The sequence below is a fragment of the Scyliorhinus canicula genome, chromosome 3, assembly GCF_902713615.1.
Source record: "Scyliorhinus canicula chromosome 3, sScyCan1.1, whole genome shotgun sequence".
In the NCBI taxonomy this organism is placed as follows: Eukaryota; Metazoa; Chordata; class Chondrichthyes; order Carcharhiniformes; family Scyliorhinidae; genus Scyliorhinus; species Scyliorhinus canicula.
This window is the reverse complement of record NC_052148.1, coordinates 216,509,097-216,581,185: the sequence shown is the minus strand read 5'-3', so window position 1 is coordinate 216,581,185 and position 72,089 is coordinate 216,509,097.

The following is a 72,089-nucleotide window of genomic DNA, read 5'->3' as shown; positions in this document are numbered from 1 at the left end:
CGGCGGCTTTTCAAAAATGCCGGTTATGATTCCGGGCACCTCATTGGCGGGCCGCATAAAAACCTTTGTCGGGCCGCATGCGGCCCGCGGGCCGTAGTTTTCCCACCCCTGCACTATATGGCTTCAGTTAAACTTACCTACTTTTATATTCCATTACCCATGTAATAAATGCCACTATTCCATTTGCCTTCCGAATCAATTGCTATGTTGTATACTAACTTTATGTGACTGATGTATAAGGACACCTGCATCCTTCTGTACCACTGGGTTCTTAAATCTTTCTCCACTTCAATAGTCTACTGATTTTCTATTTCTGAATTCCTGCCATTTGCTATTTTTCATGTGTCGCTGCAATGTTCTCTGATTTTGAAGTCACGTAAGTAATTTGGCAGGTCACTATGTCCTGCTAGTTAAGATTGCACTCAAATCCATGAAACTGTTGCTGTGGTGGCTCAGAAACTTTGGACAGAAACTTGTTGAGGTGTTGGTGGTCTCACCTGCCACCTGGAGAGCTAGCGAGAGACCTTCGCTATCAATAAAATTGAAAAGCAGAAATTTTACGTGAAACTTCAGTAGAAACGTGGTAAGATCGCACATGGATTATTGGGAACATTTCTGGTCTCCATATTATATGAAGAAAAGCTGTAGATTCACTGAAAGTTTTAAAAGAACTATACTAGAACCATAAGGTAATAAAGAACAGACTGGGGCTCTTTTCTCCAGAACAGTGAAGGCTAAATGGGGAAGGTTAAGCATCATACAATCCTTACTGTGCAGAATGAGGCCATTTGGCCCATTGAGTTTGGACCGACCCACCGAAAGAACACTCTACCTCGGCCCATTCCCTCACCCCATCCCCGCAACCTAAACTACACATCTTTGGTCACTAAGGGGCAATTTAGCATGACAAATCTACCCAACTTGCACATCTTTGGACTGTGGGAGGAAACCATATCACCAGGAGGAAATCCATGCAGACACGGGGAGAAAGTAAAAACTCCACACAGTCACCCAAAGTCGGAATCGACCCCAACTTATTGAAGATGTGGTTGCTGTGGCTCACACAGGTATCCACCAGCACCCACATGCTACAGCTACAACATATCACCTGCCCTGCCAACTTTTTATGTTTTATTTAATTAAGTAGGTTTCAAGTTTAGAAACACGCAACAATTATCTGCCATTATATTATAATGTTTAACCAGTTAATCTATACACTTATTACACTACTTATCTCTCCCCATTCCAGTTTAAATTACTGCCCTAGTTTTGCCAGAGAGAATAACAACTTGAAAATTCAACAACCAATCACCAACTCTCACCTGATATTTGCCTCTGGCTTTCAGCTTTCCACTCTGTCATCTCGAAGTGTCTCCCTTCAACCACGCCTTTCTTGTAAAATACTAGATTAGCCACTCCTCTCTCATTGCACCAAATTCTCCCACTTACAATGTTCCAGGGTTTAGCACACAATCTCATTGCATTCAGCCTGCTTCTGCCACCGTCACAAGACTTTCTTTGTGTATCTGGCAAACCTCCCATATTTATACTAGTTAATGTCCCTGTGTAACTACATTCCAGTGGTTCTATTTGTAACTATCTAATTGTCGCCAGAGAGTCACTTGAAATGGTTCTCTCACTGCTCCCGCACTGTTACCACTGGTATATCTCAAGGATCGAACCTTGGCTCCTCCTATTATCCATCTACTTGCCGTCCTTTGGCAACATCATCATAAAATAAAGCTTCAATGGTGAGCACTTCTGCCTCATGGCGCCGAGGACCTGGGTTCGATCCCGGCCCCGATCACTGTCCGTGTGGAGTTTGCACATTCTCCCCGTGTCTGCGTGGGTCTCACCCAACAACCCAAAGATGTGCAGGTTGGGTGGATTGGCCACACTAAATTGCCCCTTAATTGGAAAAAAATGTATTTGGCACTTTAAATTTAAAAAAATAAAAATAAAATGAAGCTTCAGTTTTCACATAGATGTTGAGGACATCCAACTCTACCTCACCACCCCACCCCCAGCTCTCTTGACTCCTCCACTGTTGCTACATTATCAGGTAGCAGACCTGGCATCCAGTATAAGTTTCTCCCAATTAAATATTGGGAAGATTAAAAACATTGTCATCAATCTCTGTTCCCTCTCCTTAACAACTGACTGAGACTGAACCAGTTGTTCACAACCTTGCTCTCATACTTGACCCTGATATGAGTTTCTGACCACATATCCACACCATCATTAAGATTGCTTATTTCCAGCTCCACATCATCGGCCAACTCTACCCAGCCTCAGCTCACCTGCTGCGTAATTCCTCATCCATGCCTTTGTTACCAAGGCTTATGGGGATGAGGCGGAAAAGTGGCGTTGAGGCTTATTATATCAGATCAGTCATGAACTAATTGATTGACGGAGCATATTCGATGGGCTGAATAATCTACCTCTGCCCCGACATCTTACGGTTACATCTAGACTGCACAATTCCAAAGCACTCATGGCAGCGCCCCCCATATACCCCCATGCAAACTTTGGGTCATTTTAAATTGCTGCCCATCTTCCTACTTGCACCAAATCATGTTTATCCATCCCTCCTGTTTCCGCTGACCTATATTGTATCCTGGTAAAGCAATGCCTCAATTAAAACAATTTCATCCCTGTTTTCAAATCTACCATTTGTGGCCTTGTCTTCAGCTGATTAGGATCTAAACTCCAGGATTCTCTCCCTAAACCTGTCTTTATCTTTACCTCTCTTTGCTCGATTAAGATGCTCGCTAACATTTCCCTCTTTGACCAAGCTTTTGGCCATTAGCCCCGATATCTGATTACGTGACTTGGTGTCAGATTTTGCATGGCAGGGCAGCACGGTGGCCTAGTGGTTAGCACAGTTGCCTCACGGCGCTGAGGTCCCAGGTTCGATCCCGGCTCTGGGTCACTGTCCGTGTGGAGTTTGCACATTCTCCCCGTGTCTGCGTGGGTTTTGCCCCCACAACCCAAAAATGTGCAGAGTAGGTGGATTGGCCAAACTAAATTGTCCCTTAATTGGAAAAAATAATTGGGTAATCTAAATTTATAAAAATAAAGAAAAATAAAAAGATTTTGCATGGCAAATCTTCTGTGAAGTGGATTGGAATCATAGAATCCCAACAGTGGAGAAGGAGGCCATTTGGCCCATCGAGTCTGTACCGACCCTCTGAAAAATCATCCTGACCTTGGCCCACTCCTCAGCCCTATTCCTGTAAACCTACCTGACCTTTGGGCATTAAGGGACAATTTATCATGGCCAATCCACCTACCCTGCACATCTTTGGATTGTGGGAGGAAACCGGAACACCCGGACGAAACCCACACAGCCACAGGGAGAACATGCAAACTCCACATGGACATGTCACCCAAGGCCAGAACTGAAGCTGGGTTCCTGGTGTTGTGAGGCAGCAGTACTAACCACTGTGCCACCACAAATGATCAGCTTACTGGAATTTCCACTCGAATAAAAAAGGAGGTTTACCAGATGTATTACATTAACAACGCTATACAAGGGCAAGTTATTATTGTTGAGACAGTACAGTTAAAGTGACATTTAAAAAAATATTTGACAGAGACATTTTTAAAAATTACAGCGGAGAAGGAGGCTGTTTGGCCCATCATGTCCGTGTTGGCTGAAAAAAGCTTTCCAGTCCAATCGCATGTTCAAACTGATACATGACCCAATAGGTTACAGCATGTCAACTACATATCCAAGTGCTTTATAAATACGATAGGCCCAATTCAGCGACCCTGTTTCGCCCAACACAGAGGCGGGTGCAAGGGGCGAATTGCACAAGATCCCCAAATCGGGCTCTGTGCCAGGCTAAGCGTGAGTCACCCAACTCAGCTGCTTACGAGATCTTGTATCTCGCTCTTGCTGGGCATGATCCAGGTCAGCCTATTTAGATGAGATTTAATGAGCCATTACTGTTGACGAGATCAACTCGCCAGCAAGAAATCTCTCTAAGTGTGACTACAATGGATAAACTCCCTGAGGCTAAAGAAAACAGCAAAGTGCCATTGAATAGCGGGGTGATTCTTGACTGTCCAGCCACCGTGAATCACCCCTCCAAATGCACCCAAAAGCAGACTTAGTTTTAAGTCCGCTGAATCGCACCCGATGTTTGTGTTTCCACCACTCTTTCAGGACAGAGAATTCCAGACGCCCTACCACCCTCTCAGTTAAAATATTTCTCCTCCACTCCCCTCTAATACTTCTGCCAAATGCTTCATATCTGTAACCTTAGTTATTGACCTCATGGAAGGATAATGGCTCCTTCTCCTCTACGTTATCTAAAAATTTAATATGCCTGAAGTAAATCTTCTCGAAGCCTTCTCTGTTCCAAACAAAACAATCTCAACCTACCCAATCTTTCATCAGAGCTCAAATATTCTATTCCTGGCACCATCCTCAGGAATCGCCTCTATAACCTTCCTAGCGCAATTACATCCTTCCCATAATGTGATAACCAGTGTTGTACTCAGAATCTTAGCTCTGGTCGAACTGATGTTTTGTACAGTTAACATAAACTCTCTGCTCTGACCTTCTGAGCTAATAAAAGGAAGTAACCCATATGCTTTCTTAATCACCCTACCTCTCTGTCCTGTTATATTTGGAAACCATATGCACTCAAAACCCTGAACTCTTCAATGTCCTACTAATAATTGTGTATTCCCTTGCCTTGTTTGCCTTCCATAAGTGTATCACTTCAAATTAATGGGTGGAATTCTCCGCACTCACGACGGGGCGGAGAATAGCGGGCCGCGTAAATTTTTACGGCCACGCTGGTCCGACGCCCTCCCGCTATTCTCCCCCCCCCCACGCCCGCCTCCCGACACGAATCGCTGCCCGCCGTTTTTTTACGGCGAGCAGCGATTCACCCCTAGCCAATGGGCCGATTTCCAAGGCCTTTACGACCGTTTTTATGAACGTAAAACACACCTGGTCTGACCGTTCGTAAAAACGGCCGTAAAGCCCCGATCTGGGGAACCATGGCACCGATTGGCATGGCAGTACCACGGCCGTGCCAAGGGTGCCATGGGCCCGCGATCGGTGGGCACCGATCGCGGGCAGTGGGTACTTACCCCGCGCTCTCTTTCTCCCTCTGCCGCCCCGCTGTATCCATTCGCGGGGCGGCTGAGGGGCATACCGGCCCGCGCATGCGCGGGTTTCACGCATATGCGTGATGACGTCATCCGCGCATACGCGGGTTGGAGTTGTCCAATCCGCGCATGCGCGGCTGACGTCATCTGACGCGTCAGCCGTCGCTAACTCTGGCTAGCGGGCTTAACGAAATTCGTTAAGCCCGCTATGCTGGAGCTCACGGCCGCGCGATGCTAGCCCCGACTGGGGAGCAGAATTGGTTCCCGGTCGGGGGGGGGGGGGGGCGGAGGCTGGCGTCAAACCCGCCCGTTTTTGACGCCAGCTTCCCGAGTCTTCGTGATTCGGGAGAATCGCGCCCAATGTGTTTTGAATTCCATTTGACACTTTTATGTCCACTTTCCCGCATTGATATCTTCCTATAGTCCACGGCTTTCTTCGTCACAAATGGCCAATTTTTGTATCATCCTCAAAATTATTAATCCTACTCCATACATTTATGTCTAAATCTTTAATATCTATCATGAAAAGCAAAGTACCTGTGTTGTGGGGAACCTCGCTGGAAATATCCTTTCAGTCACGTTCTAACCTGCCTGCTTACCATTGGCTGGGGACTAATGACAATCCCACAATCCTATGGGAGTATGTGCTTCCCCAATAAGGAGGGCGGAGAAATCATTAGCAGACTCCCTGCATAAATAGAGCTGGCCAGTTTGGAACCAGCAGAGAGAGGAGTGAGCAGCAAGGGAAGTTGCTGCTGCTTGTATATATATGTTATTGTAAATAAATGTTATTTCTTTGTATCCTGAAAACTCGTGCTGGACTCTTCGTGGCCCTCACAAAAAGTCACAAAAGTACAGTCAACCATTATCTTTTGCTTCCCACCACTAAGCTAATTTGGGATCCAACTTGCCAATTCCCCAAATTCCCTTGGATCCCATCCACCTTGTCAAAATCCTTGTGAAAGTTAATATAGATCACATCAAATGCATTACCTCAGTGACCCAACCTTATTACCACCTCAAAAAAAATCTATCAAGTTAGTTTGACATGAACTTCACTCAAATCCAGACTGACTGCTTCTGATTAATATGTGCCTCACTAAATGACAATTTACATTGTCACTCAGAACATTTTCCCATAATTTACCCATGACCGAGGTTAGACTGGCAGCCATGTAATCTTAGGCCCAACCATCTTCAACTGCTTCATCAATGATCTTCCATCCATCATAGGGTCAGAAGTGGAGATGTTCGCTGATGATTGTACAATGTCCAGCACCTTTGTGACTCCTCAGATACTGAAACAGCACATGTCCAAGTGCAGCAAGACCTGGACTATATCCTGATTTGGGCTCACAAGTGGCAAGTAACATTTGTGCAACACAAATGCCAAGCAAAGACCATCTCCAACAAGAGAGAATATATTCATTGTCTCTTGGCATGCAATGGCATTACCATCACTGAATTTCCCACTATCAACATCCTGGGGGTTACAATTGACCAGAAACTGAACTGCACTAGCCATATAAATACTGAAGTTACAAGAGCAGGTCAGAGACTGGGAATCCTACGGCAAATAACTTACCTCCTGACTCCCCAAAGCCTGTTCACGATATAAGGTGCAAGTCAAGAGTGTGACTGAATATTCACCATTTGTCTGAATGAGTGCAACTCAAGAAGCTTGACACCATCCAGAACAAAACAGTCCATTTGAGTGACATCCCATCCACACACATTCACTCCCTGAACTACCACCACACAGTGACAGCATGGGTGCATTGCCAAAACCCACCAAGGTTCCTTAGGATGCACCTTCCAAACACATGACCCCTACCATATAGAAGTACAAGAGCAGTAGATACCTGGGAACCCCACCACCTGGAAGTTCCCCTCCAAGTTACTCACCACCCTGACTTGGAAATATATCACCGTTCCTTCACTGTCGCTGGGTCAAAACCCTGGCACTCCCTGCCAAATAGCACAATGGGTGTATTATACCACATGGACTGCAGCAATTCAAGAAGACAGCATACCATTAACTTCTCAATGGCAATTAGGGATGGCAATAAATGTTGGCCTAGCCAGGGATGCCCACATTCCTTGAATGAATTTAGCAGTCCACCAACCTGCCAGTTTCACACCTGTAATCAGAGAGGTTTGAAAAAATGATGGTCAGAGCGTCTGTTATTTTCTCCCTTGCTTCTCCAGCAATCTGAGATACATTTCATGATTCATCTACTTCCGAAGATACTAAAACTTCTGATACTTCCTATCTCACTATTTTTACTGCACCTGATATTTCACTCTCCTCTGCCTGAGCTACAATGTTGGCAAGATCTCTCTCTTTTGGGAAAACAGATGCAAAATATTCCTGAAGATACATAGAAAATAGAAGCAGGAGAAGGCCATTCGGCACTTCGAGTCTGCTCCACCATTCATTATGATCATGGCTTATCATCAAATTCAATACCCTGATCCCACATCCCCCCCCCCTGCCATTTGCCTTGATACCTTTAGCCCCAAGAGCTATATCTAATTCCTCAGATAAGGGGTGGCATTCTCCCCTACCCGGCGTGACGGAGGGTCCCGGAGTAGGGGAGTGGCACCAACCACTCAGGGGTTGTGCCTCCCCAAAGGTGAGGAATTCTCCCCACCTTTGGGGGCCAGCCCCACGCCGGAGCGGTTGCCACCAGAAGACCGGCGCAAAAAACCGGCGCCACCGGCAGCGGGGCTGGCCGAAAAGCTTTCGCCGGTCCGCACATGCGCCGGCAGTGACGTCAGCGGCAGCTGGCCGCTGACGTCACTGCCGGCGCATGCGTGATGTGGGGTTCTCTTCCGCTTCCGCCATGGCAAAGGCCGTGGTGGCCACGGAAGAATATAGTGCAGCCAGGGCACTGGCCCGGAGTCTGAGCCGGGGGCCCCGATCGCGGGCCAGGCCACCGTGGGGGCACTCCCCGGGGTTCGATCGCCCCCCCGCCCCCCCCCCCCCCCCCCCCCCCAGGACCCCGGGGTCCTGCTCGCGCCGCTGATCCCGCCGTTCCAGAGGTGGTTTAAACCTCGGTGGCGGGAGAGGCCTCCCAGCGGCGGGACTTCGGCCCACTCGGGCCGGAGAATTGCCGCAGGGGCCTCGCCAATCGGAGTGGGGGGATTCCTGCCCCCGCCACTTCCCGGGTTGCGGAGAATCTCTGCCACGGCGGGGGCGGGATTTTAGGCGCCCCCAGGCGATTCTCCGACCCTGCTGGGGGTCGGAGAATTTCGCCCAAGGACACCAAAACTGCACACGATATTCCAGGTGTGGCTCCTATGGGCATATGAACACACGGGTTATCTTTTCATCCCTAATAAGTCTTGTTATTTCCTTATTTAATCATCTTGCCCTTTATGTATTTTGAAAATATCATAGAACATAGAACAGTACAGCACAGAACAGGCCCTTCGGCCCTCGATGTTGTGCCGAGCAATGATTACCCTACTTAAACCCACGTAACCCGTATACCAACAATCCCCCCATTAACCTTACACTACGGGCAATTTATCATGGCCAATCCACCTAACCCGCACATCTTTGGACTGTGGGAGGAAACCGGAGCACCCGGAGGAAACCCACGCACACACGGGGAGGACGTGCAGACTCCACACAGACAGTGACCCAGCCGGGAATCGAACCTGGGACCCTGGAGCTGTGAAGCATTGATGCTAACCACCATGCTACCGTGAGGCCCCTATATCCTTGGGTTGTCCTTGTCAATATTTTCTCTCTTTGCTTTCCTGCTTTTCTTTTAATTTCTTCCCCACTCTTTTCATTACGCATGCGAGCATTGTGCAGTGATTAGCTCTCAGTATCTGAAACAACCTTCCTTTTTTGCTTTATTCTCCTCAAGAACACGAGCAAACCTCCATGCCTTGGTCTAAACTCTGTTGATGGACAACCTGTCTGGCTTTTACATGTCTCACTTTGTCCAGAATGGGCTCCTGTGTGCCAAGAATCTAAAACCCACCCTCTGGTTTCATCCATTCCACTACACTGCATCATCCTGCTATTTCTGAATAATTTCAAGATTGCTACCATTGAGATCCTGCTTTTTAAAAATTAATTCTCTGCCTCCAGGTCCTCATCCCTTTATCTGTTGACAGCATTGGTATCAATATGAACCACAACTTCCAACTGGTTATTTTCCCACCTCAGAGGACTCAGTAGCATTCCTGGCCTTGGCATAAGGTAGAACGTAGAACATAGAACAGAGAACATACAATGCAGAAGGAGGCCATTTGACCCATCGAGTCTGCACCGACCCACTTAAGCCCTCACTTCCACCCTATCCCCATAACCCAATAGCCCCTCCAAACCTTTTTGGTCACGAAGGGCAATTTATCATGACCAATCCACCTAACCTGCACATCTTTGGACTGTGGTAGGAAACCGGAGCACCCAGAGGAAACCCACGCAGACATGAGGAGAACGTGCAGACTATGCACAGACAATGACCCAGCGGGGAATCGAACCTGGGACCCTAGTGCTGTGAAGCCACAGTGCTAGCCACTTGTGCTACTATGCTGCCCCATAGTTTGAGGTAGGCAACATACCATCTTAGACACATGCTCATGGCCTATTTGTTCCCCTAACTATAGAATTCCCTGTCCCTATTGCTCCCCTGACATACCTCTCTCACAGTCCCAATAACCTGGAAAACTAAGCCATGCGTTATACTATGGTCTTGGGTCTGACTTATAACCCAGAGGAACTATCATGCTCTGAATCCGTTAGGACAGAACACTGGTTAGGAATTGAGGTGCACTCTGACATCCTTTGCCACCTGCCTGAACCATCTTCGGTCTGGCTCATGGTCATGCAATGCCCCTCCCCCCTCTCTGCACAGTCTTAAAATGCAAGTTCCTCCTGGAATGTGCTATCCAGGTAGCACTGGCCTCATGGATGCATCATGGTGATGCCAACTGCTGTACCAAGCTCTGAAACCAGGAGTTCAAGTGTCTCCAGCTAATGACACTTTCTGCACATGGGGTTGCCCAATATCTGACAACTCTCCTGGTCTCCTACATGGCGCAGGGTTGATGGGTCTGAGGTTTTCTGCCAAGTCTCCATTTATTAGACTACAAACTAAATTTCTTAATTCAACATTCTGTCCTAACTTGGAGACAACAAAAAACAGACAACTGTAATGCTCACCAACCAATCATCTAACTGCTGTTCTGCGACATCCTTTTTGTTGTTTTCATTTTATAATTGCAGCTTGCTCTCAGGCCTGTGCTGTCTTGGGCCTTCTCTCCCGCTCTACTTATGCTTTGCTCATAGATTTTAACTTTAACTAAGTCATAAGTTAAAAGCAAGAAGTCTTACAACACTAGGTTAAAGTCCAACAGGTTTGTTTCGAATCACGAGCTGAAGAAGGAGCTGCGCTCCAAAAGATAGTGATTCTAAACAAACCAGTTGGACTTTAACCTGGTGTTGTAAGACTTCTTGCTGTATCCACCCCAGTCCAACGGCAGCATCTCCACATCATAAGTTAAAAGGCTAACGGTAGACTAAATGAAATGTTTACTTGCAACACAAAACTCCAGACATCCTGGAAGTAAAGCGCGGGCATCCCGTCTCTCTCCTTCTGTACCAAATGTGCTCTTGCACCAAATTCCCAACTTTTGCCCTCTGTTTGCAATGCACTCCTTTTACAACCACTCTCTGCTGACCACTTTGATGATCAAGGATGTCAAAATTAAAACATTTAAATACATTAATATCGCACAGCAGAATTACAACCCGAGAGTATTTTCACAGGTGGTCACAGAAAAGTGAAACAATTTAGATCCATGACTAAACAGCAGGTCTGGCATTTTAAAAATGCTCCTCACAAAACATTTTCCAGATTGCATTCACAGATGCAGATGCTACAAATACTCATCAGCATGACCGATAAATCAAAGTGTAGTTCAAGGCTGTGGACCAGAATTTTGGGCTGAAGATTTAGTTGACAAAGTAAAGATTTATACATCTGGATAATAAATAGTTAGGAAGGGAGAAGACGCAAGTAGAATAAGAAGGGTGAGATAAACCAGATTAATCTGACTGCAGTAAAATCTGCAAGCCATTATGAATGCCAAAAGCTGCTCCGAGTCTCAGAATAACTTGTATTGAGAAATACCAGGATCAAGAGGGACACTTCAAGGCGAAGCAGTAGCCAGAATTTCTTACAACAGCATCTATGGGCCCTTAAAAAAAGTACATTTTCAGACAGCCCAAATTTCTCAAATGTCCGAGGATTATCCTGCACTTCAAAGACTATAGATTATTTTTTAAATTAAAGATGCTTGTGCGGACAAAAAGACCTCGTCACAAAAAAAACTTGCATCTCTAATTCAGGCCAGCATCAATTAAGAAAGGATGAAAAAAGAGAAAAAAGAAAGTAAGAAATAAAAACAAAGAAATAAAAGGAAGTAAGAAAGAACATTTATCTCATCTTTTCCCAATCTCAGGATGTTTCCCTGAACACTTACAATCAATGAATTCCATTTTGAGGTGTAGCTGAAAAAATGAAATGAAAGGAATGGAAAATCACTTATTGTCACGAGTAGGCTTCAAATGAAGTGACTGTGAAAAGTTACTGTGAAAAACCACATTCCGGCGCCTGTTCGGGGAGGCTGTTATGGGAATTGAACCGTGCTGCTGGCCTGCTTGGTCTGCTTTCAAAGCCAGCGATTTAGCCCTGTGCTAAACAGCCCCTGTGGTTGCTGGTTACTATGTCGAAAAATTACGGTACTTTGATTCAAAATGTAATCTAATCGATACAGCCTTCCAACTCTCAAAGGAACTGTGATACCGCCCTCCCTTAGACTTCTCAAAAACAACATCTGCAATCCAGATATCTCAAATATAAAGTACACTTCAAGGTTACAGTTCCAGAACTGTCATTCATCATGCTGCTACTGTATCAAATTTTGCAGTCAACAACATACTCGTGAGCTTGGTTCATTGTTCATTTCTACCCTATGCCAGAAGCATTGTGGATTTTGGTTTCATTCCACCTGTTCTCAAAGCTCCGAATTTGCCTTGATGTCTAATATGGTTTAATAGCTCACCTATGAAGTGCGTTGTTATGTTTTACTAAATTAAAGATGCTATATAAATGCAAGATGTTGTTGAAAATGTGGCAACCAATCTGTGCACAGCTGATCCCACAAACAGCTAAAGACCAGTTCTGATTAAAACATCATTCACCTGACATGTTCGATGGAATCCACCTGTCTTCGGAATTTATCTGCCATTAGTGAAAAATGTGGGTTCCGACCTCGATGGCTTTATGATCTTCCCAGAGGGGACCAATTAAGAAGCTACCCCCTGTGACCCATCGAAGAAAGGATGGCAGGCAGAGCAGGGAAGCAGGGCATCCAGGGTGGGATACACCCGCAATCGGCCCAATGCTGGCGCCAAGAAAGGTGCGAACCACTCCGACATTGGGTCACCCGGAGGTTGTGGAATCCTTTGCATTTCCGGGGCTAGGCTGGCGCCGAAGGGCCGCCATAGTCCCGTGCATGCACATAACCGCCTACATGTTCCTGCGCAGGGGGTTTCCTCTCCGCCCAAGCCATGACAGAGCCCTACAGAGGCCACACAGAGAGAAAGAGTGCGCCCACGACACAGGCCCGCCCGCAGATCGGTGGACCCCGATCGCAGGCCAGGCCACCATGGCCGGATCCTCCCGCCCCCCCCCCCCCCCCGAGGACTCCGGTAGATGGCCTACCAGCCAGGTCCCGCCGTGTGGGACTATGTACATTTCACGCCGGCAGAACTGGCCAAAAACTGGCTTCCGTTCAGCCCATCGGGGCCCGGAGAATTGCCGGGGTGGCCGTTGACCGGTACAGCGTGAATCCTGCCCGAAAGCCAGCGCTGGAGAATTCGCCAGCCGGCATCGGAGCGACATGGCGGGATTCACACTGCCCCTGGTGATTCTCCAACCCGGAGGGGAGCCAGAGAATCCCGCCCCCAGTGTTGGAACTCAGCAGGTCTACAGACATGTCTCCAAATGGCCCCTTAATGAGCTCAATTGAATACACAATGCTGCTGGGCGGAGAGGTTTCGATTTCCTCCTCCAGGTAACCTCCCAGAGGCGGGAAGACATCAGTCAGCTGATGCAACATGCATATTTGCAACGTTCATCCCAATCCAGCTTCCAACCCAGCCCATTAACCTGCCTCCTGTCTGATCAGACAGATATGACCTCATGTAAAAGGCAGCAGCTCTGATACTGCAGCCTTCACTCAGTCCTGGACTTCAATATCAGTGTAGATGATGTGCTTAAGTTCCGAGTGGAACAGGAATCTACAGCCTTCTTGCAGATGGTAAGAGTGCTTCCACTGAGCCAAGCTGAGGAATATGTTGCTGATTGCAGAATTTGATGCAGTAGCAACATGACAGTATCTCAAAAATGTACTTTGTTGAGATATCTGGGTTGGAGATGGTGTTTTTGTGAAGTAATATTGAGGACCACACCACAGTTTATTTCTTCGTTGAAAACTTTATCTATTAGAGTTCAATTTACATGAAAGTACAGTCATTTGTATTGCAAGCACTCCAAATTTAGTTTTATATAGTTGTGCAATGTTGAAAAAAATGCATCTTCGGCAGACGACAACCTTTAGTTGAAACACACTTATCGAGTTCATTGAGGACAAATTTATGACATTTCCTAAAATGGTAAATAGGCTTTCGGTTCTATTAAAGGGTAATGGGGAGAAGTGGGTCAATGGAGATGTTTAATTAATTAATACACCATGCATCAAACTTAAAAAGCTAAAGGCAATACAATACTTATGCCAGAAATTCAATAATTTGCTCAACCTATCACCATGTAGAAATTTACATAATTCAAAGGGTCAGAAATGTTATGGTAGCATTTTAGCCATAGGAACAGACGTGTCTTCTGATGTTTATATCATGGTAGTTTATCCTTGATCTTAGAAGCTGAAGAAGAGAGGCATCGGGTGTTTAGTTGGTTGGTATTATTTAAATCAAGGGGAATTATTAAAGTCAAAGAAAGAAAGAAAAAGCTTCTTAGTACCTCTTGCTCATTGTGCTACTGCTGAGGCAAAAATATTCCTCGACAAGATTAAAAACGATCTTACCCCTATGGAGCGCACCATTCTTGGATCCTTTCCTGTCTGAGAAACACCAGCAATGTGGACGAAATGCCCGCTTTCCATAATTCTCTCCTCACTTTAGTGTGGGATGATTGTGATTCTGAATTCTGAATGGATCTGGGAGCTGAGCAATCCGGAGAAAGATGCTACCAACTGGGTACACTGAAAACTGGCTGAGAAATGTGATTCAGTTATGTCTTCTTTACATGTGTCAAACATGCAGCTAGGGGTCCAATATGGAGAGGAGTGGGGCAGCAGACGCTTACGCATTCTATGGCAGAAATGTGCATCCCACCATATTGCAGCCCCATAGACACACAGGCACAAGCCAGAAGCATTGAAAATACTCAGCCCTATATTTAAATAAGAGTTCCACTTTTACAGGACTCTTTTAGTAAATTCAGCTGCCCCAGTGGTTGACTCGCCATAAGATAAATTAGTTCAGCAAGTCACGTTGCTAACAAGCAGTAAGGAACCTGGAGGAACCCATTTTAAAAGCTGATTAGTTGATTAGTTAGACTAGTTAATTTGGGTTAGATCTTGATTTGCCTGCTGGTTAACTCAAGGGTCTCCATGTTTGCTATTTTCTGATAATTGTTAAATGATTTCTGGAAACAAAATAATGGTGGTTCGAGATTGTTTTTTCTGCTTTGAAATTAGTATTATTACGTCATAAAGGAACTCCTCGGTATGTCTTTGAGTGTGGAAGATGAGGTTGAACGGTAAATGCTAGCCTAGTCAGAGATACACACATCCCGGGGAAGAATAAATTAAAACAATAACCCTGAAAATCCAAGTATACTACATCCACCAACTCCCCTTTAACACTTATGTTCATAACATCCTCAAAAAATTCCCACAGGTTCATCAACTCTTATTTCCCATTCATAAATCCATATGATGAAAAATCAGGACTGGGATTCTCCCCCTACCAGGCGGGGAGGGGGGTCCCGGCAGGACGGAGTGGCGTGAACCACTCCGGCATCGGGCCTCCCCAAAGGTGCGGAATTCTTCGCACCTTTAGGGGCTAGGCCCGCACCAGAGTGGTTCCCGCTCTGCCGGCCGGCGTGAACGGCCTTTGGCGCCCCGCCAGCCAGGGCCGAAAGGCCTTCGCCAGCCGGCGGAAGTCTGTGCATGCGCCGGAGCGTCAGCGGCTGCTGACGTCATCCCGGAGCATGCGCAGGGGAGGGGGTCTCTTCCGCCTCCACCATGGTGGAGACCATGGTGAAGGCGGAAGAGAAAGAGTGCCCCCACGGCACAGGCCTGTCCGCCGATCGGTGGGCCCTGATCACGGGCCAGGCCACTGTGGGGGCACCCCCCGGGGTCAGATCGCCCTGCGCCCCCCCCCCCAGGACCCCGGCGCCCGCCCGCGCCGCCAATCCCGCCGGCACCAGTGGTGGTTTAATCCACGCCAGCGGGAAAGGCCTGTCAGCAACGGGCTTCGGCCCATCGCAGGCCGGAGAATCGCCGTGGGGGGCCCGTCGACCGGCGCGGCGCGATTCCAGCCCCTGCCGATTCCCGGGTGGTGGAGAATTCGGGAAACGGTAGGGGCGGGATTGACGCCGGACCCGGGCGATTCTCCGGCCCGGCGGGTGGTTGGAGAATCCCGCCCCAGATCATTATTATCCAAGTTCCCATTTATCACATCCTTGATAATAAATTCTAACATTTTTCTTACTACTGATGAAAAGCTAACAGTTCTGTTTTCTCTCTCCCTCCCTTGTGAAATAGTGGCGTGCCATTTTGTTATGGGTTAGGGTTTAGAGAACCCCAAAGTGTATCATGGAGTTCACCTGACCCACAACTTTTAATAGATTTTGGTATGGGGCGCACACGGCCCACTCTACAGGTGTGGTACAGCAGAAATGGAAAAGCACTTTTTGAAGCAAAATAAGGTTTCTTCTATGAACTCAAGTTAACCTTTTTAAAACATACAGTGAACATCTTAGCAACCATCAATTCAAATACAACCCCCCAAAAATACAACACTAAATAATCCTTGAGCTTTCCTTTTAACATCTATGACTTAAAACAAAACCTTTTAACAGAAGCACCTCAGGTTTAAATCCAGTACTGAGAACAGTTACCACGTTGAAATCAACAAATGGACATTGATAAGCTTGCAGAGATTCACACACATCCTGCTGTGATTGCAACTTCTCCAAAACTAAAATGAAACCAAACCCACCCTGCAGCAAAAAGTCTAAAGCAAAAGTAAAAAGCTGACAAACAGCCCAGCTCCACCCACTCTCTGACATCACTGCAGTAATAAACACTAATTTCTTAAAAGTACGCTCACTGCAGATATTTATATACATACCAATTTATAAAAAAACATTTCTTAAAGGTACTCACACATGACACGCCCCCCCAGGAAAAAAAAACCATCAACTTCAAGATGGTTTCATTTTTCACCTTTTCTCCATCCTTTAAGAAATGCACACAGTAAATATACTTTTTCGTTTCAAAAAACAACACACACGAACAGATCTAATAATATAGTCTATTATTGTTCTTCTTCCTCCAACTGAAATCCTTCTGTTCATCACATTCGTGACAAAGCATCGGCTATCACGTTTTACCATCCTGTCACATGTACTATTTTTAAATGAAATGGCTATAGCAATAAACTCCAGCGAAGCAGCCTAGCATTGTTATTCTGGAATCGCTCCGTGGTACTGCCGTGGTACTGCCGTGCCAATCGGGCCCCTAGATGCCCCAAATGGGCATCTGGCGCCCGTTTCATGATGGCAGCGAGCAGGTGTGTTTGCTGCCGTGTTGAAACGGGCGTGAAGGCCCGTCTGCTCGGCCCATCGGTCTCAGAGAATCGCCGTAAAAAGCGGCGAGTGGCGATTCGTGGCGTGGGTCGGGCGTGGGGGGGGGGGGAGAATAGCGGGAGGGCGTGAAAAATGTCGGGAGGCCCTCCCGCTATTCTCCCACCGGACGTGGGGGGCGGAGAATCGCGCCCAAAGTCTCCTTCTCAATCGTCAAATACTTTTTCTGGTGAGAATTCAATTTCTTCGAAAAATAACCAATAGGCTGCTCTAGCCCTTCATCATCGTCTTGTACAAGCACCGCAACTACACCCACATCACTCGCATCAATAGCCACTTTGAATGGTTTTGTATAATTTGGGATGGCTAACACAGGAGCAGTGGTTAACACAGCCTTCAGGCCATCAAATGCCTGTTGACACTCAGCTGTCCACTGGAATTTGTTACGCTCCTTGAGCAAGTCCATCAATTGAGCGACCACACTGCGAAACTTCGGTACAAATTTCCGGTGAAATCCACTCACACCAAGAAATCGCATTATTTCCCGTCGTGTCGAGGGTATCGGAAACTCCCCAATAACTTTTGTTTTCACATCCCATGGGACCATTCGACCCCATCCGATTGTATGGCCAAGGAAAGTGACTTGTGCTTTCCCAAATTCACCTTTGGCTAGGTTTACCACCAAACACGCCTCCTGAAGTCGATCGAATAACTCCATCAGATGTTTTAAATGTTCTTTTCACGTCTGGCTGAAAATTACCAGATTGTCGATGTTTACCGCACAATTGGGTATTCCTGAAACGACTTTGTTCGTTAACCGTTGAAATGTGGCAGGGGCGTTTTTCATGCCAAATGGCATAACTTTGAATTGGTACATACCATCTGGAGTCACAAAAGCTGAAATCTCCTTTGCGCTTTCGGATAAAGGTACCTGCCAGTAACCTTTAAGTAAATCCAGTTTGGAAATAAAAGCTGATTGTCCCACTTTCTAAATGCAATCCTCCAAACGTGGGATAGGATAACAGTCCATTCTTGTAACTACATTAACCTTTCTATAGTCCACACACAACCGTTGGGTACCATCTGTTTTAGGCACCATCACTATGGGTGAGCTCCATTGGCTGCAACCCACTTCAATTATGCCATTTTTAAGCATACTCTCAATCACTTTGTTAACCTGTGCCAATTTTAAAGGGTTAAGTGTATATGGATGTTGTTTGATTGGAACAGCATTTCCCACATCTACATCATGTATAGCCATTTTAGTACTTCCCCATGCCAATCAGGACTCTAGATGCCCCAAACGGGCATCTGCCGCCCGTTTCATGACGGCAGCAGGCAGATGTGTTTGCTGCCGTGGTGAAACGGGTGTGAAGGGCCGGCCGCTCGGCCCATCGGCCTCGGAGAATCGCCACTCGACGTAATAAACAGTGAGCAGTGATTCGTGGCGTGGGTCGGGCGTGGGGGGGGGGGGAGAATAGAGGGAGGGCGTGAAAAATGTCAGGAGGCCCTCCCGCTATTCTCCCACCCGGCATGGGGGGGTGGAGATTTGCGCCCCTTGTTCTTACCTTGAGAATTCTCATGGGTCATTACACTTTTCCCTTTCAGAGCTGAGCTCCTGCCAGTCACCGCTTCAATGACCACTTCACAACAGCAGCAAAGGTGTCCTGCTGAACTGCTTTCTACCACATGGGGGGAGCATAATCTACCTCTTCTTGTCCACCATGTAAACCAGAGCCTTTAAAGTGTTTTTGAAGAACCTTCCCTCATCGCAATGTTTTTAGTTGCAATCACATTTCTGGGCCAGTCTATTTCTAGACCAGTGGTTGAAATCTGGAGATTTGGCTTCATCTTTATTTCTTTTTTAATTCACATAAATTTACATCAGAAATCCATTGTGAAGCTGCCTTTATCCAGGGCACTCCGTCCTTGCATCAATAACATTGTCGTTTTCAAACTTGACAAGTTTTATCATCTTTCTAATACCCTCTTGAAGGTCATTTCATTGCAGAACATTGTGCAACTTCTGATTTCGAGAATGTTTCACTTCAAAAAAATCAAAATATTGCAAAGGTTTTCCTGAGGTCAACAGTGATATCTCACTCAACAGTATTAGAATCTGGTATTTTTGCAGCTGTCTGAACTCTCCACTCATGAAATGCCAGGCACTGGAAGAGCAAAATTATCTTCTTCAGCTATTGCTTATGTTTTTTTGGCCAATTGCAACATTAAGCTGCAAATGCAATTTTAAGTTTTCTTTCCAGATCAGTAGTCCCAAAAGTTTATCTTTCTCCCATTTTAAGCAGGAAATTGTGCAAAACACTGTGCATTCTCAATTGCTTTGACCTCTTGTGATATGTTGCTACAAAGCATTCTATATTCACTCTATAAATCATGTCTTTTTAATGCCATACATTTTGGAAACACCAAGTATTCTACTTTTATCCTTTGCGAAGTTAAGAGTTGCATGCTGGAGCAGAATTAATATTTCCATGTATTTATAAACCCACACAGAAAGAGCTTTTTTGTCTTCTTTGTAGTTGGAAATTACATTGACCACTTTGCACTCTCAAGGTCATGCAGACCATAAACCAGATGCTGAGTAGCACTCAGAAATGTTCTTTAACACGAACCGTGCAAAGTGAATGTTACCCCTCTCTCTTGCACCCACATAAATTATGTCTGAGCACTTCAACTAATTTATTGGCAATTAGCAGTTGAATTATGGGCAGTTTGTGCAATGGGAAGAACATCCACTTTGACCTTTAAAGTAATCGGGAAGGAAACTTTAATTTCATCATGCTGAGCTGGACCTGGACGCCAAAAGTGAATGGACAATATTTTAGTCCCATCCAGTCCTAACTCCTCTTTGCCTGCTTTGATTATGAAGTAATTACATTTTCAATGGGATCTTCTTCTGTTTTAATTTTGATGAAACAACCTACCGTGTGCAGGTGAAACATTTTCATGGATTAATTTACAACATTTCAGAGCATGAATCTCATAGTCACTCCAAATAGGTTTCTAACTAACTTTGTGTTTATTGCAAAACAAATTATCAAAATGCTAAAGCATCATAAGGTACCACTCAAGTTCTGATATGCTTCACTTTATAGCTTGAGTGACTTTGTGATTAGTATCAGCCAATAGTCAAAGGAGTTGTTTTATTAGAAACTTTGGCTGCTGAACATCGTTAATTGAAAAATGAAAAAAAAAGAAAATCGCTTATTGTCACGAGTAGGCTTCAAATGAAGTTACTGTGAAAAGCCCCTAGTCGCCACATTCCAGCGCCTGTGCGGGGAGGCTGTTACGGGAATCGAACCGTGCTGCTGGCTTGCTTTGGTCTGCTTTCAAAGCCAGCGATTAGCCCTGTGAGCTAAACAGCCCCTTTAATTAATTAAATTTAATTAATGCACCCTGTTTTAGTTTGTACAAAATTTGGTGATTTTCTTTAATAAAGTAATGCTTTCTAAAGACACGACATACTGTATGCTGCATGCCATTTGTACTTACCCACCAACCTGAGGGCACCCTCCCCGTCTCTGCTTTGCTCCGCTCACATAGCTGAACTGCATTTCAGAGTTTGGATAGAAAATGTGTCCTGAAATACTTTTGTACAATTATATGTATATACGTAACTGTGCTACTATATTTTACACAAGAAAAAGTGTGTTACAATATAGAGAAGTAAACATTTTGCACAAAGTACAGTGAAGCAGAACAGGTAGTGGCTATAGAACAGTACAGAACAGGCCCTTCGGCCCTCGATGTTGTGCCGAGCAATGATCACCCTACTCAAACCCATGTATCCACCCTATACCCATAACCCAACAACCCCCCCTTAACCTTACACTACGGGCAATTTAGCATGGCCAATCCACCTAACCTGCACATCTTTGGACTGTGGGAGGAAACCGGAGCACCCGGAGGAAACACACGCACACACGGGGAGGACGTGCAGACTCCACACAGACAGTGACCCAACCGGGAATCGAACCTGGGACCCTGGAGCTGTGAAGCATTTATGCTAACCACCATGCTACCATGCTGCCCCTGTTCCATTCTATAGGTATCTCGAGAGACATTGAGCCGCGAATGGCCATATCAGAAACATTGGGGCGATTCTCCGGAAACATTTACAAGTGCTCTAGTGAGCGGGAATTACTGGGAGTTTCCCAGCGTGCAACCCAGCGAGGCCGGCAATAATTTTCAACCTTAATTGTTCCCGAATGCCAGCTGATTCACCGTAACCACACTCGCCAGCCTTCCCACTAACAAGGTTGAGCAGCACTTAAGTTGCACTTGCTCAGCCAACTCCATCCAGCTCGCATTAATAGCGCCGAGAAAACCTGCCCCAAGATTCAGGGATTCTGACCTACGGAGGCGCCTGGACGTGGTGGAGGCCAGGAGGGATGTCCTGTTCCCCCCCGAGGGTCCCAGAGGGTGAGCCACAGGGCAGCCAGAGCTGTCTGGGATGAGGTGATGACAGCTGTCAGCTCGGGCAGCATGACCAGGAGGACTGGCCTCCAGTGTTGGAAGAAGGTCAACGACCTACACCGGGCAGCCAGAGTGAGTAGACACCAGCATCCGACTCCCCAATCCCCCAAGGGAGCATCCCCCAGGTGACCCCCAATCCACCCTCCAACCGCCTCCACCTTCAGCACTCCATCCACCCTGACCCTCCCTTCACATCCACCCCCACTACAACTGTGAACCACTCGTGTAGCTAACGATTTCCTCTGTGTCCCCTCAGGAAAAGCTCTCCCATAATCAGCGGGAGAGGGCCCAGACTGACGGTGGGCTGCCAGTCTTGAGAATCCCCACCTCCGACCAAGGAGTGGGCTCTGGAGGTGACTGGTGTGGCTGAGGACAGGGCAGTCACCAGCGCCGGCCCTAGGGTTGCTGGCGCCCCGGGCAAGCTGAACTTCGGCGCCCTTCGGGGGGGGGGGGGGGGGGGGGCGGGTCCGGGGCCTGGGGGGTAGGGGGGCGGGGCCGAGGGGGGGTGGGGCCGCGGGGGGGCCGAGCCCGAGGCGGGGGGGGGGTCCGAGCCCGAGGCGGAGGGGGGGGCCGAGCCCGAGGCGGGCGGGGGGGGGGGGCCGAGCCCGGGGGGGGGGGGGGGCCTGAGGCGGGGGGGGCGGAGGCGGAGGCGGGGTGGGCGGGCCCGAGGCGGGGTGGGCGGGCCCGAGGCAGGGTGGGCGGGCCCGAGGCGGGGTGGGCGGGCCCGAGGCGGGGTGGGCGGGCCCGAGGCGAGCCCGAGGCGAGGGGGGCGGGCCCGAGGCGCGGGGGCGGTGCGGAGGGGGCCGCCCTGGGGGAGGGCGGCCACCGCGCATGCGCATTTGGCACCGGCCCAACTGCGCATGCGCGGGACCCGAGTCTGGCGCCCCCTAGCACATGGCGCCCCGGGCGACTGCCCGAGTTGCCGGTGCCTTGGGCCGGCCCTGGCAGTCACCAAAGCGGAGGCTGGCTGACTCTGCAGAGGTGAGGCTCCACCCAGAAGACTGTTAAACGTGAGTAGTGATTGCCTTACTGACTGACCCATCCCTCCCATTGACCACATGTCCATTCTCCCAGAGATCCAGCAGCCGACAGCGCCAGCCCATCCTGGGTAGCCTCATCTCCTGGCTCCGGGGGGAAACATCTCGGAGGAGAGCTCCGAGGGGCAACAGGTATAATTGAGGCATGGCTGTCATCTTCACCCTCCACCAGCGCAGATACACACACCTCAGTGGGAAATATTAGTGGTCAGGCTTCTGGGACACAATCTGGTGAGCACCACACTGCTGCTGATGCACATCAGGTGGAGGCAGGACCCCCAGGCGAGACAGCAGTCGGAGGTCTGCTGGATCTCTGGACCCAGCTGGGCCCCAGCCTGATGCTGAGCCGCTGGAAGTGGGTTACCCGGAGCTGATGGAGGCAATAAGAAGCGGCCAGGACATTCATAGGGAGATGTTAGGGTCACTCCAGCAGATCCATAGCCGATTGGAGGGGTCCCAGAGGCTCCGGTCACACGAGATGGCACCGCCAATGAGTGGGACCGAGGCTCTTAAAAATCAAGCATATGACCCTGCCAGTCACGATTGAAACATGTACAGTGCATAAGCACGCAATAAATTGGTATTCCCAATACAAATCGGCTGAAAATGAGAAACTTGCCTCCCACGAGCAGTGAGTGTGCAGGCCATCTCTCGGATGTAGTGCCTCAGTATTGAAGACAACGGCCATCTCATACGCTTTTCCAGGAGCCCCACGCATGCGCGATGCGAACGGGGTAACGAAGCAGCCGACACCAACACTGCCCAGGTGCAGATGTCTGCCGACCGCACTACGCATGTGTGATGACGTACACTGCGTCACGATGCCGACGTCATGACGTGCCCGAACTGTGGCAACGCTCACTTAAAGGGGCACTGCTCTGCAAGAGGCAGGCGATGTTTAAACTGCGGGAAGCCTGGACACTATGCAGCCTTATACAGGTCTGCACCACCAGTCAGGGGCCAGCGCTCCCAATTCCGACGACGGCGCATTCAGAATGTGCAACGACGATTACAGGATTCTGATCCTGGCAGCACAATGGATCCAGAGGACGAGTGCCTGGAGTCCGCCTACCGAGTGGGCATCATTACAACACGTGAACTTGCCACACCTAACTCATCTCGCATTCAGTCCATCCTCGCTGTGGATTCGGAGGACGAATGGTGTGCGGTGATGCAGGTCAACCGCTGCTCCAGTTCAGGCTGGACACAGGTACTTCTGCCAATCTCCTCTCACAGGCAGACTTCAAACATCAAGAAGCCCCACAAGGCTGCCAGCTCCTGGGCTATAACGGTAATGTCATCACAGCACTGGGGCCCTGCCATCTACTCATCTCCAACCGGAGTACTCATGCATGGCTAAGGTTTGAAATTGTCAAGCCGGACAGGGCATTCATAGTGGGTTCGCATGCCTGCAAAAAGCTAAACCCAGGGCAGCGGGTTTATTTAACGACATCCTCCAACGTGCATCTTCAAGCTGGCATTGACGACATCCTCGCTCAGTATCCAGATGTGTTTGACGGGATGGGCACTTTGCCATATCGGTACAAGATCCTACTATGACCTGATGCCAAGCCAGTGGTCCATGCACCACGCCGGGTCCCGGCTCCGCTGAAGGAACAGCTCAAGGAACTGCAGCAGCAGGGGATCATTTCCAGGGTAACCTAACCGACTGTCTGGGTCAGCTCGATGGTGGTGGTTAAAAAACCCTCTTGGGACCTGCGCATCTGGGTTGATCCCAAGGATCTCAACCTGAATATAATATGTGAACGCTACCCCATCCCGAAGCGGGAAGAACTCACCAGTGAGATGGCACATGCATGGTTTTTCACGAAGTTAGATGTGTCACATGGATTCTGGTAAATCCAGCTGGATGAGTCCAGCAGAAGGTTCTGCACCTTCAACACACCGTTTGGCAGATACTGCTATAACCGTATGCTGTTCGGCATTGGAGATATTTCATCGCATCATGGAGCAGATGATGGAGGGCATCGAAGGGATTCGTGTGTACGTGGACGCGTCATCATATGGTCCACGATCCCTGAGGAGCATGTTTCCCATCTCCAGCAGGTATTCTGCCATGTCCACACCAATGGCCTGAAGCAGAACAGGGCCAATTGTTGCTTTGGCATGTCGACACTCAAGTTCCTAGCAGACCAGGGGCGGAATTCTCCGACCACCCGCAGGGTCGGGAAATCGCCCGGGGCCGGCGTAAATCCCGCCCCCGCCGTGGCCGGAATTCTCCGCCACCGGGGATCGGCGGGAGCGGGAATCATGTCCCGCCGATCGGCGTGCCCCCTGCGGCAACTCTCCGGCCCACGATGGGCCGAAGTCCCACCGCTGACAGGCCAATCCCGCCGACGTGGTTTAAACCACCTCTGTGCCGGCAGGATTGGCGGTGCGAGCGGGCCCCCAGGGTCCTGGGGGGGGGGGGGGGGGCGGGGCGATCGGACCCCAGGGGGTGCCCCCACGGTGGCCTGGCCCGCGATCGGGGCCCACCGATCGGCGGGCGAGCCAGTGCCGTGGGGGCACTCTTTTTCTTCCGCCGCCGCCACGGCCTCCACCATGGCAGAGGCAGAAGAGACCCCCTCCACCGCGCATGCGCTGGTGGTGACGTCAGCGGCCACTGACGCTCCGGCACATGCGCGGACCGGCGAAGGCCTTTCGGCCAGCCCCAAAGCCGGGCGGTGTAGCGTCAAAGGCCGTTGTCGCCAGTTTTGGCACCATCGGCGGTGCGGGAGCCACTCCGGCGCGGGCCTAGCCCCTAAAGGTGCCACTCTGCTACGCCGGGACCCCCCGCTCCGCCGGCTAGGGGAGAATTTTGCCCCAGATCTCTCAGCAGGGCATTTGCCCCGACACAGACAAGGTCAAGGCCATCGCAGCCATGAAGGTCCCAGAAGACAAGAAGGCGGATTTGCGCTTCCTGGGCATGGTCAGTTTTCTGGGCCCCCTGCGGCAATTCTCCGGCCCACGATGGGCCGAAGTCCCACCGCTGACAGGCCAATCCCGCCAATGTGGTTTAAACCACCTCTGTGCCGGCAGGATTGGCGGCGCGAGTGGGCCCCCAGGGTCCTAGGGGGGGTGCGGGGCGATCGGACACACCACGGCCCTACGAAACCTGGTGAAGAAGTCCACTGCCTTCGAGTGGAATGCGGCCCATCAGGCAGAGTGGTTGGAGCTGAAAGCCAAGCTCACCACTGTACCCATATTGGCATTTTTTGACCCAGACAGAGAAGCGAAAACCTCGACCGATGCGAGCCAGGATGGCATCGGTGCAGTCCTGCTGCAACACAATGACACTTCATCCTGGGCACCGGTTGCCTACGCATCAAGAGCAATGACGCCCACTGAACAAAGGTATGCACAAATCGAGAAGGAATGCCTGGGCCTTCTCACTGGCATTCTCAAGTTTCACGACTATGTCTACGGCCTGCCGACATTCACAGTCGAGACGGATTACAGCCCCCTGGTCCTCATTATCCATAAGGACCTTAATGGCATGACGCTTTGGTTGCAGTGCATCCTCCTCAAACTCAGAAGGTACGACTTTGACCTGGTCTACATGCCTGTCAAGGAGCTCATCATTGCTGATACACTGTCCCACTCCATCACCATGCCTAGTGAACCACCGACCGTCATCTGTCAAATTGAGTCACAGGTTGAATCACAGGTGCAGCTATGTGCTAGCACCCTCCCTGCATCTGATAAAAAGGTGATTTGTATCCGTGAGGAGACAGCCAAAGACCACCTCTTGCAGTGTGTTATGCAATATCGAGCCAATGGCTGGCAAAAAGGGCAGTGCCCTCAATTTTTCAATGTAAAGGACGACCTGACAGTGGTTGATGGTATCCTTCTGAAACTGGACCGGATTGTATTTCCACATAGTCTACAGAGCTTGGTGCTCCGTTAAATCCATGAAGACCACCTGTATATGGAAAAGTGCAGGTGCAGAGGCAGGCAGGCTGTCTACTGGCCCAGGATCAGCCAGGACATTGCGAGCATGGGCCCTAACTGCGACCTGTCAATGCTTCCAGCCAGCGCAGAGGAAGGAGACACTTCAGCAGCATGAAATCGAAACCCCTTCGTGGTCCAAGGTTGGCATCGACCTCTTTCATGCAAATGTTCGTGATTACATGTTAATCATTGATTACTTTTCCAATTACCCTGATGTTGTGAAGCTCTCAGACCTCACATCTCAGACCGTCATCAAGGCCTGTAAGGAAACGTTCTCCAGGCATGGTATCCCATTCACTGTCATGAGTGACAATGGCCTGTGCTTCAACAGCCATGAATGGTCTCAATTTGCCCAGTCCTATCTGTTCAAACATGTCACTTCAAGCCCACATTATCCGCAGTCAAATGGAAAAGTTGAGAAAGGGGTACACATAGTGAAGCAGCTCATCTGCAAGGCCGCGGATTCTGCGTCTGACATTCACCTTGCGCTGCTTGCGTACAGGGCGACCCCACTGGTATGTCGTCAGCTCAACTCCTGATGAACAGAGACCTGCGAACAACACTTCCAGCCCTACACGTGCCCGACCTGGATCATCTCCCGGTGCTGCAGAAGGTGCAGCAGCTCCAAGACCGGCAGAAACAGGACTATGATGCTCATGTCACCGATTTGCACGTGTTATCTTCGTCAGACACTGTTCGGGTCAAGATCCCTGAGGTCGTCTCCAGCTGTCGTTGTTCGACAGGCTGCCCCCCGCTCATATGTTGTGCGTCTGGCTGGCTGATGGTTCTGTTGTGCAACTAAACAGACGGGCATTGCGCAAGGTTGCTTGCCTGCAACTATATTCTTCTTCATTTCCTTCTGTTGTTTTGCCACCTCCTGATACCTCGACTCATGAGGCCACCAGTCAGGCTTCAATCCCACCCATCAAGGCTCTGTCGTCCCCACCACCATCCCTCTGGTGGTCAACCAGGATCAGACGCAAGCCACAGAGACTGGACTGATGAACATTTGTGCTGTTTGCTATGTTCTGTGTTCTCGCATTAGACAGCTGTTTTCACATTTACATATGTTCACAGCCACTGCATGTATATATGTTAATATTGTCCTATCCTTGTAAATACGCTCACATATGTCATCCAAAGATTTAAAAAAGGGGAGATATCATGATATGCAGGCACACACACACACACATAATAATATACAGACAAGCAGCTAATGGACACAGAGAACAGGACATGACCAATAAGCAGGCAGGACACTCAGGGGTGTGATCTGACTATAAAAGACACAAGGCACTCACACTCCGCCTCTTTCCACTGATGAACGTCTAGAGAGTCAGTCAAAGATGTTGTTACAATCTCACACCTCCAGCACGTGGCTAAGAGCTAGTCTGGTTCAGTCAGACAGAGTAACCACACTTAAGTTAGCAGAGAGTCAAACTCACAGACAACTGTGCTAACTGTGCTATTAGTTGGGGCCTCACGGTAGCATGGTGGTTAGCATCAATGCTTCACAGCTCCAGGGTCCCAGGTTCGATTCCCGGCTGGGTCACTGTCTGTGTGGAGTCTGCACGTCCTCCCCGTGTGTGCGTGGGTTTCCTCCGGGCGCTCCGGTTTCCTCCCACAGTCCAAAGATGTGTGGGTTAGGTGGATTGGCCATGCTAAAATTGCCCGTAGTGTAAGGTTAATGGGGGGATTGTTGGGTTACGGGTATGCAGGTTACGTGGGTTTAAGTGGGGTGATCATTGCTCGGCACAACATCGAGGGCCGAAGGGCCTGTTCTGTGCTGTACTGTTCTATGTTCTATGTTCTAGTTCAATAAACCTGATTGAACTAACTTCAAGGTCTGGAGTATCTTTCTGATTTAAGCTGCATCCAGTTGCAGCCAGTGTTAGACCTGTGTACCTAACACGACAGGTATGTGTATTTTTCCTGACATGCTCTAATTCTAGAAGTACCAGTGGGTGCTTTCTTTGTGCCACTGGTGCTGCCTGACATCAGGCTTTTTCTCCTTCCCTTCTCCTGAAAAACAAGACTACAGCAAAACACCTCATGGGAATTCCATTGTTCCCTCTTTGAAATGATGGCAAGAAAATTGGCCACTCCACACTACATTTTACCAAAGGCAGGTGGGAATATCTAAAAAAAAGAGATGCATTTGAAATAAATAAAAGGATTCATGAGTGACTGCAATTCCATTTCAGACCTAGGATTCAAAAAAGGTCCACGATAGTCAGAGTTCCAACCCTACGATAGCTCAACAATAGAGTACATAGAATTGTACAGTACAAAAGGAGGCCTTTCAGCCCATCATGTCTGTGCCAGATCTACAGTGTAGATTCATATGAGGAAAGACTCTCCTCAGGTTGGGCAGCCAGAAAGGGATGTGAGTTTAAAATCGTCACTAAGAAAAGGTCGGAGAAATGTCTTTACACGGTGAGTTATTAGAACACAGAATGTTTGCTATAAGGAGCAGTCAAGGCAAAGGTTATTAAGGGAAAACTAGTTAAATACTCAGAACAGAGGAAGAAGCAGGACTATGGTGAATGATCAGGTCAATGAGAGAAACAACCTTTTTCAATGTTGTTGCGGCCTTCCATAGGACAAAGACAAAAAACAAAATTGCAGAACCTTAATAATGAAAATCTCTTCCTTAAATTTATGGAGATATGTATTTGAAGGTCGAAAAATTGGCTCGATCACCCTCTTGTGGTACGAGATGGAAAATCATCATCATAAATGTCCTTTGATTTCAGTCATAGGAATGGAATGCAGTGCATCATAAAAGGAAGGATCCCTCACTGAAATATCAGTGTTCTTGTGGTACTGAGTCATTCAACCTGGAAGGTCTGAACTCTGAGTTAACTGATCTTAATTTGGAATTGGATTGTAAAGAAAATCCTCTCAGAATTTCTGCAGGCTACTTGGTGGAGGTCGGGGAAGGGGGTGGAGGGGGGGGGGGGGGTGGTTTGTAGATTAAGGCAGGCATTCCCACTCTTGTTCACTATGTATTTACCATTGTTGTCCCCAAAGCACATTTGTACAGTCTTCAGCCAAAGTCAAGATTTGGCTGTAATCTCCTGAGCAGTCAAAAAGCACACATTCCATAAAAAGCAACATAATTAATGAATTATTGGAAGTATATTTCTGGGTGATCAAGACTGCAATGTTGGTGTGCTACCATTCACTCAGGGAGCCAGAGTTGTGACAACATGCATTTTTAAATGCATGTTGCAGTCTGGAGTTCTGTGGTTAGTGATGGTCGAGGCAGCAATGCTTTCCCATCACACTGCTGATCGGGATACTCTTCTGCACTTACCTGCCACCAGCTACGGCAGGGGCAATAGGACTATGTTGGGTGGGAAGTACGAAGTGAGGTACTTCAGGGTTTGGTATCAGGTCTACTACTGCTTCACATTGCCACCAATGACCTGGCTTCAGCTGCTCAATGTAGTCATAAAACCTGCAAAACTAGATAGGAAGGGCAATTGGATTGGAAATAGTAACTCTGGATTCACAGAATGAGTTAGCCAAAATATGTTGGTAGGCACAACAATGGGAGAAAATTTTAATACTGGCAAGTGCGAAAAAATTGCATTTGAAAGAAGAATATGGGGCGCGATTCTCCCGAGTCACGAAGACTCGGGAAGCTGGCATCAAAACGGGCGGGTTTGACGCCAGCCTCCGCCCCCCCGACCGGGAACCGATTCTGCTCCCCGGTCGGGGCTAGCATCGCGCGGCCGTGAGCTCAGGCATAGCGGGCTTCACGAATTTCGTTAAGCCCGCTAGCCAGAGTTAGCGACGGCTGACGCATCAGATGACGTCAGCCGCGCATGCACGGATTGGACGACTCCAACCCGCGTATGCGCGGATGACGTCATCACGCATATGCATGAAACCCGTGCATGCGCGGGCCGGTATGCCCCTCAGCTGCCCCACGAATGGATACAGCGGGGCGGCGGAGGGAGAAAGAGTGCGCGGGGTAAGTACCCGCTGCCCGCGATCGGTGCCCGCCGATTGCGGGCCCATGGCACCCTTGGCACGGCCGTGGTACTGCCGTGCCAATCGGTGCCATGGTTCCCCAGATCGGGACTTTACGGCCGTTTTTATGAACGGTCAGACCAGGTGTGTTTTACGTTCATAAAAACGGTCGTAAAGGCCTTGGAAATCGGCCCATCGGCCAGCTGACAATCGCTGCTCGGCGTAAAAAAATGGCGGGCAGCGATTCGTGTCGGGAGGCGGGCGTGGGGGGGGGGGGGGGGGGAAATAGCGGGAGGGCGTCGGAGCAGCGTGTCCATAAAAATTTACGCCGCCCGCTATTCTCCGCCCCGTCGTGAGTGCGGAGAATTCTGCCCAAGCTAACTGCAGAAATCGCGAAGGATAAAACTAAAAGAAACTGAGGAATCTCAGTGGACTCAACACTCAACCAGAGTAGTTTTGACTTTGGAAAATAGTGTAAAATAGGCTACATTGGATCTGTGGCAGAACTCTTCCATTTTTCACGTCCGTGGGCAGCACGGTAGCATAGTGGTTAGCACAATTGCTCCACAGGTTCGATTACCAGCTTGGGTCACTGTCTGTGCAGAGTCTGAACATTCTCCCCGTGTGTGCGTGGGTTTCCTCCGAGTGCTCCGGTTTCCTCCCACAGTCAAAAGATGTGCAGGTTAGGTGGTTTGGCCATGCTAAATTGCCAGATGCAGTCATAAATTGCCCTTAGTGTTGGGTAGGGTTGAGTAGGGTTACTGGGTTATGGAGATAGGGGGAAGGTGTGGGCATGGGTGGGGTGCTCTTTCCAAGAGCCGGTGCAGACTCGATGGGCCAAATGGCCTTCTTCCGCACTGTAAATTCTATGACTCTATGATTCATTGACTGCAGTGGGAACTAAAACTGGGAGATTTGTATAATGGGCAGCAAATTTGAGATAATCCCTTTTATCCCTTTCCCCAGCCGATCCAAACAAATACGAGCAATGAAGTTGAATCTGCATAACATGTCCAAACAGCAGCATAAAAGTCAGAGAAAATTGTCGACAATTGTCAACAGTGCTCTGATCAAGACAAACAACTATATTGGATTCTGGTCACTGTCAAAAAGCAGACAATGATATTCTGGAGGCAATACAGAGAAGTCATATGATCCCCACAGTGCACAAGGAGGCCCTCTGAAATTTGATTTGATTTATTTATTGTCACGTGTACCGACGTACAGTGAAAAGTAGATAAAAGCCAATTACTGTGGATGCTGGAATCTGAAACGAAAGAGAAAATGCTGGAAAATCTCAGCAAGTCTGGCAGCATCTGTACGAAGAGAAAGGGTAAACGTTTCGAGTCCGATGACTCTTTGTCGAGTCATCGGACTCGAAACTTTAGCTCTTTTCTCTCCCTACAGATGCTGCCAGACTTGCTGAGATTTTCCAGCATTTTCTCTTTCGGTACAGTGGAAAGTATTGTTCTGCATACTGTGTCCACAGAAAGACACGCTACTTAGGCCCTCCGTATCCCCGTAACTCCATCTAATCTTTGGAATTTAAGGGGAAAATTTAATATTGCCAATCTATCTCACCTGCACATCTTTGGACTGTGGGATAAACCAGCGCACCCGGAGGAAACCCACGCAGACACGGGGAGAATGTGCAAATCCACACAATCGCCCAAGGCCAGAATCGAACCTGCGTCCCTGGTCCTATGATGCAGTAGTACTAACCACTGTGCCCAACATGCCGCCCAAAGCCCACAAAGTTGGTTCCCTGTGTCTAGTGACTGAATTATGAGGAACTGTAGGCCTGTCAACCCCACAAAATATGATCTGTATGATAATTAACAGTGGGAAAGATAAATCCAGAAGATTACTTCAGAATAAATTGCAAGAATAGGACAAAGGAACACAGGATCAAACTAGTAGAAGATAAATTCTAGACTATATCAGGAAATTCTTTCTCAAACGATGTTTTGACTTTGGACGATGTTGATCAAATGGCTGTTGTACATCTCTCCAAATCTTCATTTTGACTGACTTCAATGGGAATGCAAATCAGGAAAGGCGTATGATAGGCATCTGCATCAATATTTTCTCTTTTATGTTCCCATTCAAAGTCCAAATGATTCCCAAGGAGCAACCTGAACATGACAAATAGAATAATGGAGGCAAAAACTTTGGAATCATTTACAAAACAATTCAAAGGTGTGATGTAAGATTGCTGAAGTATATGACACTTCCTTTAGAATAGAATAGAACAGTACAGCACAGAACAGGCCCTTCGGCCCTCGATGTTGTGCCGAGCAATGATCACCCTATTTAAACCCACGTAACCCGTATACCCGTAACCCAACAATCCTCCCATTAACCTTACACTACGGGAAATTTAGCATGGCCAATCCACCTAACCCACACATCTTTGAACTGTGGGAGGAAACCGGAGCACCCGGAGGAAACCCACGCACACACAGGGAGGACGTGCAGACTCCACACAGACAGTGACCCAGCCGGGAATCGAACCTGGGACCCTGGAGCTGTGAAGCATTGATGCTAACCACCATGCTACCGTGAGGCCCCTGTTCTATCTCCCATAACAATCACATAGCTTTTCTCCCTTTTTCGTTCAGTTAGTTTTTCAATTCTGTCAGCATCAAATTCTTCACTTCAGCTTCCGCTTGTTGGCATATTTTCTTGAATGATAATAATGTTCACTGGCTGCCTCTTTGGTTTCACAAGCATCAGTCGATCTGAATTACATTTCACCTCACTCACACATTTAACCATGATGTGGCGTTGGACTGGGGTGAGCACAGTAAGAAGTCTTCAACACCAGGTTAAAGTCCAACAGGTTTGTTTCGAATCACTAGCTTTGGGAGCACTGCTCCACTCACCTGAGAAAGGAGCAGTGCTCCGAAAGCTACTGATTCAAAACAAACCTGTTGGACTTTAACCTGGTGTTGTAAGACTTCTTACTGTACACATTTAACAAATTCCTCATTTAGCCTCACTTCTAATGCTGGAGGAAGAGTAGACCTTATTAGGAAGGGTAGACCTTATGGGCAGAATTTTCCCATAATTTGTCAGTGTCTGGCTCTGACTGAAAATCGGCATATATCTCTCCAAATGTTCTGTTGAGTTAACAGACCAGACTTTCTGGAACTCCGATAGAGGGGCCTGATAGAGCTGGCAAGGCTGGCTCCACAGTGATCGGGGAGCCATCTTCAAAGGGTACCCTGATCTTAACAGACCTTAAACTTCCCCGAGACCACCATCTCCAGCACAAATGGATCGGAGGCTCTTCCCCCAGAGTGGCACAATTATCGGGGGCTCTCACCGCACCCCAACACAACTACCGCATCACTATCACCACCGCCCCCACCCCACCATTGCCAGCTCCCTCCCCATTATTACAAGTTTCCTCCTCAATGGCTACTCCCCCGTCATTGTCAAGTACCCCCCTTAAAGGCCTCAGCCTCTTCTCCCTCAAACCACACATAACAGGACCCTCCTGCAAATTGAGCTCGCTGGAGGGCCTTCCCCTGGCACTGCCCCCAGTCATAGGTGGAACAGCCAGGTTGGCACTGCCAGTGCTCGGGGTGCCCCTCTTCCCCACCGGGGCCTGCAGTTACCTTGGCACCCCCAGATGGAACCCCTCAACTGTTTCCCGTCTGTCTAAAGCTGTTATGAATATTCAGTAAGGGAGGGCTCATGTGGCCTCTAATAATATGTAAATCATTTAAAATGTAGTTAAATGAAGGCCTCGCCCTTTGTGTGAGGCAGCATTGTCACCGTGAAGGACGGGAGAAAAAAAAAATCGGAAAATGAGATCTTGCTAGCGAGAATCTTGTTTCCCAATTTTGCGCCCGTGTGGCTGTTCTCATTGACGGTGGTGCAAAATTTTCCCCTAGGTATGCAAATGTAAAATAGCACTCAGCCTAAAGGATTGAAAACAACAGCAGCAGGCAATATGGAAGGTGTTTTATTTTGTTTTATTTATAATTTTAGATTACCCAATTATTTTTCTTTTCCAATTAAGGGGCAATTTAGCATGGCCAATCCACCTAACCTGCACGTCTTTGGGTAGTGGGGGTGAGATCCACACGGACAGTGACCAAGGGCCGGGATTCAAATCTGGGTCCTTAGCGCCGCAGACACAGTGCTAACCACTGCGCCACGTGCCGCCCATGGAAGGTGTTTTATTAACAAATCTTAGTGAAATAAGAAAAAGATGGAAGGAGCATAGGAAGAAATATTTGCCTTAAAAATGAAAAAACCTGAACTAATTGAGCTCGAAGAAGAGTTACATCAATTTCATTAAACTACTGAGGGTGGCACAGTGGGGCAGTGGTTAGCACTGCTGCCTCACTGAGGACGCGGGTTCGATCCTGGCCCCGGGTCACTGTCCGCGTGGAGTTTGCACATTCTCTCCGTATCTGTGTGGGTCTCACGCCTGCAACCCAAAGATGTGCAGAGTAGGTGAATTGGCCATGCTAAATTGTCCCTTAATTGGAAAAAAAAGAATTGGGCACTCTAAATTTATAGAAGAAAAAAATTAATTAGACCAGAAACACTAGCGAGTGAGATAAGAGCAGCAATAAATTGGATAAAAACTGGAAAAGTGACCAGAATAGACAAAATATCTACAGGTTTGATTAAAAACATGGAAAGAAACTTAACATCAATGCTTACAAAGCTGCAGAAGGTAGAAGAACCGAAGGACTTCATGCAGACAAAGTGATCACCCCAAGAAAGAAGCCAAAGACATGCCAATGTTGTGACTTTCATACATTGAGTCTGATTTCCCATGCAACAAAGGTTATGTTCAGAGTTATAACAAAGAGGGTGGGTGGGAAGGCACAGAACTACATCAGAGATGACCAGTATAGATTTCAAGGAAGCAGGGGGAGAAGACAAGCAACTGGCTGAATAAGATTAATGAGTGAAAGCAGTTTAGAGTTTGGACAGGAATTATACGGTTGTTTGGTAGATTTTGAAAATACATTCGATCGGGTTGACTGGATTAAGCCTTTGACACTGCTGAAAGACATTGGATTAGACTGGAGTGATAAATCTCTACCTGGGAAAAGCAGCAATTGTAAAAGTAGCCAATGGGGAATCAGAACCCAATGTAATTGGAAGGTGAGTTTGACAAGGGTATTGTTTATCACCAGTCCGCTTCAACGTCTGCAGAAGCGATGATCAAAGAAGTGTTTGAAGATGCACAATCTGGTTTTAAGATGGCGGGCCGGTAGGAGGAGGGGTGGGGGGGTTGCAAATGACAACATCAATTAGATTTTCAGATGACAAAGCACTTGCAGCAAATGTGAAAGAAGGACTATAAGAACTAATAGATAGACTGGTGACAGCAAGTATGAACTTTGGAATGAACGTGCAGATCAGCAAAACCTAAGTGATGCACATTTCAAAATCACCAAGAAATATTCAAATATTGACAGACGGAAGAGAAATAGAACAGGCGGAAGAATTTAAGTATTTAGGAAGTATAATATCTGCAGATGGAAAGTGTCATAACATACACACAGGTATATGATGGTGTGCAGACAGGCAGTGATGGACACACGGGATGACCAGTGAACACACAGAACACAGCAGCCAATCACCAGACAGGACACGACCACTATAAAGCCAGAGGGCACTAGTTTTCCCGCTCTCTTGGGATCCAGCCTCTGAGACAGTCAGAGCCCGTGAGCAACCACTAGAACATACACCATGTGGTGGTAAGATAGTCTGGTCAGGTTAGCCTCAGGTCTCCAGTCAACTCAGCATAGTGTCAACCCACAATTAAAGTATGTATGATAGTTAAGAGTTCAATAAAATAGAGTTGCATTTCTTCAAGTGTTGGAAGCCTGTCTCTCTTACTACTGCAGTAAACGCAGTCTTTGCAGACCCAGCTTACCCAACACATCAGAAAGTACAATAAAGAATTAGGAACAAGGTTAGCAATGGGAAAGATGCGTGGGATTCTCCGACCCCCTGCCGGGCCGGAGAATCGCCAGGGGGCGTCTTGAATCCCGCCCTGCGGCCTGGATGCCGGCTGCCAAATTCTTCGGCACTGGTTTTTTGGCGGGGGCGGGAATCACGCCGGTCGGGGGCCGTTGGCAGCGCCCCCCCCCGGCTCCGCGATGGGCCGAGCGGCCTCCCGGTTTCAGCCAGTCCCGCAGGCGTAAATTACACAAGGTTCCTACCGCAGGACCTGGCTCTGTGGGCGGCCTGCGGAGTCCTCGGGCTTGGGGGGGGGTGGGAGGATCTGGCCCCGGGGAGAGGGGGGGGCCCACGGTGGCCTGGTCCGCAATCAGGGCACACCCATCTGCGGGCGGGCCTGTGCCATGAGGGCACTCTTTCCCTCTGCGCCGGCCGCTGTAAAGCTCCGCCATGGCCAGCGCTGAGAAGAAACCCCCTGCGCCTGCGCAGGAATCACGCCAGCGTTTCTGGGAGCATGCTGCCGCTTCTGGCAATGCGCCAACTCACGCATGCCGGAGGCCCTTCGGCGTCGGCCTAGCCCCTAAAGGTGCGGAGGATTCCGTACCTTCCGGGCGGCCCGATGCCGGAGTGGTTCACGCCACTCTTTGGCGCCAGTACGGCCTGCCCTCCGGATACCGGAAAATCCCCTATATTTGGGAAGAAGAGATGCTTGCTGACTAAAAATTTGAATAAATAATCCAAGAAGTGACTTGTGAAGAGCTTTTTTTGGAGTGTTGTTAGGGGATCAACTTGTTAAATAGCTTTGAAATGCGAGATTGGAGGATAGTGGAAAGCATCAGCTGGACTGAAAATTTAGCAAATGATGAAATGCTGAGGAGAAGGAAAGGACAAATAAACTGATGAATGTAATTCGGAACAGGCAGACAGACTGGGTGGAAAACATTTTAAGAGAAAAGGACATCACTGAAAGATTTGTTTCTTGGGGGTCGGTTTGCGGGATTGAAGGAGCTGGGAACAAAGTATGGGCTGGAGCAGGGGGAAATATTTAGATACATGCAGGTTTGAGACTTTGCCAGAAAGGAGATACAGAGCTTCCCAGTAGAGCCGGCTTCCACATTGCTGGAGGAGGTGCTGACGACAGGGGAATTGGAGAAGGGGATAGTGTCGGCGTTTTACGGGGCTATTTTGGAAGAGGAGAAGGCGCCACTAGAGGGATCAAGGCAAAGTGGGAGGATGAGTTGGGAGAGGTTATGGAGGAGGGGGTCTGGTGTGAGGTGCTCCAGAGGGCGAACGCCTCCACCTCATGTGCGAGGTTGGGGCTGATACAGCTGAAGGTGGTGTATAGAGCGCACCTCACGAGGGCGAGGATGCGCCAGCTGTTTGAGGGTGTAGAAGATTTGTGTAAACGGAGTGGAGGAGGGGGGGGGGGGGGGGCGCGCAAAGCACATTCATATGTTTGGTCCTGTCCAAAACTGTAGGATTACTGGAAGGAGGTGTTTAGGGTAATCTCTAAAGTAGTGCACGTGAAACTGGACCCGGGCCCTCGGGAGGCCATATTCGGTGTCGGATCAGCCGGGGTTGGAAACAGGCGTGAAAGCAGATGTCCCTTCGCCTAGTTGTTTGCCTGGATCCTGTTGGAGTGGAGATCAACCTCCCCATCATGTGCCCTGGCGTGGCGGGGGGACCTGCTGGAATTCATGACGCTTGAAAAGGTCAAATTTGAACTGAGGGGAAGAATGGAGGAGTTCTACAATTCATGGGCATTATTCATTATGCACTTCCGAGAATTGGATCACATCGAAAATGGGGGGGGGGGGGGGGGGGGGGGGGGCGCTCCGGGGGTTGGGGGGAGGGACTGTATGTGTTAATGTGATATGGGTGATTCCTGATTCCTTTTTGACATTTGTTTATGTTAATGTGTGGGCCAATGTTTGGGGTTTGGTGGGAGGATGGGTTTGTTGTTATTGATATGGGGATTGACATTACATTCGTTACTGATTATTGTTTATTATTGGTGGGTGTAAATTAGGGAAAGATGTGAAAAAGGATGAGAATAAAAATATTTTTTAAAGAAAGAGGATTTGTAAAAGCTGATATGGAGGGAAGATTCAAGGAAAAGGAGGAGGAGGGAAGAAATTAATATCAATGTTGGATGGCTTGAAAATTGAAGGAAGCTATTGTCAAATGAAAAGAATGGCAAGAGATAAAGAGATTTGGAAAGACTATGGTCAGGATTTTCTGCTCCTGTCATGGCTGGACCCACCGTGGAGATGTGGTGGGCTAGCAAAAGCCAATTGATATTCGAGGGCTGAGAAGACCCCAGAGGAGGACAGGGCAGGAAAATCCCATGTGAGCCATGGACCATCCTTCTGGCATGATGATGGATGCGTGATTGTGAGATCTTCCTGGATCAATGAATGATCTTCCCTAATTACAGTTATTTACCGCTGTTGGTCAGAATGAAGGATAATCACTTCGGCAAGATTATTGGCACCTGTAAAACCTAGAAGTAATCAGAAATTTAAGAGAGGTGATAAATTTAAATTATTGGGAGGAAGAATATTAAAAGGCTCCAACATCGGGTTCATTCTTACCAAATTTATCTGGAATTTAACCTAGCATAATATCATTCTCTTCAACTCGAAGCATTCTATACTTGTTTCAAGCACAAAGCCGACAAACTGTTATCGACTGCCCCAACAGCCTCGGACACAACCATATCTACTGTCACAGTGTCCAAAGTCAGTTCGGCCTTCTTGAAAGTGAACCCACGGAAAGCAAAAGGTCTTGACGGAGTCCCTGGTCCTGTGTTCAGATCCTGCTCAGACCAACTGGCAGGTGTGTTCGCAGTCATCTTCAACCTCTCCCTATTCTATTCCGAGGTCCCTACCTGCTTCATGAAGGCCACTATCATACCGGTGCCAAAGAAGAATCAGGCAATGTGCCTCAACAACTACTGTCCGGTGGCTGTGACATCTAACATTATGAAGTGCTTCGAGAGGTTGGTCATGCGACACATCAACGCCATACTTCCAGAATGCCTTGATCCACAGCAATTCACATACCATCACACCTGGTCCACAGCAGATGCTATCTCTAAGGCCCTTCATGCATCCTTGGAGCATCTTGACAGCAAGGACTCTTACGTCAGACTCCTATTCATTGACTACAGCTCCGCCTTCAATACCATAATCCCAGCCAAGCTCATATCCAAACTCCAAAACCTAGGACGTCCTTGGATCTTCGACTTCCTGACCCACAGATCACAATCGGTATGGATGTACAACACCTCCTCCACGATAGTCCTCAATATCGGGGCCCCGCAAGGCTACGTACGTAACCGCCTACCATACTCCCTATGCACACACGACTGTGTGGCAAAATACAGTTCCAACTTCATCTACAGGTTTGCTGATGACACGCCAGTAGTAGGTCGGATCTCAAATAATGATAAGTCAGAATGCAGGATAGAGATAGAGAACCTAGTGGCATGGTGCAACAACAACAATCTCTTCCTCAATGTCAGCAAAACTAAAGAGCTGGTCATCGACTTCAGGAAGCGAATGTTGTACACCCCCCTCCCCATCTGCGTCAATGATGCTGAGGTGGAGATGGTTGACAACTTAAATTCCTAGGTGTGCACCTCACCAATAATCTATCCTGATCACCCAAGTCGGGGTTACGAACATGAAAGCACAACAGCGCCTATACTTCCTCAGTAAACTATGAAATTCGACATTCCACATTGACTCTTACCAATTTCTACAGGTGCACCATACACAGCATCCTATCTGGCTGCCTCACAGCTTGGTATTGTAACTACTCAGCCCAAGACCATAAGAAACTACAGAGAGTTGTGAACACAGCTCAGTCCATCACACGAACACGCCTCTGTCTGACTCTGTCTACACCTCCCGCTGCTTTGGGAAAGCGGGCAGCATAATAAAGACCCCACCCTCCCAAGTTATTCTCCCTTCCAAAGTCTCCCATCGGGCAGAAGATACACGAGTCTGAGAATACGCACTAACAGGTTCAAAAACCTTCTTCCCCGCTGTTACCATACTCCTGAATGACCCTCTTCTGGACTGAACTGATCTCTCTACACGTCTTCTCTACAGTTGTAGCACAATATTCCATATTGTTATGGGTCAGGGTTTAGAGAACCCCAAAGTGTATCATAGAGTTCACCTGAGCCACAATTATGTGGAGCACACGGCCCACTCCACAGGTGTGGTACAGCACAAAAGTAAAAGTACTTTTTAAAACAAAACAATGTTTATTCTATAAAAGCAAGTTAACCTTTTTTAAAACAAACAGTGAACATCTAAGCAATCATTAATTCAAATATGACCCCAAAGACTACAACACTAAGTAACCCTTTTAAGCTGTTCTTTTAACATCCAAAAGACTTAACAAACCTTCAAACAGGAGCACATTAGGTTTACATTCAATACTGAGACCTTTTACAATTCTGGGTTCACCAAATGATCCATAGATAGTCTTTGGATGGCAGAGATCAACAGTACAGCTCTTTGTTTAAACTTCAGATGCAGCTCACTGAAAAATACAGACACACCCAAGCTTTTTCTCTAACTGAAACTAAAAAGCAAGAGTAGAGCTCAGCTCCACCCACACTCTGACATCACTCCAGTAACATGAGCAGCTCCATTTCTTAACGGTACATTTCTTAAACACCCATTTCTTAAAGGTACACTCACATGACAATATGCTTCACCCCATGGCTGCATATTTACATTGTGTATTCCTGTATGGAACAATCTGCCTGGACTGTACACAGAACAATACTTTTCACTGTACCTCGGTACACAAGACAATAAATTGAAATCTCCTACTAACGCTACTTCTGTATTTGCCTCCTTTAAAACCGAAGGATACAGGTCATCAGGTCCAGAGGATTTGTTACCATTTAATCCCATCAATGTCTCCAGTACTGTTTCTTTCCTTAGACTGATTCCTTAAAGTTCCTTATTTTTTGTCAGACCCTTGGTTCCACATTAACTCCAGAATGTTTTTTTGTGCCTTCTACAGTGACTACAATGTATTTTTTAAATATCTCTGCCACTTCCTTATTCACCATTATAATTTAATTTGTCTTTATCCCTAGTGGGACCACACTTACTTTCACTAATAACTTCCAACTGCAAATGCCATGGTATGTCTGCACACTTGCCATTGACTTGAGCTGTGCTGTCACAGTGTCCTGCATTTGCAGAGTTGTACCATGTCGTACCAGTCGTTGTCCTAGTGTTGTTGGTTTTGTTGTGCTTGTTGTTGACGTTGGTGCCTTTGGTACGCTTGTTGTTGTCCGTGTTGTTATTTTTGTAGATTTGTTGTTGTGTTTGTTGTGTTCAATGACCATTCCGAGTGGAGAATTCGAGTCCTTCACAAAGTTACTTGTGTCAGTGTCCTTTGTGGCATCTGCTGTTGCATTGAGCGTGCCGTCTCTGATTCCTCGGTGCTCCCCGTCTGGAGTCATGTCCGGTTCACTTGAATCATCTTTGGCTTGTTGATGCTCCCTGTCTGGAGTCCGTTCTGGTTCACCTGAATCATCTTTGGTTTCTTGATGGTCCTCTGTCGGAGTCATTTCAGGTTCACTTGAAGCACCTTTTGTTTCTTGATGCTCCTCGTCTGGAGTCAAAATGTTCAAGATTTCATTTTCTTGTGGAGAGGTTCGAGTGCGTGAGGTTTCTATTGACGTGGTCGTACTGGACTCACGAGTAGTTTCACTTGGATTGACGAGTGCCTCTGTACATATGAGCTGAGATCTGTCAGTCTCACTGTGATGTTACACACCTTGTATTGGAATTGTGAAGCCTTCGTCACTTGTCTTACATACAGTGGGTAGACCTGCAGTGTCTTCTTGTTGGTTAAATGAGCTGGGTAGATTGCTAGAGTCTTCTTCTGGTGGCTCAAGTAATCTGGGTAGACTGTCATAGTCTTTCTGTTGTTCACGTGAGCGTGGCAGACTTGCATCGTCTGCTGCTGGTTGCTCAGATAAGGTGGATAGACCCTCATGGTCTTGTTCATGTATGGACTGTGCTTTGGAACCTTGAGTTGTTCCCATTGTGGAGTCTGTCAACGAGCTCGCTGTGGAAGCTTGTATCGCTCTCTCTGTGGAGTCTGGCATCGTTCCCTGTGTGGAGTGGTGCAGTGGTCTCGCTGTGGAGTCGATCTGTGCGCTCTCAACGGAGTCATGCAGCAGTCTCGCTGTAGAGTCTTTCCTCGCTTTCTGTGTGGAGTCGTGCAGTGGTCTCGCTGTGGAGTCTTTCATCGCTCTCTGTGTGGAGTTGGGGACTCTTCGTGGTGCATGGACCACGCTCTGCGTGGAGTCGGGACTCTTTGTGGCGGTTGGACCACCCTCTGTGTGGAGTCGGGGACTCTTCGTGGTGCGTGGATCACTTTTTGTGTGGCATCAGACCGCTCTCTGTGGGCTTCGTGGGTATTTGACTTGTTGCTGTCATCCAATGTATCGATGATCTGCCATGGCATCATGGTATTGGATTCATCTACCATGAGTAGAGCCATTTTGAGCTTTTCAACCTTAGCGCTGATGCTTGTATGATCATCATATCCGAATAACTCAGCCATGTCTGAGTAGTATTCTTCGATAAACCAATTATCTTCTTGTGTTTCGGTATTGTCATTGCTCTCTCTGTGGCCAAGGAAGAAATCATCGTCTGAGTAGTAGCCTTCAAGGACCAAATCATCTCTTTGGGCAGTGCTAACTGCTTGTTGCAGGGTTCGCGGAGGTTGATTTCAACTACTGGTAGAAGTTCAGGTATTGTTCTATCTTTCGAGATGAAATAATTGGTGTTTTGCAGCTTTAAAACTCTTCTTTGTAATTTTAGGACATTTCCCCTTTAAGTGGGTGTGGTCTAGGGCCTCTGACGTCATGACGCTTGTGACGTAAAGCGTAGGAGTGGATTGCGCATGCGCAAATCGCTTTTCCTTTACTGTGTGCTCTTTTCACAATTGCACATGCGCCGCTTCTCGCATATGCGCAAAACACTGTTTTGCCAGTTCGCATCTTCCTGGGAACTGCGCATGTGCGGACTGGGCCGGCTGGATATGCGCAATATGGCTGCCAATCAAAATTGCCGTTTGCTTCTGTTGCAACCCTACCTCTGCCTCGTGGTGAGCATTGGTGCCAGTTGTACCGATTTATTTTGTGTTTACCTCGCGGTAGCTTTCAGATTTGTCCAGGACTGTCTGGAATTGCGTTCCGTCCTGCCCTTTGGAGTATTTAAAGGATATTCACCCTTGTATGTTCTTGCATGTTCACCCGCAATGGTGAGTAGAAGAGCAATCTTCTCAGCATCGGCCACGCCATGTAGGTCGGATGCTTCCATGTAAAGCTGAAATTTTTGCTTGAATGAACGCCAGTTGGTACTGAGATTGCCGTGGTACCTGAGTAGATCAGGAACCGGAATCTTGATCATCGTGCCTGGGTTCGGTTGCTGGTTTTCACAGACCCTGCTGAGTTGAACTAAATAGATGTAACAGGCACTCCTGGTGTCATGTTGTGTTATGCTGCTTCATGTTACGTAAGCTGCTTCCTTGATATATGCTTTGACAAAGGAAGCTCCAGACTATGAAATTAGTTCAACTTGTTTTTTGAACTATTAACACAGTTCTTAAATGAGTTCGACTCTCCTGCTAATCTAACTGTAGTAACTCAGTCTAGCTTTACCAGCCTGCTCTAAGCCACGTGCTGGGTGTGATGCTGTTGATCAACCCTGATGTGCTCTCTAGATGTCTGTCTGTGGAAAGAGGCAGAGCATGTGTGCCCTGTCCTTTTATATGGGTTGTGAAGTGGCCCCTTGTGGTAATGCCACCTCTGGGTGTCCTGATTACCCATTGGCAGCGCCGGCCGGAGGGTTGCTGGCGCCCCGGGCAAGCTGAACTTCGGCGCCCTTCGGGGGGGGGGGGGGGGGGGGCGGGGGGGGCCGAGGGGGGGGCGGGGCGGGGCCGAGGGGGGCGGGGCGGGGGCGGGGGGGCGGCGGACGGAGGGGGGGCGGCGGACGGAGGGGGGCGGGCGGAGGGGGGGCCGCGCTGGGGGAGGGCAGCAACCGCGCATGCGCTGGTTGGCACTGGCCCAACTGCGCATGCGCGGGACCCGAGTCTCTGGCGCCCCCTAGCACATGGCGCCCCAGGCGACTGCCCGAGTTGCCGGTACCTTGGGCCGGCCCTGCCCATTGGTTGTGTCCTGTTGTATTGAGCCATTGGCTGTATGTCTGCATGTCATGACATCTCTGGTGCTCCCTCTAGTGGTTACTTAGTTGTAGTGTATTTACATTCACACCTTGTGTATATACAGTGATGCATATCACCACAAGGTGGGCCCACCTCCCACTGGAAATGGGTAACAGCTTCATTGTACATCGCAAATGAGCAAACTTTGACATCAATAGAAACCTGAACTAATTTTCAAACAATAGTGGATGAACTGTGTATGACATACACTCTGCCTAGTTCTCTCGACATGAAGTGGCCTAAAACCACCATGTTGAAAGGAACTGTTGAAGGCCACCCTAAAAACAGTGCTGGTGGATTTTTTTAAATGATTTTTGCGGAAACAGAATAATCATTCTTCATCTGCAAACATCAACCCATCGATGATGAACCTTTGTTGGTGCTCCCCCCAGGCTTCCCTTCTCTCATCATTTAACTTGGCTAATGTGGCTTCACAGAGGAGCTGCTGGATCCATATCAACAAGTTGATTTGTTTGTACCCCAGGGAGACTATTTTTTTTATATTCGTTCATGGGACGTGGGCATCGCAGGCTGTGCCAGCATTTATTACCCATCCCTAATTGCCCTTGAGGAGGCAGTTAAGAGTCAACCACACTAGTGTGGGTCTGGAGTCACATGTAGGCCAGACCAGGTAAGGATGGCAGATTTCCTTCCCTAAAGGACATTAGTAAACAGATGGGTTTTTGCGATGATCGACAATGGTTTAATGGTCCTCATTTACAGTGCAGAAGGAGGCCATTCGGCCCATCGAGTCTGCACCGGCTCCTGGAAAGAGCACCTCCACCCTATCCCCATAACCCCACCCAACACTAAGGGCAATTTTTGGACACTAAGGGCAATTTATCATGTCCAATCCAAGATTCTATGATTAGACTCTTAATTCCAGATATTTTATTGAGTTTAAATTCTATAACCTGTCGAGATGGGATTTGAACCCAGGTCCCCAATCCTGTGTCTCTGGATTACTAGTCCAGCGACAATACCACTACGCCACTGCCCATCCAAATGAGGTGGCGATGCCGGCGTTGGACTGGGGTGAGCACAGTAAGACGTCTTACAACACCAGGTTAAAGTCCAACAGGTTTGTTTCAAACACTAGCTTTTGGAGCACTGCTCCTCCACCTGATTTCACCTGAGGAAGCAGTGCTCCGAAGACTTCTTACTGTCCCCAAATGAGACCACCATTAAAAATGGTTCAGGTCTCTGACGACTTTCATTGGACAGACACCAGAAACATCAGCTAATACAGCTAAAGTCAGCCCAAGAGCTTTTCAGTCTGAGTGCAGCTTGGACCCAAATGTTAGCAGTAAGTTTTCCAATTCTAATTTTCTTCCCACACCTCATGGCAGACTTTCATCTGTTTGCCTAGTACTTATTCCTGGAACAGATCACTATATTTCGCCAGGGCTAATAGCTTGAGGGGCGCCAATCCACATCAAGCGTGGCTGCTCAGGAATCTCTCTTGCTCTTACTGCCACCCATTGGTGTGTGGAAAGTATTTGCAGGTTGACACTCAACCTGTTTGACCGCGTTATGAATGCACCTTCCTTGACCATCAAGTCCTGGGGTCGGGCGTTGAAGCAAAAACCTTCTGGCTCAGAGGCAGGGATGTTACCCACTGCACCACATGACCACCACAGTAGGTGCCACGCAGCCTCAATTCAAAGATCCAAGCATGAGTATCACCAGGCTATTCAACCTTGGCTAAGTCACAACTGAGCTGGTTCTCATCTGCTAAAGCCTTGCAGCAGGGGGTTGGTTGGACAGTTGCAACTCACTGAGATGAATTCTGGCAGCCCTGCCCTTGCCCTAGCTGAGATCAATGCATGACTATCAGACATAGTGTTGGTGCGTTGGACGAAAATCCAGCTAGTGTCTTGACACAGTCATGAAACAGTTTCAAACACCCATTGAGCATTTTAAGGTTACAAGATCTGTGCTCGTTGTCCTTTAAGCCTAACGTGGTGTCAGTATGGCTGCAGATCTCAGTGCTCAAATGGGTGTCCAGGGTACCACAACAGACAAGCAATCATTCCTCCAACACCTTAATACGTTTGCTGAGGCACAGCCCGGGTGGAATAGCAGCAGCTTCTGTCCTCTCTTGGGATGGCAGCACCCTGTGCTCCCATCACTGCCATTCACCCATTGCCTCTGCTATTGTCTCTTAGCCAGTCAGCCTTGAGTGCTGCTGCCCATGATGAAATGGTGCTCTCAAGGCCCAGAACTGCTTGAGATTGTCTTGTAAAAGCCATGTGCAGCCTCCTGCAGTGAAAGCCAGCAGCCTCCCTCCAGCCATGCTGTAGTCACTAGCGTAGCACAGTGTAGGAGCCCCAGGCCAGGCAAAGACATCTAGAAGACTGGTAATATTGGAAAGCAAATCATCAAATAGTTGAGTTGGTATGTATTACGTGAAGTGCCTAGTTTGTGGTTTCTTTCATTTCAGGATTGTGGTCAAGGTAACTACAATGATTTGTGACAGTGGGATAGGAAGGTGAGGAAGTGTAGAGCAATGGTGATCCAGGCATGTTCAGAGGAACCAGAATCTGATCAGAGGCTTGCAGACAGTCCATTGGAGTGACTATGACCCACGTGCCTCCTCCTTCCATCTTCCCCATTTCCTTTCTCCTCCTTCCAAAGTTTTTTTTTAAGTTCAATTTATTTGCGGGATGTGTGCATCGCTGGTTAGGCCAGCATTTACTGCCCATCCCGGGTTGCTCTTCAGAAGATGGTGGCAAGTTGGTTCTGGATTTGGATTTGTTTATTGTCATGTGTACTGAGGTACAGTGAAAAATATTTTTTTGCAAGCAGCTCAAACAGATCATTTAGTACTTGAAAAGAAAATATGTAGTAGGGCAACACAAGGTACACAATGTAATTACATAGACACCGGAATCGGGTGAAGCATTCATGGATGCAGTATTAATCAGGTCAGTCCATAAGTGGGTCATTTAGGAATCTGGTCGCGGGAAAGAAGTTGTTTTTAGAACATAAGAACATAAGAACTAGGAGCAGGAGTAGGCCATCTGGCCCCTCGAGACAGCTCCATGATTCAATGAGATCATGGCTGATCTTTTGTGGACTCAGCTCCACTTTCCGGCCCGAACACCATAACCCTTAATCCCTTTACTCTTCAAAAAACTATCTATCTTTATCTTAAAAACATTCAATGAAGTAGCCTCTACTGCTTCACCGGGCAAGGAATTCCATAGATTCACAATCCTTTGGGTGAAGAGGTTCCTCCTAAACTCAGTCCAAAATCTACTTCCCCTTATTTTGAGGCTATGCCCCCTAGTTCTGCTTTCACCCACCAGTGGAAACAACCTGCCCGCATCTATCCTATCTATTCCCTTCATAATTTTATATGTTTCTATAAAATCCTCCCTCATCCTTCTAAGTTCCAACACGTACAGTCCCAGTCTACTCAACCTCTCGTAATCCAACCCTTTCAGCTCTGGGATTAACCTAGTGAATCTCCTCTGCACACCCTCCAGTGCCAGTACGTGCTTTCTCAAGTAAGGAGACCAAAACTGAACACAATACTCCAGGTGTGGCCTCACTAACACCTTATATAATTGCAGCATAACCTCCCTAGTCTTAAACTCCATCCCTCGAGCAATGAAGGACAAAATTCCATTCGCCTTCTTAATCACCTGTTCCACCTGTAAACCAACTTTTTGCGGCTCATGCACTAGCACACCCAGGTCTCTCTGCACAGCAGCATGCTTTAATATTTTATCATTTAAATAATAATCCCGTTTGCTGTTATACCTACCAAAATGGATAACCTCACATTTGCCAACATTGTATTCCATCTGCCAGACCCTAGACCATTCACCTAACCTATCCAAATCCCTCTGCAGACTTCCAGTATCCTCTGCACTTTTCGCTTTACCACTCATCTTAGTATCATCTGCAAACTTGGACACATTGCCCTTGGTCCCCAACTCCAAATAATCAATGTAAATTGTGAACAATTGTGGGCCCAACACTGATCCCTGAGGGACACCACTAGCTACTGATTGCCAACCAGAGAAACACCCATTAATCCCCACTCTTTGCTTTCTATTAATTAACCAATCCTCTACCCATGCTACTACTTTACCCTTAATGCTATGCATCTTTATCTTATGCCGCAACCTTTTGTGTGGCACCTTGTCAAAGGCTTTCTGGAAATCCAGATATACCACATTCATTGGCTCACCGTTATCTACCACACTGGTAATGTCCTCAAAAAATTCCACCAAATTAGTTAGGCACGACCTGCCCTTTATGAACCCATTCTGCGCCTGCCCAATGGGACAATTTCTATCCAGATGCCTCGCAATTTCTTCCTTGATGATAGATTCCAGCATCTTCCCTACTACTGAAGTTAAGTTCACTGGCCTATAATTACCCACTCTCTGCCTACCTCCTTTTTTAAACAGTGGTGTCACGTTTGCTAATTTCCAATCCACCGGTACCACCCCAGAGTCTAGTGAATTTTGGTAAATTATCACTAGTGCATTTGCAATTTCCCTAGCCATCTCTTTTAGCACTCTGGGATGCATTCCATCAGGGCCAGGAGACTTGTCTACCTTTAGCCCCATTAGCTTGCCCATCACTACCTCCTTAGTGATAACAGTCCTCTCAAGGTCCTCACCTGTCATAGCCTCATTTCTATCAGCCACTGCCATGTTATTTGTGTCTTCCACTGTGAAGACCGACCCAAAAAACCTGTTCAGTTCCTCAGCCATTTCCTCATCTCAATTATTAAAACTCCCTTCTCATCCTCTAACGGACCAATATTTACCTTAGCCACTCTTTTTTGTTTTATATATTTGTAGAAACTTTTACTATCTGTTTTTATATTCTGAGCAAGTTTACTCTCATAATCTATCTTACTCTTCTTTATAGCTTTTTTAGTAGCTTTTTGTTGCCCCTTAAAGATTTCCCAGTCCTCTAGTCTGCCACCAATCTTTGCCACTTTGTATGCTTTTTCCTCTCTTATTATTTCTCTTATATACTCTCTCTTATTTCCTTAGATATCCACGGTCGATTTCCCCTCTTTCTACCGTCCTTCCTTTTTGTTGGCATAAACCTTTGCTGAGCACTGTGAAAAATCGCTTGGAAGGTTCTCCACTGTTCCTCAACTGTTCCACCATAAAGTCTTTGCTCCCAGTCTACCTTAGCTAGTTCTTCTCTCATCCCATTGTAATATCCTTTGTTTAAGCACAAAACACTAGTATTTGATTTTACCTTCTCACCCTCCATCTGTATTTTAAATTCCACCATATTGTGATCGCTCCTTCCGAGAGGATCCCTAACTATGAGATCATTAATCAATCCTGTCTCATTACACAGGACAAGATCTAGGACCGCTTGTTCCCTCGTAGGTTCCATTACATACTGTTCTAGGAAACTATCGCGGATACGTTCTACAAACTCCTCCTCAAGGCTGCCTTGACCGACGTGGTTAAACCAATCGACATGTAGATTAAAATCCCCCATGATAACTGCTGTACCATTTCTACATGCATCAGTTATTTCTTTGTTTATTGCCTGCCCCACCATAATGTTACTATTTGGTGGCCTATAGCCTACTCCTATCAGTGACTTTTTTGCCTTACTATTCCTGATTTCCACCCAAATGGATTCAACCTTATCCTCCATAGCACCGATGTCATCCCTTACCATTGCCCGGATGTCATCCTTAAATAACAGAGCTACACCACGTCCCTTACCATCCACTCTGTCCTTCCGAATAGTTTGATACCCTCGGATATTTAGCTCCCAGTCGTGACCATCCTTTAACCATGTTTCAGTAATGGCCACTAAATCATAGTCATTCACGATGATTTGCGCCATCAACTCATTTACTTTATTCCGAATACTACGAGCATTCAGATAAAGTACCCTTATGTTGGTTTTTTTTAACCTCTGTTTTGAATCTTAACATCTTGATCAGTAACCTCACCTAAGTTATATTTCCTCTTAACTTTTGAATCTGTTCGTACGTATTCTAAGACTTTTGTATCTCCTGCACGATGGAAGAAGTTGGAAAAGTGAGTAAGCCGTGTGGGAGGGATCTTTGATTATGCTGCCCGCTTTCCCCCGGCAGCAGGAGGTGTAGATGGAGTCCATGGATGGGAGGCAGGTTCGTGTGATGGACTGGGCTGTGTTCACGACTTTGAAGTTTGCGGTCTTGAGCCAAGCAATGTCCATATCAGGCTGTGATGCAGCCAGTTGGGTGCTTTCTATGGTGCATCTGTAACAATGGGTAAACTTCAATGTGGACATGCCGAATTTCCTTAGTTTCCTGAGGAAGTATAGGCGCTGTTGTGCTTTCTTGGTCGTAGTGTTGCCATGGGTGGTCCAGGACTGATTTTTGGTGATGTGGCTTCTTGAATCATTGCAGTCCTTGAGGTGTAGATACACCTACTGTGCTGTTAGGGAGGAAATTCCAGGACTTTCCCCCAGAGACAGCAAAGGAAGGGCAATATATTTCCAAGTCAGGGTGGTGAGTGACTTGGAGGGGAACCTTTGGGTGGTGGGATTCCCACAAATCTGCTGCTGTTGGCCTTCTAGATGGTGGTGGTCATGGGTTTGGAAGATGCTGTCTAAGGAACCTTGGCGAGTTACTGCAGTGCACCTTGTAGATGGCACACACGTCTGCCACTGTCCTTCAGTGGTGGAGGGTTTGAATGTTGTGGAAGGAGGAGTAATCAAGCGGGCTGCTTTGTCCCAGATAGTGTTGAGCTTCTTGAGTGTTGTTGGAGCTGCACTCATCCAGGCAAGTGGAGAGTATTCCATTACACGCCTGACTTGTGCCCTGCAGGTGGTGGACAGGCTTTGGGGGGTCATGAGGTGAGTTACTCGCTGTAGGATTCCTAAGGCTGGATTCTCCGCATCCGACGCCGAAATCACACTTGGCGCCAGGACCATTCTCCGCCCTTCTGAAAAGCAGCGTACACAGGGAGTATGCCGGGTGCCATATCCACGGCCTCCAAATGTTGCTGAGGCCCGCTATTCTCCATCCCCGACCGGCCAAATTCCCGACGACTTGGGCCACTCATGGTCCCATCATCCGTAATACCCACATGGTGGCTGCGGACTCAGTCCAGGGCTGCCACAGTCGGGGGAAGGCTGATAGGAGGGCAAGGGGGGCCTCATTCAGGACTGGTTTTTTTGTGCAGGCGGTCTGGGATGGGTGAGCGGCCGATGCGGGGCACTATTTCCGTGGTGCAGGTCCACGGGCTGAGTCCGCCATGGAGCACGGCACGGCCGCTGGAGATCACCGCCGTGCGTATGCGCAGCCTCTGACCCGGAAGTGCAGGGGACCGTATCAGCAGCTGGAGCTAGCCCCCTCCAGGGCTGTGAATCTGTGGCCTTGTGACGCCAGTTTTCCTGGTGTAAAAGACCACAGTTTTCACGACGGCGTCGGGACAGAGTCCCGAAAACAGAGAATCCAGGCCCTAGTGTTTGACCTGCCCTGGTAGCCACAGTATTAATATAAAGAACATAAGAACATAAGAACTAGGAGCAGGAGTAGGCCATCTGGCCCCTCAAGCCTACTCCGCCATTCAATTAGATCATGGTTGATCTTTTGATCACTCTCCGGCCCGAACACCATAACCCTTAATCCCTTTATTCTTCAAAAAACTATCTATCTTTACCTTAAAAACATTTAATGAAGGAGCCTCAACTGCTTCACTGGGCAAGGAATTCCATAGATTCGCAACCCTTTGGGTGAAGAAGTTCCTCCTAAACTCAGTCCTAAATCTACTTCCCCTTATTTTGAGGCTAGTCCAGTTTAGTTTCTGATCAATGGTAATCCCCAGGATGTTGATTGCGGGAGATTCAGCGATCGTAATACCATTGAATGTCAAAGGATTAGTGGCAAAGACTGTGTCCTAATGATTACTGGACTGCACCCTCATTTTATGTAGGACATTGCAGACAACACAAATTGGGAGATGCTCTCTCTGTAAAACACTCCAGGCAACAAGACCATTACTACAAAACACATTGTCTGCTCCATGACTTGCCTCATTACTTAATGGCTCTCATTAAAGTAATGTTGGTGATGTATGGTGGGATGTAGAAGGGGTCATGAGCCATGGGGTAGAGAAACTTGCTCTTGCTGCCTCGCAGTCAAACACTTGTTCTGTACATTGGGTTGAAGGTAGTGGAAACGGCTGGCTGTATAAAAGCATCGAGATTGCTGTCAGGTCTGCAGGAATTCAAAACATGATGGACTGTGACGCTGTAACACTTGAACTGTTATAGGGTTCAGACTTGAACAGAATTATTATTTTTTTTCTTTATATATTTAGAGTACCCAATTCATTTTTTCAAATTAAGGGGCAATTTAGTGTGGCCAATCCACCTACCCAGCACATCTTTGGGTGTGGGGGTGAAACCCACGCAAACACGACGAGAATGTGCAAACTCCACACCCAGAGCCGGGATTGAACCCGGGTCCTCGGCGCCGTGAGGCAGCTGTGCTAACCATTGCACCACTGTACTGTCCTGAACAGAATTAATAAAGATGCTGGCAAAATTACAGGAGTATAAAATCCTTGAACTAGTTTTATTGAAGTATATTTCCAAATTACAATGACGTGAATAGCATGCTGATAGCTGGTGAACAGGTGAATAACATTGTCAGGCCAATGGGGTATAAAACATACATGATTTCCTTCAACTCATTTTCTAAATACCTCACAGAAACTGAATCCTCCCAATCCTGTCCATGTTTTACCTTTAAAATTACAAGACAACTGGCCTTCTTCGTCCATCTTCCTGTTCTACTTTAACAATGAGACCAAAGGTTTACATGTCCAGTTATCTGGGAAATACTCACAAAGCTCAATCTTTCACACCATCCCCAGCTTTGGCCCCTCAATCTCTTTACCCCTTTATTTAAACCCACTGGTTTCTTTCACCCAGGCCTTCTGTCTTTAACTCAACGAAGAGAGTAAAGGTTGCACATTCCCTGAATGATACACACAATGGGCGGGATTCTCCACCGGCGGGATTCTCCATTTTGCCAGCACCTGGGGGTTTCCCGACGGCATGGGGCTGCCCCATAATGGCAAACCCCATTGACCTGCCGGCGTAACAGATAATCCCGTCGGCGGGTCGAGGCTGAAAAGTGGCGCGGCGGGGTGGAGAATCCAGCCCAACATCCTCGTTTCTGATCAGATGCCCAGGGGAAAAGGCACAACTTCTGACACATTGGCCCATGTCTAGCTGTACACAAAAGGAGAAAGAAAAGGTACGCCTTTCTTGTATCCCTTTGTCCATGTGTTCGAAACCTCTGGTGATCAGGGATGGGTTACTCCCTGCATGGTCAATTCTGAGTGGTCAAAGATGATGTCACCCATCATGGACAGAGTCCCAATGAACTGTTTCATAATTCCCTTTTTGACAGCTACAAGACCCCCCAAACATTCCATATGGTTGATAGGCATTGCACAGGCACACCTTCACACTGTTTCAAGGCTTTTTGTTTCCCTGGTCCCCACAATGATAACCCCATGAAATCAGAAGTTTCAAAATGTCCTTAATGAGGTCCTTCTGTGACTGTTTTGTTAATCATAGGTATTCACACCATTGAAATATCTGCATTAAAAACCTGATCCTTACTTTATAATTGCACGCTTGGTCATTTTATTGCATATATCCTGCCTGTAGGAATACAGCACACAAAACGCTTCATACTGATATTTTGTTTAGCGCTTGCTTCACAGATGAATTGACCTTGACTATTTTTCACTTGGTTAACCCCTGTGTTCTCATAAAGGTCAAGCTAGCAAATTCAATAGTGGCCAATTTGACTTAATCCCATTGTATTTTATGTACATCCTCACAGCATAACAGTCTCAACCAAAGCTATAACACACAGCTGAACATTCATCAGTTACATTGTCATTTCAATCTTTTCAGTCCATGTTAAAATGCTCACTCACAAAATGCATGTTCTCAGAGTGGAACTCTTTGCAGTTGGAGAACATCTTTGTATTGAAATATTATGACAATATACATGCCGTCAACTACCCTTCGGAAGCTTTGTCAAAACCATGTGCATACTCCTCCTGCTACTCTCTGTTTAAAGAGAAAGTTAATGAAGTCCCCCCTCCACACGTACAGTTTAGTATACATTGTGAACTGAAAAATGTTGGCGATGTTGCAGGATTCAACCTGGAATGACCCTGTAAAATAGAATAGGATAGCCATAGTGACCTTAATAGCTGCTGACAGCGCTGTCCTTTTGCTGTCTCTAGCTGCAGCTCCACTGTGACCCCTCCTTCCAAAGTTCCATCATCCCCTCCCTTCCGCCTGAAAGAAAATCTGCCAACTCTACCAACAACACAGTACATTGTGCTTTACAACTCTGTGACAACAAATTAAAGTCAAAAGTACATTGCCTCAAAATTGAATAGTGATCCCCATTAAATAGCACTACTTTTGGTGGGGTCCTGATTGATTGTTCATTTGTGCATGTTTATGAGACATCATTTCCTGTGAGGTCCAAATATGGCAGGTCATCATCAAATCAGTTATCAGCTCTATGCTGACAGACATCGAAGGGCACACATCGATACTGTCACTTGCAATTATGGAGAGCGGACGTCGACCAAAACGGATAACCCTCCACCATTTTGTAATCAGACTTAGCTTGCTCAAAACCGAAACCAGTGGTGCTGACAGCTGAATTTTGTATTTTAACATGGGGGTTCTGCTTCTTTGAAAGAAAAATCCAATAAATGTAACACAATTTCTGACCTCTCAGTGGCAAGCTCACTCAACTGGAAAAATGGAAAGTTTCTCTCCTTTTCTACAATTCCTATTGCATTATGAATGACTAATTACATTTCTCACAGTGGAATGAGGAAAAACTATTCGGTATATTATCTTATTCTGTTCCACTCACTGGTCTTTTGTCAATGCCCAAAATCATATCCCGCTACTCCAGGGAGATTGATCGAGTTGTCTTTTGAATAAGAAGGTACTTAAGCGGAAATTAGGAGGGCTAGGAGAGGTCATGAAAAATCCTTGGCAATTAGAATTAAGGTGAATCCCAAAGCTTTTTATTCATATGTAAAAAGCAAGAGGGTGACCAGGGAAAGGATTGGACCACATAAAGACAGTGGGGGGAATCTATGTGGGGGGAATCTATGTGTTGAGCCAGAAGAAATGGGCGAGGTACTAAATGAGTACTTTGCATCAGTGTTCACCAAAAAAAAGGACTTTGTGGAAGATGATTCTTGGGTCGGGTGTGTGGACATTCTGGATCATGTTAACATTGAAAAGGAGGAGGTATTGGGTCTTCTAAAAGATATTAACGTAGATATGTCTCTTGGGCCAGATGGGGTTTTCCCCAGAAGGCTGAGGGAAGCAAGGGAAGAATTTGCTGGGGCCTTAACTGACATCTTTGTATCCACATTGGCTTCAGGTGAAATCTCAGAGGACTGGAGAATAGCTAATGTGGTACCGCTGTAGCAGATAGCAAGGATAATCCTGGAAACTGTAGGCCGGTGAGCCTCACGTCGGTAGTAGGTAAATTATTGGAGAGAATTCTCAGGGACAGGATTTATACCCATTTGGAAACAACAGGACTCATTAACGATAGACAGCATGATTTTGTGAAAGGGAGGTCGTGCCTCACTAACTTGATCGGGTTTTTTGTGGAGGGAACAAAGATGATTGATGAGGGAAGGGTGGTGGATGTTGTTTACATGGACTTCAGTAAAGCCATTGACAAGGTGCCTTGTGGCAGACTGTACAAAAGGTGAAGTCACCTTGGGATCAGAGGTGAGGTGGTAAGATGGATACAGAACTGGCTCGGTCACAGAGGTAAAGGGTAGCAGTAGAAGGGTGTTTTTCTGAATGGAAGGTTGTGACCAGTAGAAGGTGTTCCATAGGGATCTGTGCTGAGGCCTCTGTTATTTGTAGTATACATAAACGATTTGGAGGAAAATGTAGCTGGTCTGATTAGTAAGTTCGCATTTGACACCAAGGTTGTTGGAGTGGCAGATAGTGTTAAGGATTGTCAGAGGATACAGCAGGACATAGATAGGTTGGAAACTTGGGCAGAGCAATGGCAAATGTAAAGTAATGCATTTTGGTAGGTCTTACATAGAGGGGAAATATACCGTAAATGGTAAAACTCTTAGGAATATAGAAAGTCAGAGAGATCTGGGCGTGCAGGTCCACAGATCTTTGAAGGTGGCAACACAAGTGGACAAGGTAGTCAAGAAAGCATACGGAATGCTTGCCTTCATTGAACGGGGCATCGAGTCTAAAAACTGGCAAGTCATGCGACAGTTGTATAAAACCTTGGTAAGACCGCACTTGGAATATTGTGCAGAATTCTGGTCGCCACACTGCGAAAGGATGTGGAGGCCTTGGAGAGGATGCAACGGAGGCTTACCAGGATGTTGCCTGGTCTGGAGTGTGTTAGCTATGTGGAGAGGCTGAATAAACTCAGACTGTTTTCATTAGAAAGCCGGAGTTTACCAGGGAAGGGGAAGGAAACAGAGATGGTTGTGGCATTGGACACCGAGAAAGCGTTTGACCGGGTAAAATGGGGATACTTGATGGCAGTTCTAGAGCGGTTTGGAATTTGACCCAGATTTGTGGACTGGGTAAAGCTATTATATAAGGAGCCGAGGGCGAGTGTCCGCACAAATAACATCAGCTCAGAATACATTCCTCTTCACCGTGGGACTAGGCAGGGATGTCCTATGTCCCTCCTGCTGTTTGCACTCGCGATTGAGCCGTTGGCCATCGCATTAAGAAGTACGGGGGTATGGAAAGGGATAGTGCGGGGGGGGGGGGGGGGGGGGGATAGAGCATTGGGTGTTTTTATATGCTGGTGAATTGTTATTATACGTGTCGGAACCAAGTGTGTCAATAGGGGGAATACTGGAGCTGCTTCGTGTGTTTGGGACTCTCTCAGGGTACAGATTAAATCTAGACAAGAGTGAATATTTTGTGGTGTCTCGACCAGGGGTGGGGGCAGGGGTGGGGGGGGCTGCCAGTCCGTAAGGCAGGGACTCACTTTAGATACCTGGGGGTGCAGGTTGCTCGAGATTGGGGGGGGGGCTCCGTAGGTACAACATTTCTAGTTTGGTGGGGAGGGTGAAAGCTGATCTGGCAAGGTGGGATGGTCTCCCTCTATCGTTGGCGGGTCGGGTACAGGCGTTTAAAATGAATGTGCTGCCGTGATTCCTGTTTATTTTTCAATGCCTACCGATTTTCCTGCCAAAGGTATTTTTCAGAGAGATTGAAGGGATGATTACCTCGTTCATATGGGAAGGGAAGGTGGCCAGAATTAAAAAGGTGCTACTACAGAGAGGAAGGCAGGCAGGGGGTTTGGGTCTTCCGAACCTGATGTATTATTACTGGGCGGCGAATGTGGAGAAGGTACAGAGCTGGGTCAGATGGCTTGACTCCCAATGGGTCAGAATGGAGGAGTGTTTGGGTAGAGGGTCAGGATTGAAGGCGCTAGCGACAGTGCTGCTCCCGACGGCCCTGGGGAGATACTCAGGCAGTCCGGTCATTGAGAATTTGGAGGCAGTTTCGACAACACTTCAGATTGGGGGTGTTTTGTTATGCTCTTGACGTAGCATAAGCTGCTTCCTTGATGTGCACTCTGACAAAGGAAGGTTTAGACTTGGACATAGCTTTAACACATTTATTAAACTGTTAACGATTATCCCTGTGTACTCACTAAGTGTCTCCACTGGAAAGAGGCTGAGCATGTGTGCTGTGTCCTTTATATATGGGTTGGTGTAATGCCCTCCTGTGGTAGTGTCACCTCTGTGTGTGTCGTGAATGCCCATTGGTCATGTCCTGTCTTACTGGCCTATTGGTTGAGTGTCTGTGTGTCATGTCTCTGGTGCTCCCCCTAGTGTCTAGCTAGTCTATGTGTATTTACATTAACCCCTTGTGTATTTACAGTGATGCATATCACCACAGGGAGCAGGGTCAAGGGAAAGGCCGATTCGGGGGAACTATTGATTTGAGCCAGCGAAGGGAGATGGAAATTTTCGGAGATGGGAGGAGAAAGGAATTAGGACACTAAAAGATTTATTTCTTGTGGGTCGTTTTGCGATATTGAAGGAGCTGAGAGCGGAGTATGGGCTGGAGCAAGGGGAAATACCTAAATACATGCAGGTTCAAGACCAGAAAGGAGATACAGAGCTTCCCAGTAGAGCCGGCTTCCACATTGCTGGAGGAGGTGCTGATGACAGGGGCACTGGAGAAGGGGGTAGTATTGGCAGTTTACGGGGCTATTTTGGAGGAGGAGAATGCGCCGGTAGAAGGGATCAAGGCAAAGTGGGAGGAAGAGTTGGGAGAGGATATGGAGGATGGGTTCTAGTGTGAGGTGCTCCAGCGGGTGAATACCTCCACCTCGTGTGCAAGGTTGGGGCTGTTACAGTTAAAGGTGGTGCATAGAGGGCACCTTACAAGGGCGAGGAAGAGGCAGCTCTTTATGGGGGGAGAAGATGTCTGAATGCTGCGGGGGAGCCTGAAAACCACGTTCATATGTTTAGGTCCTGTCCAAAGCTGGAGGATTACTGAAAGGAGTTGTTTAGGGTAATCTCTAAAGTGGTGCATGTGAAACTGGACCCGGGCCCCCGGGAGGCCATATTCGGAGTGTCGGACCAGCAGGGGTTGGAAACGGGTGCGGAGGCAGATGTTGTAGCCTTCGCCTCGTTGATCGCTTAAAGGTGGAACCTGTTTGGGTGGAGATAAACTTCTCCACCCCGTGCCCTGGCATGGCGGGGGGGGGGGGGGGACCTGCTGGAATTCTTAACACTTGAAAAGGTCAAATTTGAACCGAGGGGAAGGTTGGAGGCGTTCTACAATTCATGGGCGTTTTTAATTATGCACTTTTGAGAATTGGATTGCGTTGAACATTAGGGGGGTTGGGGCTGGGTTGGTTGGAGTGAGGGGGACTGTATGTGTTAATGGTGACTAGGGGTGATTTCTGATTTCTTTTTGTCATTTATTTATGTTAACATGCGGGCCAATGTTTGGGGTTTGGTGGGAGGATGGGATCGTTGTTATTGATACAGGGATTGACATTTCATTCGTTACCGATTATTGTTTATTGTTGGGTGTAAATTTGGGAGAAAATGTGAAAAAGGAAGAGAATTTTTTTTAAAAAGAAAGACGGAGGTTGAGGGGTGATCTCATAGAGGTCTACAAGATTATGAGGGCTTGGATAAAAGTGGATGGGCAGGCGCTCTTTCTCAGGGTGGAGGGGTCAGTCACCAGGTTTAAGGCCCGTGTGGCAAAGTTTACAGGAGATGCGTGAAGCAGCTTTTTTACGCAGGGGGTGGTAAGTGCCTGGAACGTGTTGCCAGGGGAGGTTGTGGAAGCAGATACATTAACGGCATTCAAAAGGTATCTTGACAAACACATGGATAGGGTGGGTATCGGGGGGTACGGTACAAGAAAGTGCTGAGCGTATTGGCAAAGATGGTATCATGACCAGTACAGGCTTGGAGGGCCGAAGGCCTTTTCCTGCGCTGTATTGTTCTTTGCTCTTTGTTCTTTAAATGTGTGCAGTGAACAGGTATCCATTCCATGAGATGTTATTCTATTCCAAAAGTCAATGGCAAGTTAAAAAGTATATTCTCACCTGGAATCTCCATGGAAGTTCATCTGATCCCCAATTGTGACTTCAAAGGGGGATTGACAGAAACCCTGGAGAAAGATTCTAAGCAGTCATTTATACTACTCTGCTAGCACTTCAGTGGTGCTTCCATGGAATGATACACCAGTGTAAATTCTCCCTTTTTTGTTGCTTTTCAATGTGTAAGTACGTATTCATTTCTGATTGGCCCCTCAGTCTTCGCTCACGTCTTAAGAGAATAAGGAAAATCCAGTATGTAAAAAGGTCATTCATCCCAAACAAAACCCCTGCATACAATTCCCATGTATGATTCATCAACGATGAATCTCCCTCCCACACTATCTGTTGCTGTCCCATTTTTAAGAATGTCTCTCCTCTCCCCCAATCCCGTTAATCAACTGGTATCAATCTAGCTCCGGTGTAACAATACCAACGGACCTTTCTGGATGTATGTTCCATGTGCCCATTGTCCTGTGAGAACAAAGTTTTTATCACAATCTTTTCCGTTATCACTTAGTGAAGTTCATACATTGTTACTCTATAACCCAGCCTTTAGTCTGAGGCTGTTAATGTTATGTTCTTGTGTCCTGTGACTACAGCACTTTTGAGCCAAGAATTTATTTTCTTGCAACAAGTGTTAATTCTGTTGCTTGTGTAAAAGTTCTACTCCCCAGTATTTTGTATGCTTGTGCTTGAGATTTTAGTTTGTGCCATCCAAGTTCATTGTGACAATTTTAACCAAACTTACCAAGTGGGAAAACCATGGAATCGGGTGGAATGTCTTTTTACAGGACACTCGCTATCACCCTCCATTGGCTTCAATGGAGAGCAACAATAGTTGAGGTGTAAATCCCGCCCACCCAATCTGGTCAGTTTCCCAATGGATGGGTTAAGTTAAAGCTGTGCCAATTTTTCAGTGGCAAGTTTCCTCGGGGCCTTCTTCGCTGATTGGGTAGATGTATCAGTGACTGCCATACAAAGCATGATGAGTGGCTGGTTTTCCACCAATTCCATTCCAGAATCTTTTCTGATCTTCCCAAAAATTCCTCCCTCGAGTGTCTGCGAGGCGACAAACTATCCAGGATTCTTGATCTGGACCTCAAAAGAAGGAGTCCGCTCAACTAGTTAGCAAATTTTTATTGCTACTGCATCCTTAACTGAATTGCTACTCACCTCTCCAGCCCGTCACAAGTTACTTTTTAGTGCCATTGTAATTCACTTGCTGGCTCCATATGCATGTTTATCTTCCTGACAGGAAGCTAGGGCTTCACACTTGTTGGGGATGTTCACTGGCTTTGGACATTCACGCTCCGGTCTGTCCCTCCTCACTTTCACTGTAGGTAATCACCACTCCTTCCCCTTCCAATTTGCTCTCTCTCAGTGAGCCAAGTACAAGCAATGTTTCCAAGTCTGGGAGCGAGCAGGAACTGCCACCAGCTTCCCGGCGCTCGGCCCAGCAAGACCAGCAACACTATTCACGTTAATTGGTCCCCGTAACGTAGCTTCACGGGCTTCTCAATGCAAATGAAGGCCTGCCAGCTGATTCGCTGGGACCGCGCACGCCAGCTCCCCGATAACAAGGTCGAGCAGCACTTAAGCAGCACTTGGGCAGCCAACCCCAGCCAGCTCGCAACAATGGCGTCCAGGAGACCTGCCCCAAGATTTGGGGATGCAGACCTGGTGAGGCTGCTAGATGCTGTGGAGGCCAGGAGGGATGCCCTGTTTCCCCGACGGTCCAGGAGGGTCAGCCTTAGGGCAGCCAGTGCTGCCTGGGATGAGGTGAGGTGGCTGTGAGCGCCAGGAGTGTGACCAGGAGGACTGGCCTCCAGTGCAGGAAAAAGGTCAATGACCTACACCGGGCAGCATGAGTGAGTAGACAACAACATGCCCCCCCTCCTCCCCCCCGAGACCTTTCCGGCCCCACCCCCCCAACTCTCCATGTGACCCCCAATCCTCGCTCTATCTCCTCCCCCTTCAGACGCCCCAAACCTTCCTTCACACACCTCCCTCCCACCACATGTGTGTATGTCTCCTCAGGAAAAACTCTCCCACAATTGCCGGGAGATGGCCCAGATGGGCAGTGGTGTGCTGGACTTCAGAATTCTCACCACCTTCGAGGAGCGTGCCCTGGAGGTGACTGGTGTGGCTGACGAGATGGCGGTCACCAATGTGGAGGCTGGCGGACACCGCAGAGGTGAGGAACCACCGGGCCCTAGTCGGAGGACCTGTCAAATGTGAGTTGTTATTGCCTTACTGACTGACCCATCCCTCCCACTGACCACATGTACGTTCTTCCGCAAGAACTCCAGCCGAAGGCGCCAGCCCATCCCGGGGGCCCCCTCTCCAATCTTGCTTGAGGTCACCTCGGAGGAAAGCTCCAAGGATGCCACCATAATATTAGCGGTACAGCTGCCATCCCCACCCTCCAGCAGCGCAGATACACACACCTCAGTGGGAAACGTTAGTGGCCAGGCTTCTGGGACACAATCTGGTGAGCATCACACAGCTGCTGATGCACATCAGGTGGAGGCAGGAACCCCCAGGCGAGATAGCCGTCGGAGGTCTGCTGGATCCCAGGACCCTGCTGGATCCCAGCCTGATGCTGAGCCTGTGGAAGAGGTCACCCTGAAGGTGTCAAAAAGGTTAGTCTGCAGCTGGGACTTCCAGAGGAAGATATCAGCATCACTCCAGCAGATCCATAGTCACTTGGAGGTGTCTCAGAGGCTACAGGCGCTGGAGCTGTCTGGCAATGAGTGGCACTGAAGTCAACACTGCTAGGGTGGTGACCGCAGCGGAGAGCCTGGTGCACAACATAGGCACCACTAGTGAAGGTGTCCAAGGCGTTGCGCAGTCGGTGACGGCCATGACAGAGGGCCTCGGCAGAATGTCCACTTCACTGGGGGATGTGACCCAGTACCAGGCTGACCTTGATGAGGTTCTGTGGGACATATCTCGCTCTCAGATGGGAATGGCTGAGGCGAGCAGAGCTTGTCCCAATCGCTGGTGAGCATTGTCAAGGCACTGCAGAACATGTCCCAGTCACGGAGGAGCACTGCCGAGTGCATCGACACAATTTTGCAGAGCAGGGAACCACCAGAGCTGACAGAGCCACATGGTGCATGCATAGCTGGGGCTCGAACCAGTTGCCCCTCCATCCCAAGGTGACACCCAGGGCCCTTAGGCGACGAGTGGGAGGAGGGGACGTTGGATAGCGACCCAGACCTGTCTCATGGAGTGGCAACAGGAATCCACTTGAGTGCTAACTTACCTCCCTGTTGGAACCAACAATTCTACAGACACGTGCTGGTAGGATTAGAATAGTGGTTTTAATACACTCACAACAGAGCCAGCCTATTAGCCATTGAACTTTTGGTGAACTGGCCGGCTGACCATGTGGCACTGATCTTTTATACAGCAGCTTCCGGGGGAGGAGTCCTGGGCAGAGCCAAGGGAGAAGCCCTGTACAACTCGAGCATTCCCAGAGCTACTCCCCCTGGAGGACAGGTAGTGCAACTGCACTTACAATATAGACACATGTATATACAGATTATAATCCGGTGTGAATCACATTCACCACATTCACCCCCTGTGAAAAAATCGAGTCCGGCGGGGGTGGTGGCTCACAGAGTTAGTCTGTCCGAAGGACGAATTGTTCTTTTCGATCTGCGGTGCACCGGGGTTGCAGCCTCTTGCGGTGGCTGTGTGGATATTGAGAGCTGGGGCACAATGGCAGACTCCAGGGCGGGTCTCGTCCGAACTTTATACACCTCTGGCTTGACCGGAGACTGGGGGCGCTGGGGGCGACCTGGTTCTGGCGCGTGGAACCGGTGGGGTGAGCTTGCGGAATCGGAGGTGCGGGGGGGCGGCAGCATAGGGAACTGGGTAAGGGGTTCCTCAGCGGGGGTAGGGGGGGGCTGGATCCAGCGGGTGCCAGGTCCCAAAGGGATACTGTGTCCTAGCGACCGTCCGGGAACTCCACGAATGCGTACTGGGCGTTGGAATGGAGGAGGCGCACCTTTTCAACAAGGGGGTCAGTTTTGTGCCCCCTGGCGTGCTCCCTCAGGAGGCCCGGGCCTGGTGTCCTCAGCCACGCCGGAAGTGAGACTCCCGTGGTAGTGCCCCTAGAAAAAATGAAGAGTCGCTCGTGAGGGGTTTGATTTGTAGCTGTACAGAGGAGGGATCTGATTGTGTGGAGCGTGCCTGGGAGGACTTCTTGCCATTGGGAGACTTGGAACTTTCTAGACCGGAGGGTCAGTAGGACGGTCTTCCAGACCGCCGCTTTCTCCCTCTCCACCTGCCCATTCCCCCTGGGTTGTAACTGGAAGTCCTGCTCGAGGCGATGCCCTTGTCGAGCAGGTACTGACGCAGCTCGTCGCTCATAAAGGATGAACCCCGGTCGCTGTGCACGTAGCTGGGGAAACTGAACAGGGTGAAGACACTATGCAGGGCCCTAATGACTGTGTGGGAGGTCAGATCAGGGCATGGAATGGCAAAAGGGAATCGGGAGAACTTGTCAATGATGTTGAGGAAATAAATGTTCTTGTTAGTGGAGGGGAGTGGCCCTTTGAAATCGATCGCAAGGCGTTCAAAGGGCCTAGAAGCCTTGACCAGGTGGGCCCTGTCTGGTCTATAGAAGTGCGGCTTGCACTCTGCACAGATCGGGCAGTACCTGGTGTTCGCTTTTACCTCCTCGTTGGAGAAAGGCAGGTTTCGGGATCTGATGTAGAGGGCGAGCTGGGTGACCCCTGGATGGCAGAGGTCCATGTGGATGGCTTTCAGACGGCTGATCTGTGCGCTGGCGCATGTCCTGCGGGATAGGACATCCGAGGGCTCGTTGAGCTTCCCCGGTCGATATTTAATATCGTAACTATAGGTGGAGAGTTCGATCCTCCACCGAAGGATTTTATCATTTTTTATTTTGCCCCTTTGCGAGTTGTCAAACATAAAGGCAACCGATCGTTGGTCGGTGATGAGGGTGAACCTCCTACCTGCGAGGTAGTGCCTCCAGTGACGAACAGCCTCCACGATGGCTTGTGCTTCCTTCTCGACTGAGGAGTGTCGGAGTTCTGAAGCGGATAGGGTACGGGAGAAAAATACAACGGGCCTTCCAGCCTGATTTAAAGTGGCTGCTAGAGCTACCTCTGAGGCGTCGCTCCCAACCTGAAAGGGAGTGGATTCATCCACCGCCCGCATGGCTGCTTTGGCGATGTCCTCCTTGATGCAGCTGAAGGCCTGGCGCGCCTCAGCTGACAGGGGAAATCGTGTGGCCCTAAAGAGTGGGCGGGCTTTGTCCGCATATTGAGGGACCCACTGGGCGTAGTATGAGAAGAACCCCAAGCACCGTTTGAGGGCCATGGGGCAATGAGGGAGGGGGAGTTCTAAGAGGGGGCGCATGCGGTCCGGGTCTGGGCCCAGGACTCCGTTCTCCACGACGTAGCCGAGGATGGCCAGTCTGTTTGTGCGGAAAACGCATTTCTCCTTGTTATAAGTGAGATTTAATTTCTGTGCCGTTTGGAGAATACGGTGGAGGTTGGCGTCGTGGTCCTGCTGGTCATAGCCGCAGATGGTAACATTGTCCAGATACGGAAACGTGGCCCGCAGCCCGTACTGGTCTACCATTCGGTCCATTGCTCGTTGGAACACCGAAACCCCGTTAGTGATGCCGAAAGGGAACCCGGAGGAAATGGAAGAGGCGGCCATCGGCCTCGAACGCCGTGTAGTGGCGGTCCTCCGGGCGGATTGGGAGCTGGTGGTATGCAGACTTCAGATCCACCGTGGAAAATAGCCGATATCAGATGGGCGATCTGATTAACCATGTCTGCAATTCTGGGGAGGGGATACGCGTCTAGGAGCGTAAAGCAATTTATGGTCTGGCTATAGTCGATGACCATGCAAAAGTTTTCCCCGGTCTTGACGACCACCACCTGAGCTCTCCAGGGTCTATTACTGGCCTCTATGATCCCCTCACTGAGCAGCCGTCGGACCTCCGATCGGATAAATACCCTATCCTGTAGGCTGTATCGCCTGCTGCGAGTAGCTACTGGCTTGCAATCTGGAGTGAGATTGGCGAAGAGCGGAGGGGGGGAGATGCGCAGCATGGTTAGGCTGCAGATAGTGAGTGGGGGCAGGGGCCCGCCGAAGCTGAGGGTGAGGCTCTTGAGGTTGCACTGGAAATCCAGGCCTAATAAAAGTGGCGCGCAGAGGTCGGGCAGGACATAAAGTTTAAATTTAGAATAACTAGCGCCTCGAATTGTAAGCGTAGCAACGGTACGTCCATGGATTTGGACTGAGTGGGAGCCCGAAGCGAGGGCGATAGTTTGGCACACTGGAAAAATAGAAAGCGAACAGCGTCTTACCAGCTCTGGATGTATAAAGCTCTCGGTGCTCCCCGGAGTCAAAGAGGCATGGCGTGCTGTACCCGTTGATCTAGACCTCTGCCATCGAACTTCGTAGGTGCTTGGGGTGGGATTGATCCAGGGTGACTGCGCTGAGTTGCAGGTAGTCGGCGGCTCGATCAGCTGTGCTGGAGTGGCCCCGTGATGACTGCCCACTGAGTTCGTAGTCGTCAAGGTGAGTTTCAGAGTTTGAAGGGGATGGATCCCAAGATGGCCGCCCCCATGAGTCGCACATGGCCGGCCGCATGGAGGAGGAGTGCCAAGATGGCTGCCCCCATGAGTCGCACATGGCCGGCCGCATGGAGGAGGATTGCCAAGATGGCCGCCCCCATGAGTCGCACATGTCGGGTGGGGGCGGAGTCGGCATACAGGCTGCAGCATTTCGGGGCCTGCAGGCCTGTGAATTCAGGGAACGAGTGGTTTGAGCCGTGGGAGGGTTAGAGGCTGGGGCTTTCTTCGCCAGACACACTCTGGCATAGTGTCCTTTTCGCCCGCCGCTGCTGCAGTTCGCGTTACGGGCCGGGCAGTGCTGCCGCGGGTGCTGGCTTTGGCCACAGAAATGGCAGGCTGAAGCAGCCGAGTAGCTGGCTGGGGCAGCAGAGTAACTGGCTTTGGCAGCACGGTAGCTGGGGGGCCGTCCGGCACAGGCTTGGGGGGACTGTTGGTCGGGGGTCCATGATGAGGCCGCGGGGTCCGCGGGAAACGAGGTGAGGCTGTGGAAGGAAACTTCCATAGTGGTAGCAGCCTCCACAGTAGTGTCTAAGTCCTGGGCCCCCTTTTCTAGCAGTCTTTGGCGCACATAGTTAGACCTAAGGCCCGCCACGAAAACGTCCCGCACAGCAAGCTCCCTATGTTCAGCCGCGGTAACGGCTTGATAATTACAGTCATTGGAAAGATTATTCAATTCCCTTACAAACTCAGCTAGCGTTTCTGTAGGCCGCTGACGGCGAGTCGTAAACACGTGGCGTGCATAAATCTCGTTAATGGGCCTAACGTACATTTTGTCCAATATCGCCAGCGCTGCGGTGTAAGAACCGGCCGGATTTAGCTGTGTGGATATTCTGTGGCTTACACTCGCGTGCAGTAGGCTGAGTTTTTGTTCCTCCATTGTTCCGGCGGTGCTGGCTTCTGCCAGGTAGGCTTTAAAACATCTCAGCCAGTGGGAAAAAAATTCCTTAGCCTCTGCATCCTGTGGGTCGAGTTCTAGGCTTGAGGGCTGCTTCCATGATTTTTTCGACTGTTTCCTGACTATATTAAATTGTTGGAATCCACAATTCTACGGACACGTGCTTGTAGGATTAGAATAGTGGTTTTAATATACTCACAACAGAGCCAGCCTATTAGCCATTGAACTTTCGGTGAACTGGCCGGCTGACCATGTGGCACTGATCTTTATACAGCAGCTTCCCGGGGAGGAGACCTGGGCAGAGCCAAGGGAGAAGCCCTGTACAACTCGAGCATTCCCAGAGCTACTCCCCCTGGAGGACAGATAGTGCAACTGCACTTACAATATAGACACATGTATATACAGATTATAATCCAGTGTGAATCACATTCACCACACCACGATTGCCAATTCCCTATTAACATTAGCCTCCGCTGCAGGACCAGAGCCCTCGGCAGTGGCGGTTATGGGTGGTCTGTGGGGCACTTGGACCGTGACAAGTTTTGCCGCTGGAACGGGTACACATGATACATGGATTGGCACGGTGGCTACCCCCCCATTGACCCCCAGCGCCTCCCCACCAACCCTTCCATGGCAGCCCACACCTGCAGAGAGTCCCCCAACCCCGCTGAGCACAGGAGCAGCAAGCACAGTGCCCCCGAGCTCTTTGCCTGTGAGCGAAGATGGCTTACATGCCTCCTCGGCCTCCCACAGAAGCCCTTCCGCCAGGTTCACGTTTTTCAAAAGGAGTACTAATCGGCACCAGTGTGAGCACTTGCTGGGGAAGCCGCTGAATGACAGGAGGCCATTGGATATGGTGTGGCTCAGGTTAATTGCGTGGAAATATGGCTTAAATGGTGATAATTGGGTTCCCGATTTTGCCCACGGGAGCGGGCCGGTTGCATCGCAAACTATTTAGAACATAGAACATAGAACAGTACAGCACAGAACAGGCCCTTCGGCCCTCAATGTTGTGCTGAGCCATGATCACCCTATTCAAACCCACGTATCCACCCTATACCCGTAACCCAACAACCACCCCTTAACCTTACTTTTATTAGGACACTACGGGCAATTTAGCATGGCCAATCCACCTAACCCACACATCTTTGGACTGTGGGAGGAAACCGGAGCACCCGGAGGAAACCCACGCACACACGGGGAGGATGTGCAGACTCCACACAGACAGTGACCCAGCCGGGAATCGAACCTGGGACCCTGGAGCTGTGAAGCATTTATGCTAACCACCATGCTACCCTGCTGAACCATGCAGTTCTCGTTTTTGCCCCCCCCCCCCCCCCGCTATTCGCCGGCCTCGTTTTGCTTGAGCGAGAGCGTAACGAGGCCGGAGAATCACGCCCAGAGTAAGAGTGAAAGGAGGTGACGCAAAATACAAACTTCAAAAGGAAGGTAGTGATTGATGGAGAGGAAACACAAAGGTGAGAAATAAATGGGGAAAAGAAGAAAACAAGGCGAGAAAAGGACAGTGGATACTGATTGTGCTGATGTGACAAAACTCCTGCAGCTTGCACTGCTCAATCTCGACTCACAACCACACGATCCTGCACAGAGCAACTCCGGTTTTAACCATCAGAGGGTGGTAGCGAGTAAAAGTTTGGATTTGTGTATCCTTTCACTGCTTCTGCGCTAACATTCACACACTAACAGTCAGACACTTGCTCCTATAAGATGCTGTTTGAATAATTTAATTGAAGTGTGCCAGCACTGACAAAAGCTGGTGCGAAATGAAGCACTCATAATATCCGGCCCAACCTCCACATGAAATAATGTAAATCATACTCAACTGAAAAATGGCATTCCACTAATCCTTCCTTTTCGAGCTTCAGTTACAGATGCTATCTTGCAGGTTAAGTTGCAGTATCTTGCAGTGTGAAGTTGCGATGCGCCTCCCCGCCGCCCCCCACCACCAATTAAACATTTAATGAAAGCCCTATTGTTTTGCACAACCGATGGGTTTTCAAACCATGAGATTTGCATAATTCACTGGTTTTACAGAGCTGCGTTGTCTTATTTTTGTCATGCTTTTCAGCTTTTGTAGTTTATGATATTATCAGAACTAATCTATGTTGTAACACATTCCAAACTAGCATACCATTTTTATTTTGTATACAATGTGCATGCCTGCATTTTCGTGTAAAGAATCTTGGGCTTGATGTTCTGCTGTGAAGCAGAAGTGACAGCCCTGCCAGTCCATTTAACTCCACTGTAAATCATGTCCAATTTGCTCGGGGAAACATCCGTTACAATATGGCAGGGTCGAAGCACCATCCTCTCTCTAGAGAGTCCGTCTCTTTGGAAAAACAAAATGGCAGCCCTTGTAATAATGTGACCCACCGCATGTTTGAGACTTGTCCAGGCACCAGGCCGACTAATTTAAAGTTCTTCAAATGAGGTTTCGCTGGCTGTGACCCAGGAGACCTGTACATAGAACATACAGTGCAGAAGAAAGCCTTTCGGCCCATCAAGTCTGCACTGACCCACTTAAGCCCTCACTTCTACCCTATCCCCCTAACCCAATAACCCTTCCTAATCTTTTTGGACACTAAGGGCAATTTAGCATGGCCAATCCATCTAACCTGCACATATTTGGACTGTGGGAGAAAACCGGAGCACCTGGAGGAAACCCACGGGGAGAACGTGCAGACTCTGCACAGACAGTGACCCAGCGGGGAATCGAACCTGGGACCCTGGCGCTGTGAAGCCACAGTGCTAATCACTATGCTACCGTGCTGCCCATGCTGTAGAGGGACCCAATAGATCTGTGGAGGGACAGGTAGTATTGAGGCAGCAGGGGGGCTGCAGAAGAACTTGGGCAGGCCAGGAGAGTGGGCAATGAAGTGGCAGATGGAATACAATGTGGAAAAGTGTGAGGATATGCACTTTGGAAGGAGGAATGGAGGCATAGACTTTTTTCAAAATGGGGAAATGCTCAGGAAATCAGAAGCACAAAGAGACTTGGGAGTCCTTGCTCACGATTCTCTTAAGGTTAACGTGCAGATTCAGTCGGCAGTTAGGAAGGCAAATGTAATGTTAGCACTCATGTCGAGAGGGCTGGATTACAAGAGTAATGATGTACTTCTGACGCTGTATAAGGCTCTGGTCAAACCCCATTTGGAATATTGTGAGCAGTTTTGGGCCCCGTATCAAAGGAAGGATGTGTTGACCATGGAAAGGGTCCAGACGGAGTTCACAAGAATGATACCTGGAATGAAGAACTTGTTGTATGAGGAATGTTTGAGGACTCTGGGTCTGTACTGGTTGGAGTTTAGAAGGATGAGGGGGAATCTTATTGAATCTTACAGGATACTGCAAGGCCTGGATAAAGTGGAGGTGGAGAGGATGTTTCCACTTGTAGGAAAAGCTAGAACTAGAGGACGCAAACTCAGACTAAAGGGACGATCCGTTAAAACAGAGATGAGGAAAAATTTCTTCTGCCATAGGGTGGTGAATATGTGGAGGCCAAATCACTGAGTGTCTTTAAGACAGAGATAGATCAGTTCTTGATTTAATAAGGGGTTCAGGGGTTATGGGGAGAAGGCTGGAGAATGGGGATGAGAAAAATAGCAGCCATGATTGAATGGAGGAGCAGACTCAATGGCCGAGTGGCCATTTCTGCTCCGATGCCTTATAGTCTTATGGGCTAAAAGAGACCCATATTTTGGCCCTAAGGGGAGGTGGCACATGAAAGGCATGATCAAGGTCTGGTAGATGAGGGTTGCCTTGGGAATGGGTATCACCTCCAGCAATCCTCGCAAGACAACTCACTGCCAGACGAAGCTCATCAGCCTGTCCAGGGCAGCCAAGGTCTCAGATCATAGCTGCTGCACTAATAAGCATGTTTTCCACATGCAGCCCACCTTGCTCTCACTGTCTTGAGACTGTCGGCAACCTACCACTTTTGTGAAGGAGGTGTCACAAAGGACAAGTTCAGAAAGAGGTAAATAAAGCACATGGGTTCATTGACTTTATAAGTAGATGTATAGAGTACAAAAGGCATGATGAACTTTTAGAATGGACTGCTTTGGCCTCAACACGAATATTATGCCATTGTTTGGAAACCAAACTTTAGGAAGAATGTGAAGATTTTAGGGAGTGTGGTGAATGAGAGTCACACGGCATTATAGTTACCAATGTCACTCTGTTCCAAGTAAA